Genomic DNA, 72,089 nt, shown 5'->3' on the forward strand with positions numbered 1-72,089 from the left:
GTGCGACACATGGTACAAAAGCCCAAAAGAAAATTCGATCTCATCGCATGGGTAAACATAATGAAAAATTAACAATCCAAAGAAAGTTAGGAAAAACTGAAACAAGTTCTAGTACGTCACCAAGTGAGGATGAAACAAGTTCGGACTCTCCACTCAATGCACCACATAGACCAATCAAGAAACTAGAACCCACCCAACCACTCTAAATTGATAATAATGATCACATGACATATGCGGAACATAAAAAGCAAGCTCAGGAGAGCATGCTTAGCTTGGTTGAGTGTCTTACAGGGTCACCGATTGTGATTGAGCCTCATAATGCCAATCCTAAAAAAGCAACCAAAATACAAAGTCTAGAGGAGTACCGCTTCCCCTTTCAAGTTCCCCTTTCAAGAGGAAGACATACTCTCTACAGAAGAGTCATTTGAGATAGATTGCACGAACTATACGCTTGAGAAAGCACATGAGGAATTCGATAATTCCCTTACAAGATTAAAGCAGTCTCTCAAAACCTCATTTGGAGAAATGCTCTTCTCTCATGGGTAGTGAAGCCAGCATAACATCAGCACTTGCACCTTTAAGGGCTCAACATGAGTTATACCAAGACATAAAGAACTCCATAGAACAGGATTATGAGGATTCGCAAGCTTCAAAATAGACCTCATTTAAAATTGTCAAAATTGTCAAAGGGCCAAGTGTGCCAGTGTACACATTCGGTACTCTTGAAAAAGCTGAGAGCCAAAATGAGGATGAGAGTGAATGGGAATATGAAACAGAAACGGGATCTAAAGCCGAAACAAAAACTGAAACATCCATGGTTCCTTTGGAAGATTTTATCATGGTATGATTGGATTTTCCACAGGCAATGATGTTAAGTGTAAACGTGCATTAATTATCCCTTGAGCTAGTCAAAACATCATGACAATAGACACTTGGGTGTCATTAGGACAACCTAAACTCATCCCTATAGACAATAGTCTTGCAAGAGGAGCCAATGGACAAAACATTGAAGTTCTAGGTTACTTTAGCTACACTACTCAAACAATCGGTGGCGATATGGAATTTACATTCCATGTTGCCCTAGATTCGCTTGAGTATGATGTCGACCTTGGTGGAACTTGGATAGGTGAATTGTTGTATTCAATAGATGAATCATGCAAACAATCACCTTGAACACTCCTGCAGACATTATACAATTGCTTTTACAGGAGGAGAACAAGACATAGAGGAGCTGGAACTTCCAACATATTTTACTGAAAGGATCCCTAGGATTATGGTTGGATTGGAAATTTCGAATAAATCACCACAACTCAAGCACAAATTTATCCAACATGAGAACACAATCTCATGACACTCGAGCTATGGGATTTGTTAGGTCAACCAACACTCACGGCATATCCTCAAATAATTCCCTTTACACAAAACTTAAACATGCCAAGTTTGGGGTACTCTGACCATACAATGTTTATGAAAACTAACCCGCTTACTTGCAAGTTTTTTGTGGTTGAGTATGTGTTAGAAAAAGATTTGATCTTGGGGCATAAATGGACTATTGCTGCCCAAGCACCACTATGCTTTGCTAGCGATAGAGTCATTATGATGGTCAACGACAAAGACCACTTCTGGAGGTACACATTTCATGTCCGTGTACTTCCAAGTGAAGCAATCCCAGAATTATGTCAGTAGAGCGATAAGCTTGGTCTCTTCCTCTGTAGATAGGTCTTCCCCAATATACACTAGCCTCGGGTCTTCACCCGGGCCTATCGAATTTATCTCCTTGACCTTAGATGGACCATCATAAGAGGTCCCTCGTTGCCCACTGTTAGACCTTTAAGCCAAATCATATTGGACAAATTGGTCGGCCATCTGGAGAATCTTGAAATGGTTAGGCACTTATCTGATCTCTTCAGCTTTAGCACTTTCTTAAGTGGAGATGATAATTGTTGAAACTCAACATGGCTCCATGGTAGAGATCATTGGTATAACCTGTACATCATGCTTACACCACACATAACAACATGCCTACCCTATGCACAAATTCAAGACTATTATCTTATCATTTCTCATTATCCCACATCAATTTTCATCCAATCACATCACTCCCAGATCAACTCACATCCATTCACATCATTTCACGTCCATTCACATCATTTCATGTCCATTCACATCATTTCACATCCATTCACATCCGTTCACATCATTTCATATCCATTCACATCCATTCACATCATTTCACATCCATTCACATCATTTTTATCTAAATGAATCATTTCCATAATTCATCTAGAATTTTGTGCATAACCTTTTTTATTTTTCAAGCAAATGAATAATGCTCAAAACTCCACTTTTAGCATAAAATTTATTTTGCATAAATTCATTCTCTAATGATATAAATTTTTCCATAGCTTCCCACATTTTCTAAGAAATGATAATACTCAAAATTCCACTTTTGATATAAAAGTTATCTATGCATAAATTCCATTTTCCAATGATAAAGATTTTACCATAACTTTCCCATATTTTCTATGAAATGAGAATGCTTAAAATTCCACTTTTAGCATAAAAATTAATTATGCATAAAATACATCACTCTCATCCTTTTAACTCTTTTTTCTTCTCATGGATGTACAACATCAACGGCTAATGTTAATGAACCTCTTGTTATGTATATTCCTCTCATATCATTGGGATATCTTCCCAACTCAAGGCGGAAAACACCACCAGGACAACATAACAACTCCAAATACCTTGCAATGAAAGTAACATTGCACTCCAAAAAACCATGGATCTCCACACCCCCGAGATCCCTAGCACGAGATACATCTGGCAAATGATGGTATGCCACGAAATCTAGAGGATGCATATGAAGTGCCTCGAAAAGAGGTGCCCTCTCCAAGCAATAAATCACAAGAATCATACCTCGTCTGCGAATTGCAAAGAGCATATAAGACGTATGCTACAACACGATGACAACAATCTAATGAGGTAAAAAAATCATATATACGAAACAAAATTCCTTGGAACCACCACTAAACACACTACCTTTGTCCGAAAGCTAGTAGTCTCATAGTATCCATAGGGTGAGTGATGCATAACAATAACACGGCACCAAATCTCCAAATCTGATACACGGCAATAGAAGTCAACCCAACCCACTGTCTCTCCTATAAAACATAACATAACTTTTATTAAATAAATTTCAAGACAAAAGGAAAGGCTTGCGAGCTTCCAACACATGTTATATTACCTCCCATCGATGCCATAATCAACAACCAACCAGAATCACCAAGAGCCGATGCAGCCAAAAAACCAACTCCATACCGCACATGGTCCTCAGATACTGTATCCCACAAGGGCCTAGAGTCAGCGGCACCATGTACTAATCCACCAAAAGGGAGGTCCAAAAATATCAAATCAGTCGCCCAAGAAACTGATCTCCCTTTCCTTGCATATTGTCTACCCTTGGGTGAGAATTTTTGCATGTGCTCATGAACTATGGTGTAAGATGCATTCTTTGTGCTAATCATAAAATCCTTGCCAATAGCAATATAATCTCCAACAACAACCAAACACTTTGGACCATCCCGACATGACACATCCAAAACTAGCAAATGTGGCTAGTAGACATATGTTGTCATTCTTTTAGAAATGATCCCTGTTGTTTTTCCATTAAGGCCCTCATCTTGAAAACAACCCAAAGAAATATTTATAGTAAAAAAACTTTCCTTATTCATGTAATTATCAATAGGATAGTCAAAAAGTCAAAAACCATAACTTGACATAATGTTCTATCAACAACAAATATATATATATATATATATATATATATATATATATATATTCCAAGCTCAATTCTAGAGAGGTTGAAAATGACTTACCATCATCATGAGCATCCTCAACATTCATGTCTATCTCATCATCCAATAAGTCCACCCTTGACTACTCTTCCATAACTTTTTCTTTGTCTTACACATGTAAAATAAAGCAATGAGTAACTCAAGACAATGACCAATAGTTAGTAGATGCTCACATTGATAAAGAACCCGACTAACCTCTCCTTTGTGTAGGTCTCTTTTTCTCCACCTCCTTATCAATCACCTTCTCCACCTCGACAAGTTGCCCAAGCTTAAAATGCTGATGGAGATCCTTCTCTTGCTCCAAAACATGACCCTTCTCAAGGTCAATCCACCAAGGACACATCTCCAGCTCCCACTTGGACAACTTATGCATACTTTGAGGGTACATACACAAAGCCTCATTATCCAGGGCCAACCATTTCTTTGCTCTTACAGGCATGATAGCCAAATGACCCCTTTCTTTTAAAGACACAAAATATTGAAAAGAAACATATGATTGAGAATGGATTTTTGAGTTAAAAAGAATGTAGCATTTTCTTATGAACATTTCCAACACTACTCGCAAAAAAAATAAACTTGTAAATCAACCTCTGGGCAGCCATCTGGACCATGTCTGACTTCTTTGTCTCCTTTTCATCACTCTTTTTTTCCCTTGTTGTGTCTTGGCCTGCCTCAAGAGGGAACAAGTACTTCCCTTCTCAATCTTTATCTCCTCTCATAATAATCATAGATCAAGCAATCATTGGGCACCACCATGCCATTAGGTTCATCCATAAAATCTTTAAGGACAGCATTTTCCCCTTGCAAAATCTTTTCAAGAGTGACCTCTTTTCGAAGCCAGCTTCAAAGCAAAAAGAAATCACATCACAAAGGAAAGTATGCATATGACATATTTACAAAAATTTCAAAAAACTAAACACATAAGTATAGAAAACCATGACTTGCTGTCTATAGATATGATCTCCGCACACAAGGCCAAACATATTTTTAGTTGTCTTGTTTGCCTCCAATAAACCCAACCAAAAGATTTTGGACTCTATTCGTACATCACACAATGCTAATAAATTCAGCTTCTCCAGTGTTGCGAATATATGTGCATCCCACTTTAAGGACCACACTTTAGCCCACCATGAATCACCATGCTTTTGATCAATAATGTTAAGGATCTACACAAATGGAAATCATTCTCAATACACTATGTCCAAAATTAATATTGTCTTGAAACGCAATTAGAATCACACTATATTAATCTCAATAGACATGCGATTCACCATTGCAAAACACAATACAAAATACCTTCCCTATACGGTCACCATATCTCGTGGCCAATTCCTCCATCTCCTTAGCTTCAATTTTTTTCACCTTATCTTCTCCCATGGTCAAGCGCACTTTCTCAAGCTTTTCATTCAAGGTTTGAGAAATTTGAACCTTCACATAACATCGAATCTCATCACATAACGATTTAAAGCAAAGCATGAGTATTAAACAAAGCTTAAGCTATCAAATACACATTATAAACAAGCTTGCCCAAGTATCTACGAGTAAGAGGGTACCAAGGCTTTGGTTCCCTTTTTATTCTTCTTTCTAATAAAAGTAATTAACTTTCTATCTCTCTCTGGCAAATCTTTCATGTAATCATCATGATTGGCAGCACTAATGTTGGCATAATTTACTATCTCACCCCGCAAAGTTGTGGTTACCAAAGCATGAGTATTCAAGCTTTTAAAAACGAAGACAAAAAGTTACAATTTTCTCAAGAGAAACACCACATGATCAAGATCTCAAACATAAATTTATAAGCAACTTACTAATTCATCCTTTGCAAGCTTGCCAAGAGAGCGATCTCGCTTGGACCAATGACCGTACACAATACATGATGGTGCTTTACTCTTGTTTGAGAAAATCTTTCTTTGATAGCTTGTGTCCAAGCCACCGTACAATGGTTGCCCTCCCACACATAAAACATCCTACCCACAAGGATTTGCAACTCTAGTCTAGTTCTAACCTCCTTCTCAAACTCCCTATTAATGTCATGCCAAATAGCATCCCATCCACTAGTAATCTCATCATTCACATAGGTAGTCTCTTTTTCAAATGTCCAAAGAGAAAATATAAATGCTCCCTTTTCTGGCACATATCCCTCTTTTCCAAATGCAATCTTTAGACCAAAAACATCTTCCCTTAAACCCCTAACACGGACATAAGCAATAAGTCTACACAAAGGGATCATAAGACATTGAAAACAACTAAACAATCTAATTTTTTGCATGATATCCTCACCTTTGTCAATGTAAATATTATTCTCATCTTCGTTGTCCTCCAATGGAGGCACCTCCATTCTCATAACATAAGGCACAATCTGTAAGAAAGCTTCTTTGCCATTCCACTCATCCATTGTATTAAGAGAGGTACCTGGTAAAGTGCTACTACCCTTTTCTTCAGTGCTGCCTACGATTGTATCATCAACAGCCACATGCTAGCTACCCAACAAAGAGTCAATCACTTTTTTACTGTCAACCTCCTCCCAGCATCCTGAACACCCTCAAAATTAGTCTCCACCACTCGACTAATTTGATCCAAGCTAATTGTTACCTGAGACTCCCCTTCCTTTTCAATTGCTTGCGCCCTTTCTCTTAGTACGCTTTCCCCCGCCACCAGTGGTGTATTGCCCTGCACATCAAAAAAATACAGACAAAACCATTAATCCTTCCAAACACAACCATTAATCCTTCAGAACATAACCATTCAACTATGCATCACCAAAAAAACTTCGCCATTCATTTCACCAAAACACATGACCCCCAAGAATATATATAAAAATGTCCAGGTATAGAGACACTTTGAACAGAGACAACATCACTCATTGAACCTCCATATCCCTTCAATGCCCTAATCATGCCCTCAACAAACATAGAAAACATATGCCACACATGTGCCCCAATCATGCTTTTTTAAATCATTTTGAACAGCCTAACATAAATTTAAAAAAGCCTTGATGCATCTCGACCTCGGCCACAGCTCTAAGAGACCCAAACACCCTCAACATATGCCCAATCATGCCCATCCATATCCCTAATCCAAAGAGGGTTCCATGTCTCCTTTAATAGAGAGCTTTCATTGAAGAGAAAGATCCTACTACAATGAGCACTTGATTGTAACCTAGATTATGACCACTTAATCATGACATAACCACAACCACAAATAGAAGTATGCCCAGTACACCACACTAGGTGCCAAAGATACCCCACCTCCTGGCTACCTTAGCTCAGATTACCAAATGGAGTCTGCTTCCAAATACAAGATCATGTGTGCCGCCGGGAATTCACCACCGGCCTACACCTAACTTCTCCAAGCACATACAAAAAAAAATGCCTTTGAAGACACAACCACTTGAGAGCGGGAACATCTATGGCTCATATTTGTATATGAAGGACCAACACATTAAAAAAATACCAAGAAACAGGCCGCGTCGCAGTCTATTTCTGGGCTTTTTTTTAATCTCTAGTGCCTATTTTTGGGCATTTTTATATATATGTGTTTGTACTTCATATACAAAGATGAGCCTTGTGAGTTGAAAGAGTCAAGTCCTCTTGTGTAAGAGCCAAGTGCTCTTGTGTCATTAAATAGATTTTTAAAAAGCCCAAAAATAGGCCGCATTTTTTTTCTCTCTTTGAACACAAGAGAACTTGGCTCTTCACCATGAAATTGCACCATGGACCAACACTTGGCTCTTTCAACACATATTTTAAAAAAAAGCCCAGAAACAAGCTGCACCAACGCGACCTATTTTTGGGCTTTTTTTTATATGTGTTTAAACACAAGAGCACTTGGCTCTTTACCATGAGATTGCACCATGGACCAACACTTGGCTCTTTTCAACACATATATATAAAAATATGCCCAGAAATAGGCCGCACCAGCGCAGCCTATTTCGAGGATTTTTTAAAAATATTTGAACATCAAGATCAATTGGCTCTTCACCAAGAGATTGCACCATGGACCAACACTTGGCTTCCTCAACACATATAAAAAATATATGCCCAAAAACACGATAAATCGATGCGGCCTATTTGTGGGCTTTTTTTAATCCTTGAACATCAAGAGAACTTGGATCTTCACCATGAGATTGCACCATGGACCACACTTGGCTTCCTCATGGTGAAGAGCCAAAGCTCTTGATGTTCAAAGATTAAAAAATATGCCCAGAAACAGGCCACATCGACGCAGCCTATTTTTGGGCCTTTTTTTTTCTCTCTAAACATCAAGAGCTTTGGCTCTTCACCATGAAATTGCACCATGGACCACACTTGCCTCTTTCAATACATTTAAAAAAAATATGCCTGGAAATAGGCCACGTTGGCGGCCTATTTCTGGGCTTTTTTTAATCTCTTTGAAGATGCAGAAGCAGACTAGGGTAAAGAAAAGAAACCAACAAATGAGCAAAGTCGACCTACCTTGGCGTTGGAGGCCTTGTGAGGAGGCGCATACCGACGTTGCTATCCATGTATCTTCTCTCCCTCCCACGACTTCCTCAAACAGCCTCAAACTTGCTTCCACAAACCCTAGTCAAGAAAACTAATATGTTTAAATTAAAAATGTCATTTTTAAGTTCTAAATGTTTTTAACTTCCTCAAACAGCCTCAAACTTGCTTCCACAAACCCTAGTCAAGAAAAATAATATGTTTAAATTAAAAATGTCATTTTTAAGTTCTAAACGTTTTTAACTTCTCGTCCAATGAACACGTGTGATGCCTAAATATTGCTAGGTGATCGCCCTTGTGCATGTTCACATGGACGAGCGCACACACACACACACACACACACACACACACACATGTAAATAAAAGAGGCTAGACTAATTTGAGAACATGTGAATATGTTTGACCTTTACAGAAAATTATATACATGGCATTATTTATAAGTGTGAAAATCAAGGTACCTTTTGTAGAAAAGTGTAAGAGAAAATGTTCCTTATTAATTTATCATTTGTAATGTTTATGATTTAATGTACTTTTAAAGAATTGGTCTTTCTACTCATAAAATATTTACCTTGTTTCACATCCCAAAAAAGAACACTATAAAAGGATTTTTTAAACATTAGTGCTCAAGTCAAAGTTCAACACCATATTTAAAGAGCTAGGTGAGCTACATGGTTGTTACTGGATTAAAATCTATGTACCTTGAAATGATATTGTCATGCTATGTGTTAAAATTGTTTATTATTTGGGGAACTAAAACTTTGATTAAAATACAAGCCTATGCATACATAAATATATGCAAGTGTGTTGTTTAGGAGAGAACAAAACAAAAGCAAGGAGGTTATGATTCCTAATATGTTAGGATCATCCCATTGATTGCTTATTGGGCACATATCATGTTTATGGCAAAACATTACCCTTATAGTTCTCCTTTTTTTCTCATGGGGTTTACCTTGATGAGACCATTAGAATGGATTGATTGGCATTTCAATTTGTATTCCCATGAGAAAGAAGTTGGACACAACAATGAAAGAAGATATTTATAACCTGCACTTTTGGACAAATTCAAATACATTTTTAACGTTATAAGTTTTAAAAATTTATAAGGTTAAAAATTCAATTCAAGGGGAGAAGGGGGATCTTTGATATGCTTGGATACATTATGATATAAGTCATGTCTCCCAAGACATGATCCATGCAAATACCGGGGCCATGAAGAGCAAGACAATGTACTAGCTAGCCAACTAGTAGCTACTGACTCTACTCCCTTCAGTGTTAAATGAGAAATAAACGGTCACAGTAAGCAAATATAAAGTGTCTTCAAAGCCATCATAATTATTAACGGTGACTACTTTGAAGGCACCACTAGGTGTTCATAAATTAAAGAATATTTAGAGATTTTCTGGAATCAATTGTTTGGAAAAAGAATGGATATTTTATTAAAAACCGTTATTTGCTATTAGTGATAATGCAAGGAGAGACTTAGCCTAGTTCAAAAATCTAGGAACCGGAAGGTTGAAACTGCATAGAGTTGAGCTTCTCCTTGGTCTTCTGTGTTTGGTGGAACCGTGAAGGATACAATAAGCAAGAATATTACTGTGTATGGCTCTAGTCCAGGACCAAAACTATGCCTGGTATCTAATGAGAGATTTTTTGAGCTAACAATCTATGATTATTTTGATCTGTCCAAACTTCCAATTGCATTGAAGCCCCTTTCTCTAAGCTTTAAGCATTTAAAACTGGACCCCACTCAGATGAATACAGGTGAAATGGGTTTTGAGCTTGATGCAGATATCTATCAATTTTGTAAGCTTTTTGTTGACATGGATAAAAATAATGCTCCAAAAGAAAATGTTTTGAGTGTGTTAGATGCTATTAGGGCACTTCCTATCAATAGCAGTTTGCATGTTGCATTACATAGTGCCATCAATATACATAGAGCGAATAAGTTGCCCCCATCATATGATGGATATGTTGCTAATGAGCTACCGCCATGTGGGACTGCTTTTGCAATGTATGGTATAGAACTAAGGTAGGATGGTCACTCATGGGTTGACCAACAGTTCTAGTTGTTTTAACGGTGTTGTTCGATTTAGTGGGATGCTCAGGCCATTTACGGTGTGTGAATGTAGATTGTACTTATTACGCCAGGATGCACTTGCATAATGAGACATAATGGAAAGGCCGATTGAAAAGAAGTTGTCCAAAGGGAATGGTTGGTTCAAAGTTTAGTAATATTTCCTGTAAACAATGTGATCAAATACCTGAATGTGTGAAAACATGCCTAGCTTTATCTATTAATGTTTGCCAAGAGATCATCAGAATACAAGTAGATGTGCTATACATATGGGTATTGCATTGAGAAAATTTTGGAAGAGAAGGTGAACAGAAGGGTCGCCCTTAATCCTTTCACTACAGCAAAGTAGTTGCAAACAACAGTGGCCCAAGATGTTATATTTGACATGCTAATGAAGGATGATGCACATGGTTACTCAGATATTGGGGATGGTGAGTTTGCACAAATGTTGGAGTATGTTACTCCTTTGTCCAATAAGAAACGAATTGAGAGGTGTTTGGAATATGCCAAGCGGGATAAAAGATATTTTAGCTACTGGTCTTGAGGCAGTACTTGAACTTAAGAACAAGTGTCGATACCCTTTTCTTTAAAGGGTGCTCTTTCTGGGCCAGTTAGGGGATAAACATCAACCCCATGTTTTTAAGATGTCTACGAAGGGTCCTGGTAATGGATTAGATTTGGACAACAAGATGAGACCAGGTGGTAGTTTGCAACAATTGTAGGTCCATTTCGACCATGTTCACAGGGTCTCTGGATGAGGGTGTCTAGATGGCCCACAATGCCTGCCCATGTATACGATCCATTCATCCATGAATTGGTCACCATAGCTACGTGTGAATTTAGAGTTGTGTTGAATATAGTGGCTCAGCAAAACGGTTTTGATAAACCTGAGTTCCGTGGATTCATGGGCAGATGAAGCAAATGCTAATTAGATTGCTATTCACACCATTTATTTTGGAGAGGCAAAGAAAATATTGCCTGAGAAAGAGAGAAGTTGTGTTTTCCATTAGGAAAAAAGTATGGTGAGGCACTCGCATAAGTGTATTCGACCATCTTTCATTGAGGAACACGTCTCTGTGTAGAAAATGGAGAAATGGTTCTTTAGAGACAGCCGCAGAGCCTTGTAAAAATGAGATTCGAAAGTTTTGGTTTTCTGGCCATGTTGTGCAGGGAGAGATTCCTACATTCGAGACATGGCTAGCTTGGTGGGATATTATGGCTTTTCATCACTCACTGGGGCTCTTGGTTTGTTACTCGGGAGATGACTCGGGAGTTTTTGTTCCAAGGACAAACCTTGCTAAGGCAAAGCATGCAAATATGAGAGCATCAGTAGGTTATAAAATTTAGATTAGTTTAATCGAGGTCACACATGCAGACATAGCATTGGTTGTTTTGCAAAGTGTGAAGTATAATGCTTACTTGAAAGGTGTGCACTCTGGCACACGTGCCCAAAAATGCAAGACATGGTCGACAGATTTATGAGTACGGGTGTGACAAAACATCTTCTGGTGGCGAAAGACTCATTGATTTGGCTCACACAACTATGCAGGAGATGGGTATTGACTCTCCTCAGATGCAGTGTGGCAAGAGAGGTCAGTAAAGTGTGTACCAAAAGCATCCACTATGTGCGAATCCAAGTGAGATCTTGGATAAAGACAGTCATGAGCCAGAGTATGTGACTGTGACAATAAACCGTCCACAAGGTAGCACACGGAATGAAGAGAGTGTGGAGACAAGTACATGTGTGGAGACTAAAATGCCCAAAATAATGTGGTGAACTACTCCTGGTAGCAAAGTAACTTGTTTTGGGCGATTGCCAGCATAGAATGGCAGATGTAGCTCTCAAATTATTGATGTGGGGTTGGACAGAAATAGTGGAGCTCCAGCTCCATGTTTTTGGGGTCGTAGAAAGTATCCCGATAGAGTTGTTGGAGGGTATGTGTGGTTCTGTAATTCATCTCCAACACACTCTTGGGATGTTGATGACGACCATGTGATAGGCGCACCAGGACCGACGCATGGGATCTAACCTATGGAAGAAGATACCAATTTAGATTGTGATGAGGTGCAAATGCTTGAAAGAAATGGATTCGTTTTGCAAAAAAGGATTGTTGTTCCGCAAAGCACACGGAATAATACGATTGCAAATGCTTGAAAGAAATGGATTCGTTTTGCAAAAAAGGATTGTTGTTCTGCAAAGCACACGGAATAATACGATTGCAAATGGTACGGTGGCTAGTGCTTTTCGTCCACAATTTCGTGACGGGAAAATTCTGGGATGGAGGACAAGGTTAACAAAAGAATTTAATGAGAACATTGATAAGGGTTGAAACTTGGACAGACAGGTAACCTATGAGGCCATTATTATATGCAATGAGTCTCATATCTTCTACATAGGCTTCTACATAGGCACTGATGGATCTAGAGCGTTGGGAGTGAACTACTTCGTTATGATCAACAACTTTCCAAGATGCACATGTGAAGATTTTTAGAAAAGAGAGAGTAAGCACTCTGTTTACTTGCAGGTCCTTGGTTTGGATGCGACTGCTCATGAGTTTATTCACCAAGCAGCTCTAACAAAAATTAAGTTGTTTAAAGCACTTAGAGGCAGGCGATCAAATGTCACACCTTAAAAGAGCGTGGCCGAATGTGGTTTTTTTCCATTGGATGTCTATGCCTTTTTGGGGTCTGCAACAAGCAGGACATGGGATTGTTAGAATGTTTTGTGGTTATGTAAGAATGGTCATTTATATATGCACTCTAATATAGACTGGTTTTGTGTATTGGTGGTTTATGCAATTTTGGTATCTTTCAACTGGTTTATGGTGAAGTGTGAATGGAAAGTAATGTAAGTGCGTATGTCTTATGCTCATTGAATTGGCGAAAAATGATGCACTATTTTCTAATTACATTTGTGTTTTAAAATTTTATCTAGAACATTTTACTTTTTTAGGGGTTTATTGCCAAGTTTGGCTCTAATTTTTACCTTGCTCGAAGAAGGTTGCTCGGAGAATGGGATTGCCCAAGGTTGAGGAGGATCATTCTCCTTGAGGTCCCAATTGTTGAGGCCATAACTCATTCTCAATTTGCATAGGTTCAGGGTTGAAGAGGATCGTTCTCCTTGAGGTCCCAACAATTGGTTGTAAAAATCCAGCTTCAAGGTTGAAGAAGCATCCTCCCTCGACTCAAAAGTCCTCATTATGTACTTATTTCTAAGGTGGGTTTTCTATGTGATAGGGGCATCCTAAGTAAATTTAAAACTATCAGTGCTTTCATCTCTTTTATCCAATAATCTAAGTAATGTGATCATAAGCTCGATTGATAGGAGGATCTTGGATCGTTTGATGCACTATTGTTCAGAGATGGATGTTGTTTTTTAAGAATTCATCCTGATCGTAAGGGAACTAATTAGATTGGTTCAAGGTTGATGAACCAATCTTGCACTATTGTCCAGAGATGGAGGTCTTTTTTAAGAATTTGTCTTGATCTTAAGTGCATAATTGGATTGGTTCAAGTTTTTTAAGAATTTGTCATGATTTTAAGTGCATTAATTGGATTGGTTCAAGGTTTAATCGGTCTTGCTCCAAAATTTCAAAATTTTTTAGGCTCTTAGGAATATATCCAATTCTCCAAAAAAAATCACAAAAATATAAATTTTAGTTTTTATCAATATTTATTTTTTGCAATTGTATGCATACAAGTTATAGTGTCCAACGTACCATTGCTACATACATGTCTAATGGTATGCATACAAATGAATCTTTCCATGATAACATTGCAGTCATTTAACATACACTTCTAATGGCATGCATATAGATGAATGTGTCCATCATATCAAATGTTGTGTATGTGGTAATTTTGGCCCTTTTTAATTTATGCAAAACAATTTATATGAATGTATAAAATGAATCATTCAACAAACTAAATGATATGTACGAATGATTTGTTTTGTTTGATTTATATAATGTATGATTGATATTGTCTGACGTACAAGATGGAGAAATATGCGATAAAATAAATTGGAGAAATACGCATATAAAATAAATTGCGTGACTAAAATTGTCTAATGTATTAATCAAAGTATCCGACATTTACAATTGTATCGAGGCACAAAGTGATTTGCACGGATAAGATGCCATGTGTCACCGCGAGTGATGAACTTAGTCGATGCTAATCGCTGGTTGTTATTGAGTTGTTCGGTTGGTTTGTTGAGTTATTATCTTTGTTTGGTTATTGGTTGTTGAGTTGTTGTCTTTGTTTGGTTAGTTGGTTAATTGGTTAGTTGGTTGTTGGTTAGTTGGTTAGTTGGTTTTCGGTTTTCGGTTTTCGGTTTTTCGGTTTTCGGTATTCGGTTTTTGGTTTTTGGTTTTCGAGATAGTTGATCATCAAGTTGTTGAGTTATTGTCTTTTTTTTTTTGGTTAGCTGGTTGTTGAGTTGTTGTCTTTGTTTGGTTGATTGCCTGATTGTGGTTGTCGAGATGCTTGATTGTCAAGTTGTTGGTTGTTGGTTGTAATGTTGTCATCAAATATGATTTATCCCCATTTTGATTTTGGGGTAAAGTGTCAACTTTTTGTACCTCACTTGTCATTATTGATGGGGTTGTAGAAAACATTTAATGTCAATGGATATAGAAAGTGTATAGCTCAAGGCTAGGATCAACATAAAACTTCCCAAGTATCAAGCCAATTTTTGGCTTAGCTATATATATATATATATATATATATATATATATATATATATATATATACATACATACATACATAATCATCTCCATGCAATGAAACAAATGAGTCATGCATTCTCATAATCTTGCTATTCACATTTTCGCTTCCTTTGTCTAATGAGAGCTGATTCATTCCCTTGTTACTCTAACATGGAATATGAGATGAAAGACCTTGGAGACCTTTATCATTGTGTTGGCATTGAAGTGATTCGAGATATAGATAAGATTGCTTTTTCACAACAAAGTTATGCTCATGATATGTTGAAGAGGTTCAATATGTATTCATGTAAACCTGCTACTAATACTTCCATGGAAGCTAACTTGAAGCTTGTTAAAGATGATGGTTCAAAGTTGGTTGATGCAAACATATCCACGTAATTGGTTTGGTGTTTGATCTAACGCACAATCATAAAACCAAATTTATCATTCTATGTGAGTGTTGTGAGTCAATTTATGGATGCACCAAGAAATCTAATTGGTGAAAATCCAAATAAATTCTTAGGTATCTCAAAAGAATAATTGTTAATCATGGCTTAGTTTGTGCATCTAGCACTTCTATGCAGTTGTTTACATACATGAATGTTGATTGTGGGGGTAATATTGAAGATAGAAGGTCTACCTTAGGCTAATTTTACTCACTTAGAAGTGGCATGATCAGTTGGTCAAGCAAGAAGTAACCCACAGTTTCTGTCTTATCTACTGAAGCTTAATATATAGAGAAGCAGCAAATGTAACTTATGAAATCGCATGGTCAAGAAGGATGCTTACAAATATTGGTATACCATATGAAGGGGTTAATGAAATGTTTTGTGATAATATTTCCAGCATATATCTTGCAAGTACTCGATTTTGCATGGAAATACAAAGCACACGCAAATATACTCTCACTTTACCATTCTCACTTTATCATAGAGAAAGTTATGGATGAAGAGGTAGACTTAGTTCATTGTTTCTTCTCATCAACAACTTGTAGATATTTTCACAAAATTTCTTAGCCATGATAAGTTCATCATGATCAAGAAGGATCTTGGTGTTGATTAAGTACATTTCTATACTTGAGAAGGGGTGTTAAAGTTTGGATGAAATTTGGACCAACTAGCTTAGTGAAACAAGTGCGGCGGCGATCAGGTCAAACTAACCCAGTGGTCATGATGAGGACCAACTAGTTGGTTGGGAAAAACATCACGATGGTGAGGACTAGCATGTTGGTTAGAGAAAAAGGAGTTAATACACTTCTAAACATTTGGGTAACACTCGCACAAAGTTTCATGGATTAATTCCATGTGCATCTACTTTTTTGCTAGTTTTTCCCCAAACTTGTTCTCTCAAAACCCTATTAGTGAGATATCAACTCTATAATTAATCCTATTCATGTAAAAATTCCATGTAGAATCAACTCTATTTACTTGTATGGAGATCTATATAACTCCAATGTATTTTTCAGAGGAGTCAAGGGGGCTATAAGAGAATTCAAGAGTGTTCTATCATAACTATGTGAGATCAGTACGTTGATGCAAACCCTTATACATGTGTTCTTATGGTAAAATAAGCATTGTGGAGCCTTCCTTGACATTTTCAATCACGAATATAATTTGTGCAATTGGTCATTGGTTATGTTAATTAAGCTAGGTCACCTCCATAAATGGTTAAAGGAAATAGAGAAATGCTTTATAGCATTAGTCATCACAATGCTATATAGAGGTCATATTATGCTAGTCACAATGCTATATAGAGGTCATATTATGCTAGTCACAATGCTATAAGCCACTTTGCTCCATAGCAATCATCCATGCTGTACTTATTAAGAGTTTTAATTTTATTCATATCATCCAAATTTTAACAAAAAAAATCCATGACACCAACATAAATATAATCACTATAATGTCCTTTATATGAGAAATTATAACAAAGATTATCTTGTTCAAGCTTAATTTTTTCCAAAAAGTTATTGTTAATTCAAACAAAACCCATCTTTAAAATGAACATTATAAATCAAATTAGTGGTTTTTTTAATAAAGATTGCTTTTTTAGGGAAAAAGCAAGTTAATTAATTTTAAAAATCTAGGTTATCAAGATCTTTACTACTTACTTGAAAAGGAATACATAGTGGAAAATTCTAATCAAGTTTATGTACTTGTCTTTCCAACAAGAAATCGTGAGATGATCACTTTGACAAAAACCAACACACACACATACACTTTCTCTCAAACATTTTTTGCCTTGAACAAACTATAACGATTGGTTTTTGAGAGAAAAAGCAAGTTAATAAAAAAGTGAGGGTATCATGATCTTTATTACTTACCCCAAAAGGAATACATTGTTGGAAATATCTAAATCAAGTTTACGTACTTGTCTTTCCAACAAGAGATCATGGGATACTCACTTCGACAAGAACAAACACCCCCCCAATAGCACACACACTTTCTCTTGAACATTTTTTGTTTAAACAAATCATAAAAGCATAAATCTTCTTAATCATCCCACTTCCATGGGTCATTCTTAATGTGTTCAAATTTTCATTACACAACACTTCTTAATGTTTTCATTACACAATAGCAATATCATCTTTGTGAATTTTCCTTCAAAGTAAATCAACATAATTCTAAGAATCGATTGTTAGCATGTAGAATCAACTATTGGCATAATTCTAAGAATTGACTGTTGATCTTGCTAGAGTTTGATTTCATTGTGTGCATGCCGACCACTTGTCACGCATCCTTAATGGAGAACCTCCAAGTCGAAGAAGAGGATAAACTACCTGATGTCCCACTATTCAAACTCTGCAGTGTTCTAGAATGGGCTGAAGAGGTCTTCCCCAAGAGACACCCCTTAACCTAGACATAGCACAATGAAACTATGCCTTGATTTTTTTTACACTTACTTGATTTCAACTATACTTTTATGCATTGGCAACTAAATAATCAAACGTTCTTTGTATAGCGATCTAGGTAAATATCCTTAATAAGATTTTGGGTGTGGTCTAAGTCATGAATTTACTTAGACTTCAATCAATAGGAAGTCCAATTGCCTTACATAAAATCAAGTGTGCAGCTAAAAAGACCACCGCTCCCAAATACATGTAGATTTCACCAGTCCTACTTGTCCTCTTTCACTAAGTGAAAATATATAATCTTAATTATTATGTTGGTTTTGCTAGTACTTTCTTTATCTTTCAAGTGCATTGATCTCCTTTTGCAACCCTCATGAAACAAAAGCATTAGTACAATATATGAATGTAGTTTGCATCACTTAGACCATTAAATGCTTCAAGAGATATCTTTAATTATTCAAAAAATGTATCTTCCATAATCTCCTCATCATCATTAGAATGATCACCCCCCTCATCATCATCATCATCCACAATGCTTCAAGAGATATCTTAAATGATTCAAATAATGTATTTTCCATCATCTCCTCATCATCATTAGCATGATCACCCCGTAAGGTTCACAACAATCAAGATTCCTCCAAAATATAAAAGCCATATTTACTTGCTATTGTGGAAGGATTTCTTGCAAGCAATGATGAGGACAAAGGTAGTAAATCCCATAACCTTGAGCCATTCATGGCTCTCAATTTAGAATAATTTGAACTACTAGGATTGAATGCAAATTACTCAATCGAATCATCTATTTGTAGATCATGGGGACACTCATGAAATTCTTGTGAAGTATCGATTGAAGACAATTCTCTATCTAAATTTATAATGACTTGAACCATTAGGATTAAACATAGATTTCTCCTCATCTATTTGCATATCATTGGGACACTATCAATTAAAGATGATTCTCTATATAAATCTAAAATCTCCACAATCATACTCACCAAATGGCTTGCTCTTGCAAACTTTCTAGTGGCCCATAATCCATCTGTATCTTCCTCCTTTCATCCATGAATGATTGAGAGAGTGCATTTTTCGTATCCTTGTTTTTTTTACAATACTTTGAATAATTATCCTTTAAATATTTGGAGTTGACTGTCGGAATCTTGAACAAAATGTAAAGATGGTGCTCCACAATGGACCTTTTCAAAGTAAGTTCACTAGATTTTTACTTTTCTTAGTAACCATGCCAAGAGACTTCTCCATTGAGTTATACTTGGGACTCGTACGTTGAATATTTGGAGTTGATTGTAGGAATCTTGAAGAAATGTAAAGATTTTGCTCCACAAGACTTCTTCAAAGTGGGGTCAAGAGATTTTTACTTTTTTTAGTAACCAATGCCAAGAGACCTCCATTGAGTTATACATGGGACTCGTACATTTCATAACTTCAACTTCATTGAGAGATTGGAGGTCTATATGCCAACACATTAGAGTTATTTCTTGATGCAATCCATGAATGCACTTTACCATCCTACTCTTGTCATCAATACCTTTGATGAACAGAGAGCCACTCTAAATATGTTTGATGTAACTTTTGATTGGTCCACACTCGACTAGATCGTACTATTGACATATGCATTGATCAAGCATTAAGGGTGAAATAAAATTTGAGAACATCTATCTAGAACATATCCCCCATGGTGGCAACTCAGCCTTCCCAAATCTCTCTCATGATACATCTGCATGTACTATGAGCATAGTCCTTGACACACAAGATTTTTGGCTCATCCCTTGGGCTCAATTTTAAGTACTCTTCTAACTTGCTCATCCACTCCAACTCATTAGGAGTGTTTATTTCCCTTTGAATTTTGTAAGGTGACCTTATCTTGAAAGTACTTTCTTAGCTTCTCATCTTTGCCCGTCAATGTTTGCACTTTTTAAGAAGAAAATTGTATGAATGCATCACCATATTTACCTTAGGATTCAATAGATTGTAGGCCTTAAGTTGTTGAAACACTTTTTGGTTAGATGCGCACTCTCTATAAGTGAGACAATGAATCACCTCCATCACTCCAAGGGTTTAGGCAAACTGTAAGTGGGAAACTTAGAGCCTAGAACTACCCGACTTTGGAAACTTATGGCAAGTGTATATATGACCTTGCCTTAGCCATAAAACCATGGGTTGGTGGCATCAATCCTCTTGATCTATCCCCTTATCTTTGTAATCTGGCTGGTTTTGTAGGTTATTTTGACACTATTGAGTAAAAACATTATTCAATCTACATTCCTACTACTTTTCTAGATTGTCCATCCTCTATTACAACAAATCTAAGCCTTTTGACAGTTGGATTACCTACTATAAGATGACAGTCATATGGAGAAGAATATACTTTTGTCCTTGGAAGAGGGATTGTCTTCTAGCATGTTGACTCTATTATTTTGGCATCCACTAGATCGATCTAATGAGAGTTAGATCCACAAGATCTTCTCTTACACTTCTTGATGGTTGCCATGATTATACCAATGATATATCTAGAGAGCTTCACAAAAATGAATCAACGTTGCTTTGTTGGCCAATGAAGTAAGGATGAAAGATCTATTTTTCATGATATAGGAAAAGAAAATGCTTTGATATGAATTGTAACATGATTGTTTCAACTAGAAGTTGTAGCTACTGCTAAAAAGAGTAAAAACAACCAAATACAAGGAAACAATGTGGGCACATTTAAAATAACAAAACAATAGAGAGAGAAAAGAGAAGGTAAGAGATCTAATGAAACTGATTGACACCAATCATTGAATGTCCATATATATAACTAAGAACATGTTTACATACATACATTACCCTCCTATTTTCTATGGGATAAATGAGAAAAGGTATCAATATAGCTATTTTGTCATGGTTTTTTAAATAGGATTCCTCATTTGCAAATGGAATTAACAAAGAGGAGAAAACACAATGCAGTAGAAATGTGTACTAATGCAATTTGCCACCTATCATAAACAGTCATGAAAGGTGATTAAGCCATAAAAAAACTCACGTAAGTATGAACATAAAGTAGGCAGAGGTGGTAATCGTTTCCTATGCATGTAGTTGTTTGTAATCCTCTAAGAAAGCAAAGCAAATGCACGTCATGTCCAATTAGAAAAGCTCCTTTGAGAGATAATGCATGATAAGTAGTGGTTTTCTGACATTAGACCATGTGTCTCTCTCTTTTGAGAGAGAATACATGATAAGTACTTGTTTTGTGACATTAGACCATGTGTCCATAGCTCTCCTCTCTCAACACACCCTACAAATGGAAAGTCCTCTATATATTTATCATGGAATTGTTTTATGGGATTATGTCTCTACAACAGTGGTAGCAACACGAGAGAGAGAGAGAGAGAGAGAGAGAGAAAGAGGTGCCAAAATTCAATAGAATGGCTCAACTGGGACTAGTGAGAATTCTGGATGCTTTATTGCCACACGTAGAGACCGCTTATTATCTTTTCAAAAAATCCGTCAAAATTTTGGAGTTTCACGTGGATATGTACAGTTATGAGAGAAGGTGAGGACAACACTTACATCGTTTGGTGATATTCCTCAGTTGGAGGATCAAAAATCGTGGTAACACTGGGCATTTAAAAAGCCTTAAGACATTATCCAACGTACAACAAATCAAGTGCACCATATGATCGTAGAAGATAAGTGTTGGATCATTGAGAAGACTAATAGGGTATGGAACATCAAGAAAAGTAGGACCTAGTGGAAGAAAGTAACCTAACAGGACTAGTGGTATAAGATTTCATATCAAGGGAAGGTGTTCCTATGGCGCATGCTAGTTGGAGACCTACCATTGGGAGACCAGTATTGCGAAAGCCGTGGATTGCTTCTGATAATTGTCTTGTACTACATGCTTGGAAACATGCCCGCATCTTTTAATTTCATGTTCGGTGGTAAAAAAGGTGTGAGATTTCCTTTCTCACATACAAACTCCGTTGACAAATAGGCCCGATAACCCAAAAAATTCAATTTTCTTTCATTTTCTCAAGTGGACATGTTTGTGGCATATCTGGTTAATTAGGAACGCCTTCATATTTGATGCAATAGTTGGTATTACAACTCACATAGGTCATATATATATATATATATATATATATATATATATATATATATATATATATATATATATATATATATTGGAGTAGTTAGTAAAGAAAAGCTAGCACATCACATGGCTACCATGTGGCCATTTGTAAAGTAATTTTGGTAATATATTTTCTCTCATAACATTTACGAAAGACCCCACGACGATGAGTGATACATGGATAGGCTTAGCCATGGAAGAAGTAACTGAAAGAAAATGAAATACTATCACTAGTACATATACATGTGCCATCGACATATAACCTTGTGTATGAGGTAAACTAGCCATGATCAACTAATGGTAATGCCCGTCTAAGCAAATATCGATCTGATGGTCAAGAAAGGCCTCTGTGATGGAAGCATGTAATGGCATCGAATAGCCTCCTGGATCTGTATCTTTCAGGTGAAGAATCTTGATGCTTTGGGTCAGGGCGTTTGGCCCACAGAATAGATCACGCTCTGACTAAGGACTAACCACTATTGCAAGTGGTGGGCTCTGAGAGAGAGAGAGAGAGAGAGAGAGAGACAGAGAGAGAGAGAGAGAGAGAGAGAGATCAAAATACTAATCATTCCCTGTGTGCTGCAATTTTACAGGAAAACTCGACAGAACACATTGCACTTAAACAATAAGCTTTCCAGTGAAAACTAGAAAATAATAGTGATTCAAACTTTTCAGTAAGAGAAAAGAAAGGTAGTAATATTAACATCTACAATAGACCCCATGGGTCTGTGAGACACAGTGATACAATGATACCATGGGTATACTAAGCCATGGAAAAAGTAACTAAAAGAAAATGAATATTAAGTACATGTACATGTGATATCAGCATATGACATTGTGTATGAGATAAACTAGCCATGCTAATGGCAATGCCCGCCTAAGCCAAAGCCGATCACATGGCCAAGAAAGGCTTCTGTGATGGAAGCATGTAATGCATCGAATAGCCTCCTGGATCTGTATCTTCTGGGTGGAGGACCATGGTGCTTTGGGCCAGGGCATCTAGCCCACAGAACAGATCGAGCTTTAATCACTGAGGACTTCTCTAAGGTGCAGGGCCAGACCAGTGGTGGGCAGAGAGAGAGAGAGAGAGAGAGAGAGAGAGAGAGATAAGGTACTTATCATACCTTGTGTGCTGCAGTCTTAAAAGAAAACTGGACAGAACACATTGGACTAACATAATAAGCTTTTTCAAAAATAGCCACCACTAATCCTGCTAAATTCTTCTCCAAAATGAATGTCTGTAAAGCACGATCCCAACTATAACCACGGCTACACAGTTATATGTAGCCTGCACCCTTCCAAGTCCTTGAACACTATCAGCACATAGTCATCTCTTGTTTGGCGCTAAATGAGAACCATTTTGTCCCATTGCTTGCAAGATTCTTCAAACCCAAATTGAAAGCATGCACTCAACATTGCAATCAGTGAACGGACCATTTTTAGCAGTGGATTGAGTAGAAGAAATGGACTTCCACCTCTTGCACCTTTAAAAGATTCCTAGAACATTCTAGATTACTTAAATCTTAGAAATGGCGATCGTGCTTTCATCAAATATTAAATAAAAAACTAATTAAAACAACGTATGAAACACCTGTTCCACATGCTTATCAATGAATCCAGTATACAGCCCCGTTTGATGGCAGACCATTGAATAATAGAACTAGATAGCCTCCACCTCCTCTTGCATTCTTTAAGAACAACCTGCCCTCTAAATTAATATTTACAACAGTAATCAGACCAATAGCCTTGACTCCCCCTCCTCCATCACCTTTCTACATGACTTCTTTAGAAAACCACCTAGTCCCCTAATCTGAACCAATAGATATCTTACATAGCGTGATATTTACAATGTTGGATCCCCCCCCTCTCTCAAAGGAAACACTGATGCAGATGAAAAGTGAAGCTGTTTGCTTCCAGCCACTACCACAGTCAAGCTGTGATTGGCTCCATTTAACCGACTGCAGCCAATCAAAGCAAGTAGTCCCCATTATAGTGTACACCTGAGATTGAAGAGGTGTGAGCCTGAAATGAGAGCTCAGTGCATCACTTCCTTCCAGCATAGAGTAAGGCTTCTTCAGCCATACTGGATTTGCGTGGCATCTCACAAAACACAACAGCCATATCATTCGATCTCGACGTATCTCCTATCAGCCTTGCTTCAAGTTCAACCCATGGATCATATCTGAGATTAACAAAGTCAGCGAATTCATCACGTGATTCCGCCTTTGACATGATTCAACCTTTGACAAACTTTAGCCAGCACCAAACACATGGTCAAATGTCCTCGAAGATCCAGAAACCGTATCAGATCGTTCATGTTTGAAAATCCGCAGCCTGCCTTCCTGCAAAAGTTCAAAACAACATCAAAATTTGACGAAGTTAGATGTCATATGCATGCACCTCCTCCATTGCATGTACTGAGTACATAGGAAAGGAAGAAGTGATGGATCAGCTCTTGCTACAAGAGGACAGGATGGGGGCAGTGAGACAACCAAGAGCTCATAAATGCACTCTTTTATGAACATACCTTTGTACCATAAGCAAGTCCACCCCCAACTATTGGGTGAAAACAAGCAACATTCACTTCATCTTCTGCACTCGGGAGCACTTTCACCAGCTCCATATCAGAAACCCTGTAAATCTGCAGTCACATAAACATAGTGAAGTCATGTACACAGTAGTCTGAGATCTCATGCAATGAGTTTTGAGAAGTCTCTGCAAAGCATTGTGTCTAAGTTGATTTTACAAAACCCTAACGGGGAGACTGGCCCATCTTCGGACCCTAGAGCAGAGTGCTCATGCACAGCATGAACGTGTAAAACAAAGCCACACCTCCAAGATGGTAAAGATGGGAATAGTTGTCGTCCCATTGACAACAACACTTCGCAAAAGAGAGCTATGCCGTCGACCATATGCCAATAGGATATGGTCAGAAGCAGGTGAAAACTGCACAACCAAACACGAGATAAATATCAGCTCATAATCCTAGAAACTCCATTAAAACACCACTCTAGATAACATAGGATTCTGTCAGCAAACCTGTATAGAAGTGAGACAGTGAGCAGCCCTGATTGCTCTTGATGCAAGTACCTGCCCAAACCTACATAAATGCAGATAACCACAGTAATGAATACAGTAAAACTGCACGTTTTAAAACAAGACTGTTTCTGCCATTAAAATCAAAGGTATACTGGTAAGGCCTGAGGAAAGACAGGCTGCTAAAACAATCAACGAGGAAGTGAAACCAGCTTACGTTGCCTCTTCCAGTGAATATATTCGAAGCTCATAAATAACCTGCTGAGCAGAAATAGGATGCCGGGTCGGAGAGGTGGCTGCTGAGGCTGTCTCATTTACAGGCGGTCTCAAGTACACCAATGGATCAGAATCAACAGGAGGTAGCACACATGCCACACAAGCAGCTAAAAAACGCCCACATGGTGAAAAGTGAGCTCCCATTTCACTGCCATAAAATAAATATTGTCAGTGCCAAATAAAGGTTGGCTCACGACTCTTTTGACTGACTTCATAGTCAATAACAACTACCTGCAGAGCACTGCATGCGGGATAGTCAGACGGCACGTCTCTGGATTGAGCATTGCACTTGGGTGCTTCATATCATGTGGCCAAACTCTAAGTTTTACTGTACATGGCAACTCTGCAGCAGCTGCAGCTGCTGCCATCGTAACTTGAGGAGACGTCTCTGCGGCAATCATGCCCAGATTAGGATCCCTACTTGCAAAACCATGGAGAATTCCCACATGTACAGAACTAGCTCCTTCCGGACCTGATGTTGCTGGTCCTCTATGACCAGCTCCTCGGGCACGACTTCCTCTAGAGTTTCCTGACCTGGCGATGTTTCTGGCAGTAGCAGTGCTGACAGTTGAAGCAAGCACGGCACCATTAGTCCCATGCTGCTGCTGCTGCTGCTGGGGAGGCTGAAACCCTCTTGCCTCAAAAGGAATGCTGGGGACCACTAGGATGCCGTGCTGAGGACCATGTAAGGTGGGCTGAACAAGTCCTGCATGAGTTTGACCCATGACCCAGCCCTGCAAAAATGGCAACTCCCAACCTGGTGATTCACCGACTTGGAATGGTGGCTGCAAAACAGGGGGCACACTATCTCCAACCAGCACCTGAACATTGAAGTTGCTCCAGACTCCAGAGTTGGGCCATGTATTTGTTGCATCAACCTGCCCTTCAGGCACATTTGATGGCAGGTTTACTCCCAGCAATGAGTCCCTAGTTTCGCTTCTTGGCAACACCCTGGGCATTCTGGGATAGTTATTTTCAGCTAAAGCAATAGAATTTCTGGTATCAGGTCTGTCGACCAATGCCTGCCCTTCTGCAGCCCTAAGCAGCATATCTACACCAGATTCAATATTGCTACTACCCTCTAGCATGTAAGGAATGTGATTTTTAGCTTCAATTGGTGATGTTTCACCTAGAAGAGATGGTAAATCATTTTGAGCTGGTCTAGGAGAAACATCCATCGGTACAGCTTCAGAATTGATGCCAGCAAGCTCCAAAGTCTCTCCATCAGCTAAAAAGGTATCTGCATCTGATACAGGTGCATGCTGCACACCATTAAATTCCATCATCATGTTTTCTACCTGCACAGCTCCAATATCATTATCACTAACCCAAGCTGCAGGCCAAATCCATGTGGGAGCAGGTACAGATGATTCTGGATTTGAAACAGGTGCATTCCCAGACTGCCTCAAATCAGCAAAAGGCTGCTGGAGTGGAGTAAAAATAATGGCAGGTCGAGGATATTGAAGATAACCAGGTGAAGTGGCTAGAGTCATGGGGCAATCAGGTGCATCCAAGCCATTTACCTGCCAGCAGGTTCAATAATTGTAAACAAGAGCCACAGATAACCCCAATATAGAACAACATGAAAGTATAGCACCTACCTCAGCAGTAAGCAACAGAGGAGCTGCATGAGGGTGGAAATGTACAGCACGAAGAGAACGTCGTGTTCTCAGTACAATGGCTGGAGAAGCTGCATCTTCCTCCTGCCTGCTGTATTGCCATATATAAAGCTGCAGCAACCAAACCCATGAAGTACTATGAAGTAGAAACCCGTCAGAAAGGAGATAAGAACACACAAGGTTAGATGTTATGTACCATTAGTTCCTTATAGTATAGTTTGAGTACCTTATGACCTGAAGCAACAGCTAATAGCTCCCCTTGAGCATGAAATGCAATTGAAGCAATGGGCCTATCTGCAGGGAAATAGAAAAACATCCGCCTTAAAACCTTAAAAAATATTAAACTGCACTTGACGATGATTGATACTAATCAAGTAAGAACACAACCAATACCACAAACATTTTTAAGAACTTATAATTCTGCAAGTGAGACTTTAGAACACATTCTTCTATAAAGATATTTATGGATTGACGATTACAAAAATCATGTGATGCAATGCATTCTGCCGTGTTTGCATCCCAGATCTTCACTTCATTATCAAGGCTCCCACTTGCCAGTATGTCTGATCGGCTTGGATGAAAACGTACCTATGCCATTAACACATCCCATGAACTTTAAGTTATAAAATAAAGGAACGATTTTGATGAAACCTGCTTCATAAAAAGGACCCCTTCAATAAAAAGCACAAGTAGTCCTCGCGATGTAAAACACATGCCATGATCTGGTTTGCACAAGGAGACGATGATCTAAAAACACACGTGATTTTGTTCTAGGTCTTAACATGAGATTCCTAGACGGTCCAAAGAAGGTCACCCCACCCATACATGTATGCACAAAATACAAAGCAGAACTTGTAAGGCAACAAAAATAGCTCGGAATGTATCAAACAAGCTTATCATTACCACCCAAGGAGTACGTCGATGACCACACAAAGTCTTCAGACATGATCCAGTTTTGCAGCATATGATTTTGACAGTATGATCACCACTGTAAGGTCAATTTATTTCAACAAAATCATGTCATTACTCTCTAAAAAAAGATGACTACACAAAAAGCAAAAGCCTTATAAGTTATCCCAGTCAAAATGCATACTGAGTTGATGCAAGTATGGTTCCATCGGGGCTGAATGCAGCGGCTATTGTAGAACGAGGAGCCGGCTGCAGAGGACAGTACTTCGCTGTACAATGTCTCAATGACTCTGCCTCCAACCTGACAGTTATAGCTTCTATTAAAAGAAAGCTCAAGCAGTGCTATATAGACTAGGCAGTCTACTCAAAAACCAGAAAAGTACTACTGAGTCTCAAAAGGAGCAGCACCCAAAAGCTACACCATAGGAACCGAAGTCAAGCTAGAAGCTGCTTTCGTAAGGATATTAGCTCTTGCCAAGAATAGATTGATTACCATGCTATGAGTGCATGTTTTGCACTGGTTGCCTCATGCCTCAGCCCAGATGTGTTAATACTGCATCTGACTGATCCTCCCCACAACTTTCTGAAGGGCCGCCTCACAGCAGGAGACACTTCTCTCCATAACAACAGCCTTGTCACATTTCCCCCACTGCAAAAAGAAAATACAAGTTTAAGAATGTTAGCAGAAAAAAACTTTTGTACCCTTACGATACACAATGAGACCAGATGATTCAAAGAAGGAAAGGCTTGAACTTCAGTAGGTATAGCATAATACAAAGCAACAATAGAACCTTCCTCAAAATTTTGTTCCTTGCATTATGTAGCTGCATAAGGGAACATGCATGATTATGGGTAGAAGACAACACCACCTTCCTGAAATAGACACGGTATTGATAACTACAAAGCCTACTTTGTACAATCATACATCTCTTCAATTTCCAAGCGTCCAAACCATAAGCTTTGCATGATGAGACTGGTTATATAAGATGAGTAAGAGCTGCGTCCTGCGTAGTCTATGTTAGTATGGAAAGTAAAGGAGGTGAATTAAATGCTCTTCTCCAATTGGTTAAACCCCCATGAGCACCACGTTCCTTACTGAGTGTATGGACACCATCGCCCATGAAGACTACGCTAAGGAGATGGGCTTGAAGGCCATGACTCATGAGCTAGGCTCATATGCACCTACCTGATGGAGCCCGCCAGACGTGAAATAAAGCCCAAGAATAGCTAGCAGCTCCAACAGCAGCTTGAGGGAAAATGTGCAAAGGCACAGACCTAAGCACATGGGGGGAGAGCCTCAAAGGCTAGCAAAGGCCTTTATCCTGGCTGTGTTTTCCACTAACAAATGCCAGCTACACATGGCTGTCAGCAAAGGCTTGCTGGAGACAGTGAGCTACCATACAATTGGGTGGAGCTGGGCGCTAGCACCCATGATGTCCAGCTGGTGTTCGTGTCACCCTTTGAGGCCATTGGTATGCATATACAAGGAATTATTACATGAGGAATCAATACAAATAAACGTGTATGTAGCCTTCTAACTCCCTATGCTGAAGCAATGGTGATAGCCATGTAAAGGGACCTTTCGTATAACAAAGCTGTGAACCTCTCTTTTTGGTCTCGCCCAATCTCAGTCGCTCGGTGTTTTGACTGCCTCAAGGCCCTCTAAACTTTTCTCTTTAGTGTTCTCTCTCTTTTTGGAAGAAGCCGGGTGTGTAGTCTTTATCACTCATAGACCAAGCAATGTGGGCCACATAAGCCACATCATAGGTATGGCTTAAAGCTATAGGGCTAAACTAAGAACCACTGCACTATCACTCTTCGTGAAATATCTTGTCAACTTCTCCATTCCCTTATGATTTCATGTCTCAAGAGGAAGAACCTCCAGCATATCACCTGATTTAGAGAATAGTTGAAGGCAGCAAGTGGTAGCAGAGGAGAGACTTGGAGCAGCCAACAATGATCCAACACTTGAGCAAAAAATGATGAATGAATTATATGGCACAAAACCTATTCTTATATACATCATGAAGGAGCTGGTCGGCCAACATAAAAACCCACGATTGAACTGATAGAATGTGCAGCGGAAGAAGGGAAAGTGGAAACACAGGAGAGAGAGTAAGAGAGAGAGATGGAGAGGAAACACAAGTGAGAACCTGCTCTCAATATCATCATCCAAAGGAATACATGTCCCGAGCAAGAGGGGAGAAAACCTCGTATGTGAGGGACTGCAGCAAACAATGCTAAGCAAGTAGTGAGAAATGAGGGAGGCAAGCCAGCTATATATATGCCCATGAGTAGGTAGCCGACTGGTGATAAAAACCCTCCACAACTGGGAAAATACCCAAGACTCCATAATATGGGGAATAATGTGGGAAAATATATGTGAGGGGTGACCAGTCCCTCTGACTAACATGGTCAGCCCTAGAGGCTAAAATAGGACACCAAATAGGAAGCCAGCAAGAAGGGGATGATGTCTAACACCCCCTCTCAGCACCGGATGTTGAGTGAACTCCAAGGACCCAGAGACACCGTCCTCGATCAAAGATGAAAAACTGCAGAAATACGTACCAAGAAAGCTCCACGAGCAATCTCCTCAACAACTCAGCTACAAAAGCAACAGAACAAGCTACTAGGTACACCGCGCCTCTGGAAGAAAACAACCATGTAGGTTGCGACGTGCTGCTCCAAATAATGGAGCCAAACCCAAGTGTAAGAACACTCCCCGAAGTCAAATGTCGTGTATCCAACCTGGAGAAGGTATGAAAAACCTCATAACCAACCAAGATCAGATCCTGTATATAATCAATCCTAGGAGAAACAAACTGCTCCTCACTGGAAACCTCAAAAGAAATAGAGTCAATCTGCTCCAACTCTGTACCAAGAGTAGCCAAATGCTGCACAAAAGCATCCTCTGAAAAGGTCGGCATCGCAAGATGTAAAGACTCGGTAGAAAAGATGGGGTCCATTTGCTCAAACTCAGTACCATGAGTTGCCCAATGCTGTACATAAGTACACACCACTGAGGTGGGCATCGCAAGATGAAAGGACTCCACACTCCCCTCTGAAAACTAATGTCGTTGGACTGGCACAAGCCCAACCTGATTCTGATCCAAATCCAAAAAAACTCTGGAAGTTCCACTCTGCCCCAGGCATGGTTAGCAACCGTAGATCCAAAGCACCCACTGGGTCCAAAAAACAATCCTCCAAAACAACAAACCTGTAGAACTGGCAGGGGGAGAGGCATCCTTAGAAGCATCACAAAGAGAGGAAGAGGTAGACTTCTCACAATGAGGAAGGGAAGCAGGAATATAAACAACAGTGGTAACAAAGTCCTCAAAAACATCACAGATAGCAGAAGATTGTTCAAGAAGTAGAATCTGATCCCAAGAATCAACAACAAATAAATGATCCATATGAAAGGATCACACCTCAAAGGACAAAACACCCTCCTTGTTCTGCAAACACTGCAAAGAACACAGGCTCGGACAAAATAAACTCTGCTCAGGATCTCTGAAAAGATCACTGCTCTCCTCCAAAATCTATAAACTCATGTCACAAAAGAAAGTCTCCACATATACAAAACAGCTCCCGAAACTGATCCTCAAGTGAAGTAGCTGGAGAAAGGCCCCCTCTGAGTGTAGAAAACTCCTGTGGGAAGCAAAACGCAGCCAAAACACTGCTATCCAGCAAAAAAATATCACTCCACCACCAACAAAAGGCAAGGAACATGAAGAAACCGGGAAACCGTGTAGGCCAGAAACAAAACACAAGTATAGATGCTCCAAAATCAGCAAAACGCTGACTGAAATCAAAAATTCAGAATCCTCCTAAAGTACCAAACTGCCTCCAAAGCCACAATCCAAACAAAACACCCCCTCTGCAAGTGATCTGTGTCCACTGGAGAAGAAAACGCAGCCAAACAAGGGCTACAAACCTGAAAATTCAGGTCAACCAGTGTCCACACCTCCTACGAGGAAAAACGCTGAAGAGAAAGTACCTTCGGATCCAACAGATGAAGCCTAGAAGAAGGTAGAGCTACCAACAAGATCAGTTCAGAAAAAACGCAGCAACTATGGCTACAAATCTGAAAACGCAGAGGTATTCGGGGCAGTAGATAGGGCTGAATCTGGAAACACATAAGATATATGGTACCATCAAGTCCTCATATCAGCAAATAGCATCAGAAACTTGTAGAGGAAAAAACACAGCAAATATGCTGCTGCTAGCCTGTACAAAACAGGCGACCAGCACTAAGGGGGGGTATGAATGCTGAGAACTGCTGCAAACTGCTGTAGACAGCCACCTGTAGAAAAATGCAGCAACCTATGTGCTGCTGCCCTGAAAAACAGTGCAAAAAACAAGTGTTCTCAGAGGTCAAAGTGATGAAGGAAGACCACGGGCCACTGAGAAGAAACGCCTGGAAGAGGCAGGCGCCCAGCAGCACTTTTGAGAGAAAACGCAGATCTGTTCACCTTGCTGAAAACACAAAAACACAGGAGGGAGAGGAGGGAGCATCCAACACAGAAGATCACCGGCGCTCTAATACCATGATAGAATGTGCAACGGAAGAAGGGAAAGTGGAACAGGAGAGAGAGTGAGAGAGAGAGAGAGATGGAGAGGAAACACAGGTGAGAACCTGCTCTCAATATCATCATCCAAAGGAATACATGTCTCGAGCAAAAGGGGAGAAAACCTCGTGTGTGAGGGATTGCAGCAAACAATGCTAAGCAAGCAGTGAGAAATGAGGGAGGCAAGCCAGCTATATATATGCCCATGAGTCGGCAGCCGACTGGTGATAAAAAACCTCCATGACTGGGAAAATACCCAAAACTCCATAATATGGAAAATAATGTAGGAAAATATATGTGAGGAGTGACCAGCCCCTCTAACCAACATGGTAAGTCCTAGAGGCTAAAATAGGACACCAAATAGGAAGCCAGCAAGAAGGGGATGATGTCTAACATGAACGACTAAGAAAAACGCCTAATAAAAGGTGGGAAAAATACCCAAAAAATATCAGATAAATATGATGAATAAAAGGGGACATAAAAGGGTCAAACGAGGCTGGAGATGATCATTCCAACACCTCCTCTCAGCTCCAACACCATGATCCAACTCCCATTCGGGTAAGGAACTATCAATAGTGTCTCGAGGAAGAGGTTTGGTGAAGAGATCAACTAGGTTGTCCTGAGAGGGACAAATCTGTAGAGAAATGATGCTATCAGCAACCATGTCACCATTTGGCCACCCAATTGGTCCACCCGTGCTTTCTTATCATGTATGTACATTGGACTGGTGTCCATGGCAATTGTTTATGCCAGGGATTGATGCCACTCATGTGATACTGTAGACTTGGCTTTCCGTTGGGACTTGTGCCTCCGTATATATGCCCAGAAATGCTTGGTGGATTGGTGTTCCATTGGGTCTGGTACCTCGTGTACTTGCCTGGAGCACATCTATTTTGGTATAGTCTCATGAACGGGGATTGTCCATACCAATGCTGCATTGCATAGCATCTTTATGTGCTTGCTTGCAATTGAAATTGCATGCTATTTTCATGCTTGCTTGACCAATGTGTAGTTTTGAATAAGGGGACGCCCGCCCGTGAACCGTGCGTGTGAAACTGTCTGCTGACATGGTTGTGTGGCATGTGAACAGGTAGTAAGTATTACCCAATCTAAGCTCAAATAGCCCTTAGGACTTGGCCAATATTTATAAGTGAGTGCGTTCCCACTTCATTAAATTTTGGGCGCCCAAAAGTCACTTATAAATTATGACCGCTTCCAAGTTCACACTCACTGAAGTCCCGAGGCGGACAATACTCAATGTCCAAGACCTGATCCTCCCCTTTTACTCATAAATGGGCATCTCCCCATGCCCCTTCACCTGATTGGACCCCAATTCACTTACTAATTAAGAGAAAATTCGTGTTTTCTCTTCATGAAGATTTTTGGAGGCTGAAAACTCTATTTTTCCACCATTTCTCTCCATTTCCAAGCTCTCCATAGCCATACCCAACTTGCTAGGGTGTTTTCCAAGCTTCCAAGAGTGTTTCCAAGTGCTAATCACTCTCCTACTCACTCCCAATGACTGAAATTCAGCAAAACAGCTCTCATTTTTGCTGTAATTTCTGGTCTTTTTACTGAAAACCCTAATTTCAGCCTTCCTTTCTCAAGTTGAACCATAGGGGAAGCTTTCCCAAGGTTCCCTTCATCCTCTTGAAGACTTTTGTCGCGAAGAAAGGCGACAAATCAAAGATCTCAACACTCCAAGGACTTCCATCGCGAAGACTTCCGCTGTCATCTACTCTACTTGCTATTGGTAAGCTTTTATGCTTAAATATGGGAGAAAAAGCAGGATGGAGGAACCGGATTACAAGATCACATACCCTGTGTAGTGTTCTCTTGTCCTACGTGCTCTCTTGCAGATTGTTACTACCATGTGTTGGTGGAACAATAGAGAGCAGATGGTAAGGAACATGGGCACTTGAGAGGGTAGTGTGGGTTGCAAGTATACATCGACAACCACTTGTTTGCAATACTGTATTCATATGCATTGGTATGGAAATCTAGTCAGAAATGCCCATGACACTATATACTTGATTCTCCCAAGATCAATATACTTTATTTGAGGGAGGGGTCGGCCGTTCCGGCTCATTGTGTGTCTCTTGTCAATTCAGCAATTTACTTCTTATATTTGAACAAGTGTAGATTAGCATTGTGTTCAACCAAGTTACAAACCAGCTCATGAACAAAGTGAAAATGAACCTCAATGTGCTTGGTACTACCATGGAAAGATGAAGTGCGTGCCAATGCCAAGACACTCAGGCTATCTATAAGAATGTGAATGGGAGAGTCCAAAAGAACATCAAGATTACTCAGCATCTGCATCAACCATCATAGCTTGTAGAAAGTATCCAAATAAGCACAGTACTCAGCCTCAATGGAAGAAAGAGAAACTGTAGTCTGCTTCTTGAATCTCCACGAAATGAGGTCGAAACCTAAAGTGAAGCAATAACCAGAAGTGGAACGCCTGGTATCTTGATCACCTGCCCAATCGACGTTAAGTATCAAACAAGCTCAGTGCCTCCTCTGAAAGAAAGACCATAGTCCAAGGTACCAGATAAGTATTGAAGAACCTTAAGAACGGCCTACCAATGAGAATGTCGAGTGGAACAGAACTGACTAAGAATACTGACACTGTAAGAAATGTTGGGCTTGTAAGGATTAGCAAAGAGATCAAGAACTGTCAGGATAGTGGTGTATCAAGCTGTAGGGACAAAAGTTTTCTCGTAGTCAATACCCTCAATCTAAGAATACCCCTTTGCAACCAATCTGGCTTTGTGTTTGTCCAGAGAATCATCGGCCTGAAACTTGGTTTTAAGGACCCACTTGACCCCAATGACTTGCCTATGCAAAGGCCGGTCCACAAGCTCCCATGTACCATTCCTTTCGATGGAACCAATCTCGGCCTCCATAGCTGCCCGCCACTTGGGAAGAGCAAGGAATGGGCAGCAATGCGGGCAATGCAGTAAAGTAAGCGCAACAATATAAAAGGTATTATATGGATATTACTTGTCCAGAACAAGCCGACAACAACTGCAGCTGGCCGACTAGCACCTCTTGCAAATATATAAGCATAAGTCAGCATTTTGCATCACTCATTCAAGACATTCAACACATTCAACATTTTGAAGAAGTAGATTTTAGTAGAAGCATGTAGAAGGGGCCAGCGGTCACTCCTAGGGGTAGACTAAGAGCCTGGCATATGTACAGACTCTTAAATCACCTTTTTGCACCATCTAATAAAAGAAAACCCTGACACCAACTATCTCTCTCTTCTTCTCTCTCCTCTGTCTTAATTATGTTTAATCAACATCTTGTTCTTAAAAAGCCTTAGGGTTGTGCATCAATACAACAAGGCTTCCGCGAATGCAACATTGGTATCAGAGCATTCAAGTTCAACCACTAAGCAAAGTCCCAAGGAGGCGCACAGATCCATCAAAAGAATGCAACAGGGTAGCAGATGGAGTGGTCTACAACAGGCTAAGCTCGAGGAAAGCATTCCCTGGGGATATGTACTCAAAACTAGTACATCATTAAGCTCTCATATCAGTTCCAACGACCTAGCAACATGCATGATCAATTCCGACAAGTGATCCACCGCTATGTTAAGGGAAAGGGAAAGGGACAGCAGGCATGGAGACAGCAGTGGGGCAGATGCTCAGTTCCTCGGCAAGACTTGAAAGGGAGATTAGAAGTGGAAGGTGTTAAAACAAAGTGTCAAAATCGGAGTCAATGTAGAAGGTCAAAGTCAGAGTCAAAGTAAAAGGTCAAAGTCACTAGTCCAGGGAGGAAGGATGACAGTGTCCACCCCATCATCAAGTTTCACAGGAGGGGATGTCACGAGCACACCCATGCAATCAACATGAAGCAGTAACGTAAGCGCAACAATATGGTATTATATGGATATTACTTGTCCAAACAGGCCAATAGTTACTACAACTGGCCGACCAACACCTCTTGCAGATATATAAGCATAAGTCAGCGTTTTGCATCATTCATTCACAACATTCAACATTTTGAAGAAGTAGATATCAGTAGAAGCATGTAGAAGCATGTAGAAGGGACTAGAGGTCACCCCTGGGGGTAGACCAAGGACCTAGCATATGCGCAGACTCTTAAGTCACCTTTTTGTACCATATAATAAAAGAAAACCCTAACACCAAATATCTCTCTCTTCTACTCTCTCCTTTGTCTTAATCATGTTTAATCAGCATCTTGTTCTTAATCAAGCTTAGGACTGTGGATCAGTACAACAAGGCTTCCGCGCATGCTCTACAATCCGAAACACTGAGTGCAGATTGCTAGAGAGCTTGGAAACATAAAGCACATCTTGGATAGTCGAAGGCTAGCCCGAAGAAGAATTAAGTGGCACGTTACCCACACAAGAGGCCTCAAGGTTGGAAGCATCGCCAATGGACACCTTTGAAGAGCTAGGCCGAATATCATGCAAAATGGAGCTGTCATGAGTCATGTGAGTAGTGCGCCCACTATTAACCACCCAATCCGTAAGACGTGAGGTGGCAGAAACAGGTGAGTCCACAGGAAACTCCTCAATGCCGATGAAGACGATCTCCTTAGTGGAAGAGGAACTTTGGGATTGATTGGTAGACGGAGAGGTTTGATTGGTGGGCTTCTTTGCAAAACTACTTTCTCTCTTCTTCTTTGCGACAATCAGGCTGATTGTGACCTTTGTGACCACAATAATAGCAAGTAAGATCCTTATGAGTAAGATTGTTAGCAAATTTAGAGTCAACTTTGTTGCTGGTGAAACCCTTACTCTATTTGTCTTTTCCCTTGACTTGAAGAAGCGTCTCGGAAGCACCCTCGCTTGTTTTCTTCCTCGTAGCTCTATCCTGAGCATGCCAACAACAGTATGCAGATCGGGCTTCAGAAGTAGAGGAAAGAAGTAAAATAGTATCACTGAAAGATAAGAATGTTTCGGACAGTTTGGCGAGGAGCCGATGAACAGAATCTTTATCAATAGCCTTTCTCCCCAAAGAGACCAACCGCTTCTCGATGGTAACAAACTCTGTGATGGAATCCATGATGTTGGCAGTATCGGAGATCTTCAAGATGGCAAGCTGATTCTCCAAGGCAATCTTCTAAGTAGAGTTCTCTCTATGATACCTCCTTTGAACGACATCCCACAATTCTTCTACGGTCTTTTCATCATTGTCATCAAATTGACGAGCACCAAATGGTTTAATGTTGAAGATGATGAACGCATGTGCCCGAGCATCCTTATCAAGCCAAGCATCAATTTCATCCCGAGGAGAAGTTATTGTTGGTTGGGCATCGGCCCCAATAACAATACTCCATAGCCAATGATACCGAAGTAAAGTCTTGATATGCAAAGACCAATCAAGATAGTTGGTCCCATCTAGGATGGATTCCTTTGGAAGTTGGGGAATAGATGAAGACATGATAGTCGGTGTAGAAGCCATGGAATCCTCCTCTTGAATTGATAGTGGAAAGGCTGCAAGTAGGTACCCGGGGGCTGCCCACTCCTCCCTAGACGCTAGGTGAGGTGAAAGAAAGATGTAGAAGTGTAATCTTGCCGGAGATCAAGGCACACGGCTGAAGACAAGAGCCAACCCAATGCGCAATGAACCTCAACGCTCTGATACCATGAGAGAATTGAAGACAGCAAGCAGAAGCAGAGGAGAGACTTGGAGCAACCAGCAATGATCCAACACTTGAGCAAAAAATGATGAATGAATTATGTGGCACAAAGCCTATTCTTATATGCATCATGAAGGAACTGATTGGCCAGCATACAAACCCATGATTGAGGACACATTCAATGAGTAGGAAAAACGCCTAATAAAAGGTGGGAAAAATATCCAAAAATATCAGATAAATATGCTGAATAAAAGGAGGCATAAAAGGGATCAAATGAAGCTAGAGATGATCATTCCAACACTGATAGTTAAGCAGAGACTGATTCTCGGTCAATAAGAGCACCCACAAAACTTGCTCATGACAAAAATGTGATGAAAAACAGCCTCTTTAATATCGGAAGCTGCATTCTTGGCAGCAATAAGTTTAGAACCAATGTGTCAAATTCCCCTTTCCCCCATCTCTCTATAGAATGATGAACTGCATCTGGCATGTGTTAAGAACAAAAAAATGTCATGCATTTTTCTACCCCCATCCAGTGTTGGATGTTCTTCTCAGATTCCCTGGGCTGCACCTGACCTGATTGCTCAGGGAATGAGCTGTGTGGCTGTGTGGGCTGCAGGAAGGTCTAAGGTCCAAGCCTCCAATTTTTCTTCCCTAGTCAAAAGTGGGGATGTATAAGCTGTGGCTCTTTCTTACTAGATTGATATGCTTGCAACAACTGTACCCACTTGCTGACACAGTACCAGTTTCTGACCAAACCTTAGTATTAATCCAATGGAATACGTTTGATGGCATGAGCATAAATTGAAGCAATCAAATAAAAAAGACATTCCAAATGAAATAATATGGATGAGAAAACTTACAGGTGCCTTTTGCCAGCATAAGGATGGTAGCGTGAAGATGCTGAGGCCTGTGAAGCTGATGAACTTATCCCCAACAAATTGTCAGTTGAAAGTTTCCTAGTACCTGAACTTGTCATGCCGTCTAATATCCTCCTCCCACAACGTTAGATGTCACGAAAAACAACTGACATGTGACTTCTACTTCAACTCAAGGTGACCTTACAACGCTAAGCATTTGCAACACCAGCCAAGAGACTCTTCTGATGGTGCCTCACAAGCTTTTAAAACGGTCTCAACCATCAAGCAGAATAGCTGCTTTCTAGAGCTTCACAAAACCTTGTAGTATGACGCAATCAGTAGTTTGAGCCAAATCTTAAAACAGACTGTCAAGTCCTGTCAAAAACATAGAGCAAGCTGCAATGTTATAAACCAACTTTTTAACTACAACATTAGCAAAGAACAGATCACACAAGTTAAATCATAAGCTCTGGAATGAAGTGAGGACCAGAAGCCCATCCTACAAACAACAGATGCCAAATACCATTGATCACTCTCAATTTTGCAAGCATTAAGTCTCATAACAGGAACCAAAAAGAGTGTACAAGTATATTTTTCTGTCCTATCAAGCCAACAACCTGGATCATCTTGTTTACGCAGATCAGGTGGGGATTGTCTAGTCCCAACACCCACAAAAAAAGGTCCTTCTATTAGTCGGGAAAAAAAACGTCTGCATGAAGCAAACTACAACCCTCAAAGAGGTAAAACAGACAACCTTCCGAGTTGGTCAAGATACAAAGCAAAAAGAAGGGGAGGCTGCCTCCTTGGCTGGCCACTCTTGGCAGGAGCCTATATCAAGAAAAAGGTGAGGATGTGTCACGTGCATCCCGCACTTGGATGCCACGTAGACATTTCTGTGCAAAAGGTGCAGGACCTGGGATGGTAAACTGGTCCCATGTGAGCCCAGTCCGGGACGAGTCAGCCAGGGATCCATCTCAGTCGTCCGAGGTCAGGTGTGCATTGTCCTGCACATGAGTCTAAGGCCAGGTGTGCACTGTCCTGCACATGAAACAGTGCCAGTCCGCGCTGTGAGTCTCCCTCTAGAATGATGTCAGTGATTCTGTGTATCTGGTATGGTACCGGATGCCAGATCACTGAGTAGATAGTGGTTAGGACAAGGGGCCAGCCCATAGGGCTACCCAGGATCTTAGTGTGGGCATGGGAATGGTGTGGAACCACCCCCATGAGGGCCAAGCAGGCCCAGGCTGAACCCACCAGCCATGGAGGGGCTGTAGGACAGCCCTAGGGCAAGAATAAGGCAGATTCTAGGAGACTACAGCCTTTACATGGCTGTATGGCAAGTATGGGGCAGCCCATACAGGCTGCCCAGCCCTTGGATTGTGGGCAAAGGCTGTGCCTAGCACTCTGGAAGCAGGCGCATGATGCCCAGCCATCTAGGGAGTAATGCACAGTATTTTAGGTGATTTTTCCAGCATTTATTGCTGAATTTTCACAAGTCGTGCGACATTTGTGCTGGCCGCCTGTTTATCTACTGGCCGACTGCTGTTGGGAAGTCGTATAAATAGTGGAGGCCACAATCCCATTCATTTATCTCATTCTCCACCAAGAGCTCAAGCATAAGAGGCTAGACAAAGCCAAGAGGGTGCTAAGCAAAGGGATGAAGGATTCAGGTCAAGGGCAGGGTATTCCCAGCCAAGAAAAGGTCCAAGATTACTGTATTTTCTTTCAGATTTCTCATCATTCTAATAAAGCAAATACACCATCCGTGGTGGGGGCCCTACAGAGGGTAATTGGGACCCAATACTGTGTCCTCTCCACCTCTCCCTCTCTCTCTCTATTTTCTACACTTCTCCTTTCAGTTTGTGCGTTAATTTCCGTCACGAAAAGAGTGCTGAATTCTGAGTACTGAAGTTACCAATTCTTCTCCGAAGCTTCCACATATTACAGTGGTATCACAGCCTACTTCAAGTACAAAGATTCAGCAAAGAAACCAGAATTTTTTCTCGCTCGTGTGGTTGGTTTTTAGACGCCGGTGGACTACCCCTTTCGGAGTGACTCCTGTCCCTCGAAGGACGGTTTTCAACTTTGGATCGTCCGAAGCTAAAATCGATCATTTTGGCCTCTGACCGTAGCCTCAAAATTCGACCCACAAATCGAGGCAAAAAACAACCAAAGAACTGTTGAAATATGCAAGTGAATGGGTGTGTGCGGGAACAAGCCCTTAGCAAGAGACTGTAAAAGGGAATCTATAATTAAGTGGGTAGCAGTAGTGAAAAGGTGAGAGGAATCTACTCATGAGAGAATCAAGGGTAGCATGAGTGAATATAGGGGTGTGGAAAGATTCTAGGAAAAGGTACCCCCCAGATATAGGGGAGGTGGCACAAATCAAGGAGAAATCAGTGGGATTAGATGCTTAGCATCTTGTGGATGTAAAACCTATAAATTGAGGTATTGGCCTAATGAGAAATTGTTGGTTTTTGAGTATCCATGCCTACATTAAGCCATTACATTAATTGTGCACTAATCTCGTATTAATCATCTTTTAATCACCTTCTAATCATGTTGATCTTTGTATTTGATCCACCATAGCTCATCACATTGCTGCAAAATTTAACTTGGTATCAGAGCCAAGCTTAGGATTCATCTAATTTTCAGCCTAATCACCTAACTAATCACCCTATTAATCATGATTAAGAACTAATCCCCTTTTAAACCTCTTTTTAACTAAACTTTTGCACCCCCAACTAGTGGAGGGGCTTGATCTCCCTCCAGCCTCAACATTAGCTAAAGATCTCTTAGCCATAGCTAGCCACAACCCCCACACATCAGCTCGTCGAATCAATTCGTCAAATCACCGCAAGAAGCTGGTGGATTTTGCCGATTTGCAAGCGCCTTTTTTTGGAAGAAAATCCTAGATCTACACTCACACAAGGTGAATCAAGCTAATTCCTCTTAGCCCCAAGAGTTTTCAAGGGTGCTCTACAAGCCTATGATCTCATATTTCAAAAATTCTTCAAGGAGAAATGGAATCAAGCTTTGCATCAAATCTGCATGACTTTGGTAAAACAGAGATTAAGCATTCAATGTTTGGTCAAATCTTTTGTTTCTTGGCTTGTTCCTCTACTAGACTAACTGCTATTAATGCCCTTGAAAGGATCTGAGCTCATTTGAACTCTAAGGCACTAGATCTGGCCTCCTCGTACACTCTATTTTTTGCACACAAAACAGAGGATTATTTCACTAATCAGTGATTAATTAGCACTAATCACTATATTTTGGTACATTTGATGGTTCAAACTTACCATTGGGTATCTAATATAGATCTCTATCACTTTAGATTGCAATTTGAAGTTGGTTTGATATCCCAACCATCTAGTACAAATCAATTACCCTTGGCTTTATGCAATTTTTTGGTGTATTCATGCTTGAGTTGTAAAAGGGTAGACACTACCCTTGAATCTTGAATTGGATCAAGAGGTAAGACCCCCTTCACATCATCATGAGCAATGCACAAGAAATAGCTAAATTTAATTGGGATCAGTTCCATACATGGCAAACAAAGACCATGTATTTGCTCATGAGGAAAAATCTGTGGGAGCTAGTTGAGGGAAGAGGTGAATGTCCAAAGGAGAATTGGGAGAATGAGTGGAAGATTAGGAATGAGAAAGCATTAGGGATCATTGCACTTAGCTTAAATGATGAAATCATCCACTACATTGCAGGGATACAACACGCTAAAGATGCATGGGATGAACTTAACAAATTATTTGGCACTCAAGCAAAGAATTCAAAGATAAATCTGCTGATGCAATTCTACAAACTTGACATGAAGGAAAGTGAACCTCTAACCACACACTTGAACAAACACAAAAGCATTAAGAAACAACTAGTAGCCATTGAGAAGAAGGTAGAGGATGATGAGGCACTAGCAGTGCTTCTAAAGAGTGTGGACAAGGGAGAGTATGAGAACATTGTGGCAACCTTAAAGAATGTACCAGATTTGAAGCTGCATGAGATAGAAGGAGCTCTACTAGAGCAAGAGAACAAAGTCAAAGAGAAGAAAGAATTGGACCAAACAACTGGAGAGGAGAAAGCATTCTACACCCGAGGAGGCCTCGCACGAGGATGAGGAAGAGGCAGGGGAGGAGGAAGGACCTTCACTTGCCACAACTATGGGAAGCCAGGACACATGGCTAGAGACTCCTACAGCAAACCAAATGAAGAAGGATCGACATCGGCAAACTTCATGGAGACTCCTAATAAGGAAGAGGAGTCAAGACATCTTTTCTGAGAGTGAAAGAGAGAGAAACACCAAAACCCAATGTAACCTGCTCCAAAGGAGTAAAACCACCACTGAGCCACCGATGATGTAGGCCGTGTGGTAGATGTATGTGTGAGCACTTTAGTCAAGGTCACGGGCACTTGTAGTAGCCTTGGACACATAGAGAGAGAGAGTGTCAAGGACTATGAGTTAGGGACTTGAGGCACTGGTTGTCGGAGGCTACCAAGTAAGAGGGAAACTTGGTATAGGGTCCAGGTGTGCTAGAGTTATTCACTTGAGGGGAGGTGTTAAAATATGCAAGTGAATGGGTGTGTGCGGGAACAACTGATGAGAGAATTAAGGGTAGCATGAGTGAATATAGGGGTGTGGAAAGATTCTAGGAAAAGGTGCCCCAGATATAGGGGAGGTGGTACAAATCAAGGAGAAAACAGTGGGATTAGATGCTTGGCATCTTGTGGATGTAAAACCTATAAATTGAGGCATTGGCCTAATGAGAAATTGTTGGTTTTTTAGTATCCATGCCTACGTTAAGCCATTAGATTACTTGTGCACTAATCTCATATTAATCATCTTTTAATCACCTTCTAATCATGTTGATCTTTGTATTTGATCCACCATAGCTCCACATTGCTGCAAATTTAACTAAAACCATGAAAGATCGCAAAAAATAGTGCGAAAACGACGACGAGCCATATTCAGGCTAAATTTTTAGGGTCTAAACGACAAAATCACGGACGGCGCACGAAAACAAAGTTGTAGTACTCCAAAAATACTACAACTCTCTCATACAAAATTTTTCAAAATTCCTTTTGGAACACCCTCAAAAACATGCTACAAAATAGGGAGAAATTTCTTGGAAGTTTTTTTCGTCTTGAGATGGTGATGGAAAATAGGTTTTGAGGCTGTAACAGGCTATGAGAGAATATAAAAAGCAAAAAAAAAAACAGTGTTTGCTCATTAAGGAGCATTTAGGCACACCGACATGGCCACAATAGAGGGATTACCAAGGATCACACAAGGGATGAACCCAATGCTGACATCTTCGAGCCATTGAAATCTATGCCACAAATGCACCTCCCAATACCATTGGCCATGCCTATAACAAGCGTGTCATCGGGTTTTACGCCTCATGTCACTTCAATCCCACCAGGCTTTGGTCCCTTACCTAACATCTCCACGAATCCTATAGGTACCAACCCTTTCATGGAGATGCCCACACCTTGGACATACTGACTAAATTGGGAAGGGGTTAGCCCAAGGACTCAGTGAGTCTCTCCCAACAAGAGCACTCACATACAGCCTCAATGACTCATACAGAAATACAGTCGTACAAATTTCTAAAATTATGGCAAATACGACGGAACAACAGACCCTATAAAATTCATTCAAATGTTTGAACAGAGATGTGAAGCCTTTGGAAATCCCAACTGCCCCACTAAGGTATATGCATTGAACCTATGCTTAGAGAGAAAAGCTAGTCAATGGTTCATCACATTGATACTGTGACGATCAAGACCAACTTCAAAACCTTGTTATCAGCCTTTATACATGGCTTTTCCAAACAAGGTGATCGGTGGAGTGCAACAAAAGAACTCTATTCAATTGAGCGTCAACTAAATGAATCCATTAGAGATTTTATCCTTCGGATAAAACTCTTGGACTCACGATGTGAGTCATGGAAAAAATAAACGATATTCAATTGAAGAGATATTTCATGTTGGTCTTGAAGAATAATAGCTGACACAACTTAATCATTGTATCCAATCCGAAAACATTCGATCAATGTTGTAAAGAAGCAATACATTTAGATGACAACATGTTGGAGGATGATCATCCTACGAGGTGTTCCTCATCTAAGCCAAGTGAAGCAATGGCAAAAGAAAGATCGATCTCGAAATTGACATTCCCTGAATTGACATCTCTAAGAGAGGATGAACTCCTTCAAAACTAGACATCCTTAATGCCTCTACAAGTGAGGAACAAAATGCCTTGTGTTGAGTGCAATCACTACAACCATCCCAATCCCCATTGTGCATACAAGGCACCTGTTCCTCTATAGTGCATATATTGTAAAACCTTTGACCATGATACTCAAAAGTGTCCCACTTCATCCACAATTGACTCAAAACCTCCATCTCTCGTGCACCAAACAAAAAGAGTAAAAAGGGTAGAAATTGCTCAGAAAGCAATTAATCGATCACTTCAGTGTTTCTATTGTCGTGGACCTCACAAGGTGACAGACTGCACAAATTGGAATATTTCCATGCCCATAGCCACTGACACTTTGTTTTATGACCCATGCGTGAATGATGTGGCATTGATTACATGTTCCAAAATTGCCCAAGATGAGTCGCTTCAATGCAACGTGTCTCGCAAAATACAACTCTTAACATCTTAAGTGTACAAAACGGGTAATTTTTCACGGTACCCTTGAATGTGCTTACACGCTTACAAGCCAAGGCATGAGAAATAGTTAACAAGAATGCAAAAGACAATACCTCAACATGGGTAGAAGAACATACTTTAAAACAGAAAACAAAACCTTCTAAACCCAAGAAAGACAAGGGACTAAAAACTATCGAAACCAAGGTTGAATTAAAAGACAGGGAAAAGGAGCCTGTAGAGGACATAAACCCAAAAGAGCGAAAAGCTATACATGATGCAGAAGCATCCACCTTAAAGACCACCACACAAACCTCAAAACCCGTATGTGCGACACATGGTACAAAAGCCCAAATTTGATCTCATCACATGGGCAAACATAATGAAAAACTGACAGTCCAAAGAAAGCCAGAAAATGAAAAAAGTTCTAGTACGTCACTAAGTGAGGATGAAATAAGTTCTAACTCTTCACTCAATGCACTCCATAGACTATAGTGGATCGTCAGATTGCGTTCCGGAAAGGAATTGCATTTTCCTGCTATGGCGAGCTTCGACGACGAGAGAGACCAAGAACCATGGGACCAGAGTGCACCAGGCAGCCCAGCTAGGACACCAGGCTTGAGTGTCACAGACATGTTCCAGCAGATGATGCGAGCAATCGCAGAACAGACAGCCAAGTTGGATGAGCAGAAGGCGCAGATCTTGGCTCTAGAGGAGCGTACCCGCTCTCCAGCGTCACGTTTTCCATCTCCTCCTCCCTCTCCTTCTGTATCCCAGATACCAGATCCTCGACACAGGGACCCTCTCGCGGGGTCACAGCCGCAGCCAAGCTCTTTGCTTGAGTTGCAAATGCGTGCATTGGAGATCCGACAACGAGAAGACGAAGCCATGCGACACGTGGAACACGAGCGTTACCTCAGAGCCTTGGACGCCAGATTGACACCACCGACGCCCTCCAATCATTTTCTCGAGAAAATGAACTTTAGTAAGTATAATGGTAAACTCGATCCCACAACTCTTTATTCATGGTTACATCAATTTGAAGCTTACTTTGCCGCAATTAGGAAAACAGATACTGACAAAGTGATCTTAGCCAGTTGGTACTTGGAAGGTAAGGCCATTCCTTGGTGGACTCAGTGGGCTCATGCCCACACCAGAGCAGGTATGGCAGCTTATGTGTGGGACGAGTTTGTCCGCGACCTTAAGCAGTGGATTCTACCGCCCCACTACCTTGAGCGACTCGAAGACGAGTTCAGGGGAGCGCATCAGAACGCGCAACCAGTCCTTCAGTTTGCCAATAGAATTTCGACCTTATGTCTGCAATTAGGCTTATCTGATACAGACAAGAAAGGGCAGCTTTTGTATGGCCTGGACACGCAAATCCAATGGGAGGTGCGTATGTTTAGGCCAGCCACCTTTGAGGACGCACTCTCGCTTGCGCAGAGTGCAGAAATGAAACATAATGGTGGCAAGCCCAAGACTTCCGAGCCGGCTTCTCCCAGGGCTATCGCCTCGGGGGACAAAAGCCAGAACCAAACGGGGTCTTCCCCAGGACAGAGCCCGGGAGCCTCTGGCTCCAAGAACTCGAACAATGAGTCTAAGCTTACTCCTGACCAGAAAGCAGAGGCAGGTAAGACAGGTGGCAAGTTGAGTGCTGAGGAGCTTTCTCAGTACAAGAAGGAGGGTAGATGTTTCTTTTGTCATACAAAAGGACATACTTCTCGGGATTGTCCGAAGAAGCCTCCAAGGCCCGCCGCCGCCTCCACAGCTTCCGTGGTGAGCTCCGCTCCCACACAGACCCCAGCGGCTACCCCTAGTTCTTCAAATCTCGGTGCTTCAGTTGGAGCAATTATTAGCCGGGAGCTCGAAGATAAGCAGAAGGGCGCCCATGACCAAGAGTATGAGCGCAACGAATTGCTCAAGTCCTTTGGCTACATAGGTGGCCAGAGAGTCATTGTCTTGTTTGACAGCGACAGCATGGAGAATGTAGTCACGGAACAAGCCACTAGGTGTGCCCGTTTCGATCTGACTTCGGTGGACAAACAGGTTGAGGGTTTTAGCACAGGCATGACAACGAGCATCAAGTATGAAGCTCTAGGTGCTAAGTTAGTGATTCAGGGCAAGAGTTTGTGCGGGTTGCCCCTCTTGTAGGAGGGGCAGACATAATTTTGGGTATTCAGTGGTTTCACAAGTTTCTTCCTGATGTCAAGTGGGACAAGCACACGTTCCACATCAATCGGAATGTGTCAAACGCCCCAGCGACCATTAAGTGTGAGCCAGGAATTCCGAACTTTCCGCTCATAAGCCACTTACAGGCTAAGCGAGCAGTCAGGAACGGCGCACAGTGTGCGATGATTTACATCCAGACAGCCCAGGTGAAAGAAGACATGGGGACAAGGTCCATAAGGTTTTCCATAAGGTTTGATTAAGAAAAAGCACCATTCTTGGTCAAAAAGCAAGAAAAAGCACAAAGTCAAGCAAGGTTGACCGCGAGATTTGGTACTAGCCCGGTGAGAGATACTTGTGGGTCATCCCCATGGTGTGCTCGGCATCAGAGATCTTGTGCCTCGACATCGACATCGACATCGACTTGGATATTCTACATCGGCATATCTGTTTGTTTTGTATTCATTGATTGTATTGATCCTAGCCAACGTACCCGTGGATTGTTCCTGAATAAATTCCTGAAAGGAGGCGGGGCCTGTTCCCCGCTCAATGTGGTGTACTGTGCAAGATCCCCATTCCCTTTTCTCTCCCTCTCTCTTTATATTTTTCTCTCTTGGACACGTGGTTGAATCTGTCACTGCACGCTCCGCTGGGCTTACACTTGCAGGGCCTCTGTGGGTATGCCCGCCCATTAGGTGTTTCTCCATTTTCCCCTTGTTTTTTCCATGTATTTTTCCCCTGTTTTCTGTGGTCGTGGGACTGAAAGAAAGTGAAGCAAATAGAAAACACAGATGCAGGCCCACGTACTAGACCTGTAAATGCTGGAAACTAATGTTTATTGCTGAAAACTGAGCACGAGGGAGGCCCGTAGGTGCTGTACAATGGTAAGAAGGAGAAGCAGCTGCTAATGACCTCAACTGAATGCTGAAAAATGAGATAAACTGGAGAAAAGGGGGTCAACCCTAATATATTCCCCCAGAGTGCTAGTCAACAGCAAGACAGTAGCATAAAATGCTACAAAAATGCCTAAAAATACCCCCAAAAAAATGGTAGAAAAATGCTAAATAATCTCTGCTAAGATATGCCAATGCTGGGCCTCATAAGTGGCCAATACAAGCATGAAAAAAGGTGATGTAGACCCTCTGGAGATGATATCATCCAACAGGGACAGGAGTTTGCTGGCTGCCTATTTTCTGGTTTGGCCGACGGTGATGACCTGGCCGTCTGGTCGTGAGAGGAGTTGGGACTAATGCCGGCCTATTTTGGGTTGGCCGACCAGCAGCCTTGGACCATATATATAGTGGGCCTAGCCCCCACACCTCATGTATTGGGTATTTTACCGGATCTTGTATATAGAGCAGAGTTCATACAGCTTCTCTCTCTCTCTTCCGCGTTTGCTCTTCTCCACACAGTTCAGCGTTTTCTAGGGGGGTGGTTCTCTCTAGCGTTTGCTCATCTTCATTGTTGGTGTCTTGCTACGTTGAGCTCTCAGCAGTTTGTCTCATATCCACTGCGTATTCCGACAACAGTGGGGTAGATGCCACCAAAGAAAAAGAGCTGTAGGTGCAGATTGAGCAACTAAAAACAGAGGTAGAGGCTTGGAAAAAGCGTTTCACGCTTTTAAAGGGTGATGGCAGGACACCTCGTGAGCCGTTAAAGGGGAAGGGGAAGGGGAAGGAGTTGGTAATTTACAAAGGGTCGTCAATGGACATAATCCCTGATGATGAGCTGCGAGAGCATGCTTGGGCAACAACTAAGAAGCTAGAGGAAAGGGCCAACAATGAAACTACCCTGAGGGCTCAGATTAAAGAATATAAAGGATTAGTGGAAGAATACAAGATGCAGCAAAGGCAAGACGGAGAGACAATCAAAGCCCTAAAGACGGAAGCAAGAACAGCAGCAACCACGATGACAAGAGCAAAAGGGGACAGAATGATGGTCAATGAGCTGAATGTCGCTTTGACACCAACTCATGCCGATCTAAAGAAGAGACAGGAACACATGGATGATTTGAGAAAGATACATGCAGAAGAGTTAAAATCATCCAAGGCTGAGCTCAGGAAAAGGCAAGAGCAGGTGGAAGCCATAAGGAAAGCTCATACTGCGGAAATGCGAAACAAAGATAGAATGATCGAAGACTTCCAGGGATGGGCGAGGAGGGAGAAGGCAGAAAAAGAGGAGATGCAGCAAAAGCTCCAGGAAGAGAATGGGCAAAGCAGCACAAGCTTGTGCAAAGAGACAGTCCTTAGACATATGAGAAGTTTAATCCAAGCGGCTCAACAAGCAGGAGCAGTAAGACAGTCCAACTGGAATGATATTGCAAATTTTATGAACCAATTGGACAAGACTATAACGGAGCAGCAAGGGCAAAGCAGCTCGCAGGCAGGAGAATCAGCATTCAGAGTAAGTCCCTTATCCGGGTCCCGAGCTGTACGAGGAAGCGGTGGGATCTCATGACTCATGGACCCGGGTGAGGAGGCAACAGCTCACGCACAAAGCAAGACTGCCAGTGCCCCTTGCCAACGGAGTCTCCTAGCAAAAAAGGAAAGGACAAGACCCATTTCAGAACCAACATGCACACCACCTTATGGGTAGAAATAGAGTCAAGGGGGAAGGAGAAGATCAAGAGAGCCGAAGCAAACTGTTGAGGATGCGGCCATTGCACCAGAGCAGACTGAGCCGCATACTTTTGCAGTAGGAATGGCTATTAATGCAATGGAGAGGGCGAGAAAGAAGTTCCCAGATGCTAAGCCCATCAAGGGAGTTTCGTTGGGCAGACGAGAAGACTGGGCTCGGACATGCAAGGGTGAGTACCAAGAATAGGGCTTATGAGCCCAGATACGCTCAAGACAAGCCAATAAGGTTTGTCTCTGGGGGCCTCGCCACAGAGGAAGGACCAATGAAGGTGGCTGGAACACGCCATAGGTTCAAGCCCCGATTCCAGAGATGATTTTTTTCTAAACTAAAGCACTCCGGATGGCAACAAGAAGAATCATGTGGGCTTCGCTGCTAGCGCAACGCCCACCGTGATCGCCAAGTGTTGGGGGTCATCCAACCGTCGCCCAGCGCACAGCCTTGCCGCTAGTTTCGCCGCCTAGTATACCGTTGGCAACAACTTTCTTGTAACAACCTTGTGACTAAATCTTGCCGATGGATAGTACCCGAGCAGATGTAAAAGAAAAAAGAGAAACTGTCCAAGGGACGGGAGAGAGAAGAGAGTAGAGTGTGACCTGTGCATGCTATTGAGTGTACTTGGTGCTAAGCTTTCACTTGGATAAAATAGTGATTGTGGTTGTAACTTTCCATTCTCTGTACTGTGCAAGTCTATTTGATTACTAGATTGTGTTAATACTTTTTGTCTAGATGTCTTCTAAATGGAATCAGGGTCCAATGTCATTCATGTCCGGACGTGACTCCTATCTGGAAACAGAATCCGGAGCCACGTCAGGAATCTCATCAAATGCAAGAGCTAACCTCTGCACTATCGTGACTAACTCCCTTAGCTTAGGCAAAACGGTGGCGCAATGCGCTAGCTTCGGCTTACCATGTTGGGCACAGTTGCATTAGCGTGTCGCCTCCAGAGCTGACTAGGTGGTTTGGAACCACTCAAGTGTCGGTCTCGACCGGACACCGACAACTGTTGTGCCATGTCATCACATGTCCGTACGACTGTATGGATCCGTACAGTTGTACGAAGCTGCGCACACATGTACGGACATGTGCGGAGCTGTACGGATTGAAAATTTCAAACAAAGCGCCTAGCTCCAGCTTGGGGAGCAATTTTGGGAAAAAAGCTTAACAGTAGTTATTTTGGCAGCTAAGGCCACTTTTGGCAAAAGGGCGAAAAGCAAGGGCTAAAAAGAGCTGGTCGACTCCAACAAAAGGGAGGATGGGCTGAATTCGTAGAAGAAAGAAGGGGCAGCAGTTGGGAACACTCTCGCTCTTGCGCTGACCATACAGCAGATTCGGGGCTGTTTCAGCTGGCCAACTTGCTCTATGCGTTCTACAGGGCTGGCCGATTTGCTCCATACCCTCTACTAGGCTGGTCGACTTCTTCCAAACCTCCCACATAGCTAGTCGACTTCCTCCAAGACAGCCACCTGGCTGGTCGCTTTCTCCCAGAACCTGACAAGGCTGATTGACTCCTTTCTGGGACTGTTTTTGGAGGAATCTGGGACAGTTTTGAGAGCTCTTCTGGGGATGGTTTATGGACTGTTTTTGGGGCTGATCTGAGAGCCCGCAAGCTCCTCTGGGTCTGATTTATGGCTCTGTTGTGGGGCTGATTTGGCACGGAATTCCGGGCTGTTTAGGGCTCAGTATCGGGCTGTTTTATGGACAGTTTATGGGCTGATTATGGGACTGTTTTGAAACAGTCTATCAGGTGGCTTTCTAGAGCTATGTTTGTATCTTGGCTCTAGACTAAGATCTGGGCAAGAGATGTGCTGATGCTTTGCGAAAAATCCAGTGTTGTATGCACCCGCACCTTGGTGTATTGTAAAAGATTCTATCTCAATAAAGAAGTTCCTATGGGGGGCCGGCAGTTCCAGCTCAGTGCGGTGTATTTATATTGTATTGTTTGTGATTCTTCCACTGTGTTTCAATGAGTGCGAACAACTGCTAGTGTGTATGTCTTTTGTGTGGAAACAGCCTTTTAGAAGGATGTTACATGAAGTAGTAATGTGTAGCAAAGTGACACCTATAAGTAACACTTGGCATAATATTTGGCATATGTGGTAGCAACATATGCTTCATCTTTGTAAAGGGGGGGTCTCTCCTATAAAAAGGACCTATCTCTATAATGAATTGATGCTTTCCACTACTCTTTAATCCTTTTGCCTTGTGCTGATAATCTTGCTACTCGTCATCTCTCTCTCTCTCCTCCCCACTAGCTATGTGCTTGCTCTTACCCTAGGCATATCACCAACATAGCTCTATGCTAGCAGGGCACACTACAATCTACAGCAAAACCATGCAGAAAGCTAGAGTTCATCTTTCGATAGGAACTGATGACACAGCAAGCATCATTCAGACATATAAGAGATCAAGCTGATGTATGCATATCAGTAAGATTTGAGCAACAAAAACAGCAAAACAACTTTCGATAGGAACTGATGACACAGCAAGCATCATTCAGACATATAAGAGATCAAGCTGATGTATGCATATCAGTAAGATTTGAGCAACAAAAACAGCAAAACAACTTTAGGGTACGATACAGCATGAAATGGTGCAGGCATGGAAAGGCCTACTAGATCCCATACATAGGCAACAAACTTGTGGCAAGATCTCCTTCCTCGGATGAAAGCTGTTCTGGGAGGCGCCCTTCTCAGAGTTGCATTGCGGCAAAGTTCGTCAGATCAACCCGATCCTTCTGCTTGTGTATGTATTCTCTGCACAATAAGGCTATCTTCAGCGCTCTCTCTCTCTCTCTCTCTTCTCAATTGCTGTGCAGTTAGGGCTTCCTCGGCTCTCTATGGATTTCCTCGGCCCTCTTGGTAATTTCACTGCAGTAAGGGTTTCTTCGGCTCTCTCTCTCTCTCTCTCTCTCTCTCTCTCTCTCTCTCTCTCTCTCTGCGCAGATAGGATTCCTTCAACCCTTCTCCGTCGTTTCTGTGAAATTAGGGTTCCTTCGCCTCTCTCTCTCTCTCTCTCTCTCTCTCTCTCTCTCTCTAGTTTCTAAGCGATTAGGATTCTCTCTCGTAACAAACGGGCCTTCCTTCTGTTAGAGAGAGGAGATCGAGGTCAAAAGAATTCCACACGCACATCAAATATGCGCACACAGGAAATGAGATGGAAAGGGGCAGCCTTGATGGTAGACCTAGGGGCCTTTCTACTTCTCCCAACCTCCAAGGATTTTACTACCCTGCCCTTGTTGCTGAGTCAACCTAAAATTCTAAGGTTCCACGGAATTTTCTGCTTCTCACCTAAGGGCACGTTTACGTGCATCGAGTGGAGCGCCTACAACAGCCCCTCGAGGCCAAGAGGGTGGAGCGATCTCTTGCCTCTTGGAAAGCTCCGGAGCATGAACAAGCTTCGGCGCTTTCAAACCATTTTGAAAATGCAATGTTTTTCTCGAAATTTATAGTTTTCTTTCCACTAAACTTTCCAACATTTTCAAATCCCATGTGACTCGTTTGAGCTATCTCATAGCTCTCTGACTCTTTCTACGCACCTCCAACAATGAGCTCTTACACTGCACCTGGATGTTCCCTAACACGATAGCAATCCAAGGTGTTCGCCCAGACAAGAACAGTCATCTTTCTAAAAAGCTTTAGGGTGGGACTACATTGTTAGTCATTGAATTCTTCTAGCCTCCCTCCCTCTCCATGACCCATCGCGCACACGCGAGAGAGAGAGAGAGAGAGAGAGAGAGAGAGAGAGAGAGAAGGCCTCTGAGCAAATACGGGCCTCTGAGAAAGCCAGCCTTAGATGATGAGTGTTGGGCCTTCCAAGCGTAATGCAAAAAGCAACGTATAGACATTTATCAGAGAGAGAGAGAGAGAGAGAGAGAGAGAGAGAGAGAGAGAGAGAGAGTGGCAAACCTGAGGAAATAAAAAGAAGTTCAAGACGATGCAAAGAGAGAGAGAGAGAGAGAGAGAGGTGGTGAAGCCAAAAACATCTATAAAAATCCCACCGCCTTCATTCTTTCGAGCCCCTCTCAGAAATTACTCAAAACTTCCACCTCAAAGGTTCCAGCCCCTCTCACTAACTAATTAATAGCGAAAAGAATTTGGCACCCATATTCATGAGACCCACCATGAGAACTTGTCCTCTCAATATGCACCATTTGCTTCTCCCAAGTTCATGAGAGAGAGAGAGAGAGAGAGAGAGAGAGCCTGGCAAACCCAAGGAAATAAAAAGAAGTTCGAGACGATGCAAAGAGAGAGAGAGAGAGAGGCGGTGAAGCTAGAAACGTCTAGAAAAATCCCACCGCCTTCATTCTTTCGAGCCCCTCTCAAACTTCCACCTCAAAGGTTCAAGCCCCTCTCACTAACTAATTAATAGCGAAAAGAATTTGGCACCCATATTCATGAAACCCACCATAAGAACTTGTCCTCTCAATATGCACCATTTGCTTCTCCCGTTAAAGAGCAAACTTCAAGCATAAGCCCCTCAGCATTCGTGTGTGCCATGCTACATGACTCCTAAAGCTTCTTCCCCCCATGAAGCTTATCTCCATCTCTTCGATTGTTAAGTTTTCAGGGCCACACAAATACCTCCACCTAGTCCAACAAAGACAATAGCTCTTATCAAACCATAGAAGACACTCCAAGGGTAATGGTGAAGAATAGCATTTCGATTGGATGCATGTTGTGTAGCAATGCTCTCGCTCATATTCATCCCCAACACCTATCCATGATAAGGCTAGCACCAAGGCTTCGGATTACTCTTATATGGGGTAACATGCATGCGTACAATATATGGTCTTACTTCACCTAATCTCGCATCATTTGGAGGTCCCTCTTAATCTAAAAAGGTTGCCTAGTAATAAGGATAAGGCTTCTTAAGCCATAAAACTAAGATTGACAACATGCCAAGAGGATATATTATCCCTCCATGTAGGGAACATTTTACTTGAGAAATTCAGACATCTTAACATTGGTGGAAGCCAAGCATAAGTAACACTAAAAGGCCACCCTAAGTAGCACTAAAGGCCACCCTGAGTGAAAAGATGAAGATTAAATGTTTATAGATGGATGGAAATGTCAAATGTTATTTACCACTTTGTTGATCAACATTGTTTCACCAGTTATCGTGTCAAGAATTGAGCATGGTACCTCAAGCTTAGCTATGGAAGCTTGACAAAAACCCTAATCCTACACTAATGGTGATTAAGACTAAGCTAAGGTGGGTGATACCTAATTACATACATGGGGATGTGAATGTGCAATAGACTCAAATCAATTAGGTTCCGAGATAGATTAGCTTGGACTCATAGAGAGACTTGAGATGTGTGCAAGTGCTTGTACTTCCATTGCTTTAGAATGAGCCCCTTTTATAAGAGTTGGGTACAATCTTTGAGCTCGTGTGGGATAAACCACTTTGCCATATATGGCTTCATGCTCACCTACTTAGTCCCTACCTCTACATGTGCACTATGGCACCACACTTCTCAACACCCCTCCTTGGTGCCATATCTCTGGGCTATAAGGTGGTCAGATGTGAGCTACACAACAATCATTACCCCCCCTGAGTGCTCAACTGACTACTCTCAGGTGGTCGGGTAGATACACACAACAAATAAAAGATGATAAGATGGGTGTCTACTCATATGGTGACCCCTCTTTTACAACAGATGGCTAGGGTAGCAGTGGTTGTCGCCTCCTTGCTCTTTAGAGGAGCTAATCACTAGGGAACTCTTTGTACTTGGTGGTCGAAGTAGTCCCCATAAAGTTGCCTTCGCTTTTCTTCAATCTGCAATCTTCTTCTTTGTGCCCGAACTTGTTGCAGTAGTTACACTTTGGCTTATCTTTGAGCCTACATTCGTTTTGAAAGTGCCATTTCTTGCCACAATTGTGACACTTCAAATTGCTTTTGGTGAACAATGCCTGCTTACTAGTGCTGAAATTGCTACTGGGATTATTGCTGGAATTGCTTCCTTTTAACTCTCTCTCCTTCTCCAAAGGGAGGAGACACATCCATCAAATGTTGGCTCTTGTAGATTCTTCAAGGTTGTGACAAGTGCATTGTATTCCTTCGGTAGATTTTTAAGATTATTGTAACTGCATCTTTATCTCTAATCCTAGCATCTATGCCATCTAACTAGGTCATAATGCTTTTCATTTTACTGACAAACTGAGCCAAAGATTCATTATAGTTCATTTCTAGACCATAGAACTTAATCTTTAAGTGACATGGTTCTTTGCCTTAGCTCCAAACATGAGATTTAATGTATCCCGTCTCTCTCTCTCTCTCTCTCTCTCTCTCTCTCTCTCTCTCTCTCTCTCTCTCTCTCTCTCTCTCTCTCTCTCAAGTTTCTATGCAATTAGGATTCTCTCTCGTAACAAATGGGCCTTCCTTCTGCTAGAGAGAGGAGATCGGAGTCAATAGGCGGCATTCCACGCGCACATCAAATATGTGAACACAAGAAATGAGATGGAAAGGAGCAGCCTTGATGGTAGACCTAGGGGCCTTTCTACTTCTCCCACCCTCCAAGGATTTTACTACTAGCCCCGCTACCCTACCCTTGGACCTTTGTTCCTGAGTCAACCTAGAATTCTAAGGTTCCACAAAATTTTCTGCTTCTCACTTAAGGGCACGTTCATGTGCATCAAGTGGAGCACCTACAACAGCCCCAACATGTTGGAGGCCAAGAGCCTAGAGCAATCTCTCACCTCTTGGAAAGCTCCGGAGCATGAACATGCTTTGGCGCTTTCAAACATTCTTGAAAATGCAATGTTTTTTTTTCTTCAAAATTTGTAGTTTTTTTCCACAAAACTTTCCAACATTTTCAAATCCCATGTGACTCGTTTGAGCTATCTTAGAGCTCTCTGACTCTTTCTATGTATCTCCAACAATGAGCTCTAACTTTGCACCTGGATGTGCCCTAACACGACAGCAATCCAAGGTGTCCGCCCAGACAGGAACACTTGTCTTTCTAAAAAGCTTTAGGGTGGGACTACATTGTTAGTCATTGAGTTCTTCTAGCTTGACACCCACTACTCAGTCTATAGACATATTCATTAATTAGTGCCCACTTGAATATGCTAAGGTTCAAACCCAAGGTTTGACCCATCGCCTCCCTCCATTTCCATGACCCCGCGCGCGCACGAGAGAGAGAGAGAGAGAGAGAGAGAGAGAGAGAGAGAGAGAGAGAGAGAGAGAGAGAGAGAGAGAGAGAGAGAGAGAGAGAGAGAGAGAGAGAGAGAGAGAGAGAGAGAGAGAGAGAGAGAGAGAGAGAGATGGCATGAGAAGGCCTCTTAGCGAATACGGGCCTTTGAGAAAGCCAGCCTTAGATGATGAGCATTGGGCCTTCCAAGCGCAATGTGAAAAGCAGCATATGGACATTTATTAGAGAGAGAGAGAGAGAGAGAGAGAGAGAGAGAGAGAGAGAGAGAGAGAGAGAGAGAGAGAGAGAGAGAGAGAGACTGGCAAACCTAAGGAAATTAAAAGGAGTTCGAGATGATGAAAAGAGATAGAGGCGATGAAGCGAGAAACGTCTATAAAAATCCCACCACCTTCATTCTTTCGAGCCCCTCTCAGAAATTAATCAAAACTTCCACCTCAAAGGTTCGAGCCCCTCTCACTAACTAATTAATAGCGAAAAGAATTTGGCACCCATATTCATGAGACCCACCATAAGAACTTGTCCTCTCAGTATGCACCATTTGCTTCTCCCATGTTCATGAGAGAGAGAGAGAGAGAGAGAGAGAGAGAGAGAGAGAGAGAGAGAGAGAGAGAGAGAGAGATTGGCAAACCCGAGGAAATAAAAAGAAGTTCAAGACAATGCAAAGAGAGAGAGAGAGAGAGAGAGGCGGTGAAGCCAGAAACGTCTAGGAAAATCCTACCGCCTTCATTCTTTCTACCCCCTCTCAAAACTTTCACCTCAAAGGTTCGAGCCCCTCTCACTAACTAATTAATAGCGAAAAGAATTTGGTACCCATATTAATGAGACCCATCATAAGAACTTGTCCTCTCAATATGCACCACTTGATTCTCCCAAGTTCTTAAAGAGCAAACTTCAAGCATGAGCCCCTCAGCATTCATGTCCCATGCTACATGACTCCTAAAGCTTCTTCCCCATGAAGCCTATCTCCATCTCTTTGATTGTTAAGTTTTTCAGGGCCACACAAATATATCCACCCAGTTCAACAAAGACAATAGCTCTCATCAAACCATAGAAGACACTCCAAGGGTAAGGGTGAAGAATATCATTTCGATTGGATGTATGTTGTGCAGCAATGCTCTCGCTCATATTGATCTCCAACACCTATCCATGTTAAGGCTAGCATCGAGGCTTCGGATTACTCTTATATGGGGTAACATGCATGCGTACAATATATGGTCTTACTTCACCTAATCTTGCATCATTTGGAGGTCCCTCTTAGTCCAAAAAGGTTACCTAGTAACAAGGATAAGGCTTCTTAAAAGCCACATAAAAACTAAGATTAGCAACATGCCAAGACGATAAATTATCCCTCCATGTAGGGAACATTTTACTTGAGAAATTTGGACATCTTAACATTGATGGAAGCCAAGCATAAGTAACACTAAAAGGCCACCCTGAGTGAAAAGATGAAGATTAAACATTTATAGATGGATGGAAATGTGAAATGCTATTAACCACTTTGCTAATTAACATGGTTTTATCGGTCTACCGTGAGGCTCTTTGCATACGTAATAGTAAAGGCCACCATTAGTAACAATAAAGGCCACCCTTGAGTGAAAAATTAAAGATAAACATTTATAGGTGGATGGAAATGTCAAATGGTACTAACCACCGTCGTTGGTTAACATGGTTCTTGTTGGTCCTACTGTAAGGCACTTTACCATCTTACCCGCTCAACGGGCACCTATCTATGGTGCTAGAACATATAAAGTGGAATTACCCTGAGCTTAATATGAAATAGGGAAAGTTAAGAACTTCGTGTACATACTTGCATAAGAGTAGTAATAGTGGTTGTTCCATTTTTATGTTTTAGTTGGTCTAGTATGAACACTAGTCATTTATATATAAGTCAATTTTGACAATAAGCAATGCACATTCATTTCCTTGCCATAGAATACTTGTGGCTCTTCTCTTCACTACTCTCGCTTACATGCATGCTATTGAATCTTACTTGCTAGATAGGTTTGATAGTAGGTCTCTCTCTTCCATTAGCTTCTTTCCCATTCCCCCTTTTGTGAGAGAGTACCACTGCGAAGGACATTCTATTCTTACCTACATCCAGGCATAGAGAGCTCTACCTTCACCCCCATAGCCATGGATCATTCCAATGTAACAAACATAATGAGGATGTAACATACATGACCTAGCACACCACATCAGGGAGTTGCATTGCGACTCAAATGAAGGAAGGACTCAATGACACATGATTTAGCAAGGCTAAGGTAAGCTCTTGACATGAACATATTTGGCACCATGCAGACATGGACTAGCCTAGGGCTTAGCTCCGTTCTTCTATCCATTCATAGCTAATGAGATCTCCCCATATTTCTCGCTATCAATTAGGTCACACTCCACATATTTGGCAAAATTTAAGAAATGCCATGTCATCTTTTTCTTTAAAGAATGGGCTAATGGTTAAATTTTTGCAAATCAAACCAAAATTTGTCGTCGTCTTGCTGATTTGTAGATTGAGAATCTACTCTTCGAGATCTTTCCAATGATATATAGCATGATGGGAAATTTTGCATATTCAAGAAGTTCCCAAATTGTTAATCCAATTCTAGGATTAACAAGAGCTACCGCCATTATCTTACATCAAGGAGTCATGGTAGATACACCAAAGGGTCATACATTCAAGATATGAAGCAATAGTGTCCAAAGCTACAACTTGGACGGGTGCCCGTAATGGTGTGACGGAGTATTTATGGCGATTCCCGCTTCAAGAGCATGTGGTAGCAAGTTAGGATGAAGTCCTAAGTGATGTACTTCATGGATATATTATGAGAGTAGTCATTGTAATAGCATTAGGCCTCTTATGAGCCTAAAGTGCCCGGTCGGCCATAGTTTAAGTGAGTGTGAACACTTATGACCATGTATGTAAGTGAATTTCTCTCATAATACAACATACTCTCCCATTGTGCAATTGAGTCTTTCTCTTGCTAATCTCTTTCCCTAATGCATGCTAGTGAGTGTGTGTGAGTGAAGTGAGGTGAGAGGACTGACGATGACCCGTAGTGCAACGCGGTGGTGTGACAACGCTTTTACGGGAAACGCGGTGGAATTGCTTCTCAAGGAGTTGTAGAGCTTGGAGACCTCAAAGGGTTACGAGCTTAGCCATTGGAAAGATTCTCACGACAGTTGCGGTTCACCAGTAATCTCTTTTTGGATATGTTTCAAGGAGGGTTAGGGTGAGCCATAACATTTTTTATGTCGTTGCCGGGGAACCATCCCTTGGCTTTTTTCATCGTTTTGTCTCTAATCTATGCATAACCCATTGCCCATTATCTTGATTAGTGGTTTTCCATGAAAAAGATGTGGATTTGATGGTGATTTGGTGTAGAATAGCTCTCTTTTTTGTTTTTGAAAAGAATGCTTTTTGCTTAATTTTTAGATTAATTTGTTGATTTTGTTGTTTTTTAATGGTTTTTCATGATCTTAGGGCTTGCACATAGTTTGTATTAGGATTAGTTTGCATCCACTGCATCAAACAATGGAATAGAATGCAATTTTTAGTGAATGTTAGCTCTCTTTAGTTTAAACATAGATCTAAGATCATTAATTCTAGTTTAACTGTGTATTTTTTGTTGAAATTGTTTGGATTAGAGTGTTAGCAAGTATTAGGAGTAGCTTAATCTTTCATAAAAATTCTTAAACTATCAAAAAATCCTTGAATTTGACTAATTTCTCTTAATGGACAAGTTTTTATCATTAAGGGTGATTAATCTTGTTCAAGAGGCTAAAAATTTAGAAAATATATTAATTGGGGTCTAAATTGATCATATGAGTAGTCGAAATTGGAGTTTTTGAGTGTTTTGAGAGCATCTAGATGCATCAAATACCTAATCACATCAAATTTTTGATCAATTGGAGAAATTTGACTCTCTGCTTAATTTTGCCTTAAAGAGGAGACTATAATTAAGAGTCTAATTAATCTCTTAATTTAGATTAATTTATACAATGGTTGATGCACAAAGATTGGTTTTTCCTTGCTCTATCCAATGGTGTGCTTAATTGTGTGAATTAATTAGGGATTAGTGATTAATTAGAGTCCTTGATTAGTGTAAAAGAGGTGAAGATTAGTGAAAAGATTAATCTCAAGTTAATCTTTAATCACTTTTTACATAACTCATTAAGGCTAACGAGCATTCAATGAGAAGATGCTCATGAGTTGTCAATTTGTCCATTTTGGAGGTCATTTATGAAGGGTGTAAAGGGTGTCATTAAAAGATTGACTTTTTTGATTCCACTTACCTTTTTTTTGGGAAAATGCCCATATCCCTTTTATTTTCAATCCAAAAAAATCCCCCCCCCAAAAAGAAAAATTCATAATTTCCGTTGTGAAGTCTGGTTCAAGCGTGAAAACCGTTTCACGGTGTGAAACACCAGTTCACGTGGCAAAAAAAAAACGACGTGAACGAAAAAATGACGTGAATGGAAATCCGACGCGAACGAAAATCTGATGCGAACGGAAATCCGATGTGAACGGAAATCCGATTCGCGCGTGAAAACCGTTTCACGACGTGAAACACCAGTTCACGCCGCCAAAAAAATAAATATCGAAATTCAATTTTCGCGTGAAGTCCGGTTCACGCGTGAAAATCTTTTCACCGCGTGAAACACCAGTTCACGTGAAAAAAAAAACCCAAATTTAAATTTTTATGAAGTTCGGCGTGAAACACCAGAGTTTCATGGGGGGGGGAAGAGACTCTGGAAAACACCCCTGTTTGGAGGCCTGTATCTCTTAAACCGTATATCCGATGAAGGTGCTCTAGGGCTCATCGGAAAGCTGACATCGAGCTTTTCAACTTTGGACTCGGTCGTCTGAAGTCAAAATCAATAATTTTGGCCTCCGATCAGTAGCCTCAAAATTCAACCCAAAAATCGAGGCAAAAAATAGCCCAAAAACCACAAAAAATCGCCAAAAACATCGCGAAAACGACGACGAGATATATTCGGGCTACTTTTGAGGGTCTAGACGACAAAATCACGGACGACTCAAGGAAACAAAGTTGTAGTACTCTAAAAATACTACAGCTCTCTCATATATAGTATTTCAAAATTCCTTTTGGAATACCTTCAAAAACGTGCTGCGAAACATGGAAAAAAATTCTCTGAAATTTTTCTTCTTCTTGAAACAGTGATGGAAAATAGGTTTTAGGATCTCCTCTTCCATTTGGGAAGTTCCTAGCATACGCTTTTTCTGAAAAAATATCTCAAGAGGTCGTTCACGTGCGTATAGCACCTAAGCTAATTAGGGCAAACGGACACCCGTTTGATCCAACGAAGAGTACGCCAAGCCTCTTAAGGCTGTAACGCGTGGTGGGAAAGTATAAAAAGCAAAAAAAAAACTGTGATTGCTCATTAAGGAGCATTTAGGCACTCTGACATGGCCACGATAGAGAGATTGCCATGGATTACACAAGGACTCAACCCAATGGCTAATATCTTCAAGCCATTGCGATCTATGTCCCTTGCCTAACATTCCCGCAAATCCTATAAGTACCAACCCTTTCCTAGATGCCCACACCTTGGACATACTGACTAGTCTAGGAAGGGGGGTGGCCCAAGGACTCAGTAAGTCTCTTCCAACAAGAGCACTCACATACGACCTCAATGATTCATACAGAAATACGGCCGTACAAATTTCTAAAATTATGGGCAAATATAACGGAACAATAGACCCTGTTCAATTCATTCAACTGTTTGAACAGAGATGTGAAGCCTTTGGAAATCCCAACTGCCGCACTAAGGTGCATGCGGAATATAACAGAACAACAGACCCTGTTCAATTCATTCAAATGTTTAAACAGAGATGTGAAGCCTTTGGAAATCCCAACTGCCCCACTAAGGTGCATGCGTTGAACTTATGCTTAGAGGGAAAAGCTAGTCGATGGTTCATCGCATTGATGCCGCGCGATTAAGACCAACTTCAAAACCTTGAAATCAGCCTTTATACATGGCTTTTTTAGACAAGGTGATCAGTAGAGTGCAGTAACATAACTCTATTCAATTGAGCGTCAACCTAATGAATCCATTAGAGATTTTATCCTTTAAATAAAACTCTTGGACTCATGTTGCGAGTCATGGTGTTCAATTGAGGAGATGTTTCATGATGGACTTGAAGAATAACAGCTTACACAACTTGATCATTGTATCCAATCCGGAAACATTCGATCAATGTTGTAAAGAAGCAATACGTTTAGATGACAACATGCTAGAAGATGATCATGCTACAAGATGTTCCTCATCTAAACCAAGTGTGAAGCAATGGCAAAAGAAAGATTGATCTCGGAATTGACATTCCTAGAATTTCATGGAGCCTTGTTTAAAACCTTACAGCAGCCAACATCTGTAAGAGAGGATGTAAACCTTCAAAACCAAACATCCTTAATGCCTGTAAAAGTGACGAGCGAAATGCCTTGTGTTGAATACAGTCACTATGACCATCCCAATGCTCATTGTGCATACAAGGCACCTGTCCTTCTATATTGCGTATATTGTAAAACCTTTGACCATGATACTAAAAAGTGTCCCGCTTCATACACAATGGACTCAAAACCTCCATCTCCCATGCACCAAACAGAAACAGTCCAAAGGGTAGAAACTGCTCTCAAGAAGCAGTTAATCGGACACTTCAATGTTATCCATTGGGATTGCTTCGATGGAAATCTATTAGCGCATGACGCATGGCGCGTGGCCACTCTCATGGTGGGGGAGATTTAACCCATTCTTGTGTTGCATGCATAGCTTTCTTCTATTTTGAGCTTGAGTATTTCTTTCAAGTTGATTTTTAATAGAGGGCCAACCATGAGCTTCCAATATTGGTATCAGAGCCAAGGAACACAGAGAATTGTGCAATGTACTTTTCTTGTCATAAATACAAAAAAAGGTCGTGTATTGGGCACTCAGACGGCCCCATGATTGTTGTCCTTTGCTGCGTGAAAGTGAGATCCGGCAGCACGAAACCGGAGAGTGACACCAATTGTCAGAGCACCGCCTGTCTACTATCTACAGTGCACACTACTACAGTGGATAGTGCATTAGCACCGACAACAATCCCCCAAGCATAAGGTACACCCAATACAGTCAGCACCGCCAACAAGCACCGGCAAACAACAACCCCGACAATAGGCGACGGACGGCAAACCAGCGTGAACCCAACTCAGGCGGATGGATGAGCAACGTGCGCACCAGGACCTGCAACTCCTCACCTCCCCACCACTCAAGCGTGGATGTCTCATAAGAGACATAGTTAAAGCCCATCCTTTTCTCCCCTTTTCCCCAACACCATGTGGGATTATCCACTGCTTGCGTGGCAGCCCGTGGTGAATCTGTGAGGAGAAGAAGAAGGAGAGAGAGAGAGAGAGGTAGAAGAAGAAGAAGAAGTATTATATATATATATATATATATATATATATTCAGCATCGAATCAACAGATTTATTTTTCTTAACTAGCCTTATTAAAGGCTACTACTAAGCCTTTTTAAGACCTTGCAAAAGTGTTGTTAAAGGCTTCTTTTAAGCCTCCTTCACATAGTTCTGGCTGGGTTTTTCATCAGCAAAATTCAAATCAACTTCTGGCCTTATTGTTGCAAGGGTTTCTTGTGATTTTTTTTCCACGCCCTTTTTGAATGAGGAAATTTTTCTCGGCTTCAACAAATACCACAATTAATATGTATTTACTAATCACTTTCTCTGTCCAAGATTGAGGTTTTTACAAATGTGATCATAATTCATCTCAAAAAGACAACAAGCCAACATTATCGAACAAATAAACGCTTCCACATTCTACTTGCTTCAACATTCAAAGGTATTTTGCGTACAGATTTTTCAATTATAAAGAAAATTTGTGCTCACATTATAATTGACATACGGGTAATTCCAAATTCAACTACTAATCCATGTATTCTTCTTGTGACATATTTTTCGGCTTGCCATTAATTGATATAATATTCAGTACATATTATTTTATACATGTATATACATTCAAATATTTATTGTATATATAAAAATATATGATATCTAGTATTATTATTAAATTTGATTATTTTCACTATCCATATACATACATACATACATACATATATATATATATATATATGTTTAGTCTAAATATTTTTAATACGTACATAAGTATTTCACACACACACACATGATTTCTTTATATAAGTATTTCACACACACACATGATTTCTTTATATAAAGGGTAACTATTTTTTAGATGGAATGCATTCATCTTATTTTTACTTTATTTTGTTGTAAGTCGTAAGACCTTAGGTGCTAGGGATAACAAATTAAAGGTTGGAGGTTAGAGCATCCAGCCATTAAATTATCTCCACGATTTTATGGGCCTTTTAGAATAACTGCTAAGATCAATGACAATGCTTATCTTTTGTCCCTTCCTGACCATGGCAATATTCATAATTCCTTTCACATTAGTCTACTTGGACCCTTTAAAGGTACACCACCTTCTACCCTCCTGCTGCTATACTCTGACCACAGCAATCACCAGGTGATTCATGTGTGCTCATGAAGAGAGTTGTTTGGTGATATCCTATACATTATCTGATTGCATATGTCAGCATATAGAATTCATGTTATATAAATTTTGGTTCAGGCAAAAGCAAGAGACTAGAGTAGAAAGGTGAGTCTTCCCTTTCAAAACAAAGGGAACCAGAAGAGGACAAATCTCCAGATTTGCTCCTATTTGACTTTCTTCACAAGTGCAAGGCTCAGAGGAACTTCCACATATACCACAGTATTTTCAACAGGGAGTTCACTATGAGCTCTCTTTTGGACCATCACAGAGATTTCCTTTCAGACCATTGGGATACCTTCAAACAACTGACAGAGGCAGGAAGGATTGTGGAAGGGGAAAAGGTTTTTGTGCATTTAAATCATATTGTCTCCATTGACAGGCTGAGGTACCATGTGAATAGAAGGTTTGACAGCCTGCCTGAGGAATATAAATTCAGCTGTAACTTGCACACCAGAAAGTGTAGAGTGCTTGAGGAAAACATGGCATTCCTTATGTATATTGTCTTTCAACAGCAATCTCTAGAAGAGCAAGGGCAGGAGACTGAAGAAGAAGATATATCTGTAGCGGAGGTAAAAGAGGATATTCCTATGGCAATAGATATGGCAGAGCAGGAAGAAGATATCAACCTCGAGGATGAGGGGCTGCAAGTGGCTGCTCTTGACCTTGTTCAACTGAGGACTGAAACTCTTAGGGCAGCACAGCCAGTTGAAGATTTTGATGTTCAGAGCAGCAACTATGCAGTGCCCATGCTTCCAGGTGTCTTGATTGGTGGTAAAGATTATGTTTTCCTCCATGATATAGAGTGTATGTTCAATTTGAGGGAGGACTATGCCATTTCCCTTATTGCCCAGGCTTCAAGGCTTGACAAGGAGGTTGGCATAGAGGATGACCATTCACTGCTAGCTTTGGAAACAACTTTTGATCCTGCAGAGGCCCTTACTATTTGTTTCAAAGAGGCTGAAAATTTCCAAGAGCCAGATAAAGCTGCCTTCCCCAGCTCACCCAGGAAGCTATGAATCTCTCAGCACTTCATAAGGAAAAACTTAAAGAAGAGGCTGGACTGGAGGGGAGAGGAATAAATCTTTGGAAAGATGAACTTCTTGTTGCTGATGAAAATGAGAAGGTATGATATTATTACTTCAAATCAAATACTTTATCTTGTGTTTAAATGTTTTGTAGTTATGTATCATTGTCTCACTATAATCTTTTGATACATGGCAGCTACAAATTGAGGATGACACATTCCTCCAGAGAACAAGTGGAAGCAGGCCGGCTGGGTTTGGCAAAATGTCAAGCCTAGCTCATTATATTCATGATCTAGGCAGTGCTAAGATCTTGATTTACCATAGGCAGTTGAGCAACAATGGAGAAGCCATTGTTTACTTCTTTAAATGTTTGTCTAGGGTTTTAGGTGGACATGATCTTCCATGGCAAAAGAAAAATATCATTTTAATAGAGAGGTTGTCCGCCATAGATATATTTGGGGATTATGTGAATAAGCAGGCCTCTAGGGCCTCTTACTTTTTGTCTTACACTTCTTATGCATTAGCATGTGGTGTTAAGGAGCCCAAATGTCTAGAGGGCTATGGAAAACACAAGCTCATAAGGTTTCGAGAGCCACCCATGATTGCATCGGGCCACACAATCCGAGAAGAAGAACACGTGGAGATAGCTGAAGACAAGGATACCCCTCTCAGACAAGCAACAGAGGCAAGCATTGATAAACAGAAAGTTGACATCAAGCCAATAAGGAAGAAAAAGAGTCCAATCAAGTTCAAAAAGAGAGTTCCGACTCGCAAGCCTTGGGAGTAATAGGATTTAGTCATCAAATATAGCACAAACATTATGTTGAAGTTGAACTGATTTGTACAAAGTCTTTGATCCTCATCAGTTCCTTGTCCGTACGGACGATCAGTACCCTTTTGCATTTGTCCCATCACCGTACAACACTTCAGTACTCTTCCCACACTCAAAAGCTTCTAAAAGCGTTTGACACTCAGTACTTTATTGGTAAGGATCAACAGTATGTCTAGCATAATTAAGTAGTATTGATTGAATTTTTTGTGTGTTAATATATGGATGTATTGATGCTTGTTAATATAGATCACATGTTTCACAAAAGAAATACTTTTGATGGAGTCTCAAAACATATAGGCATAACACCAAGAGTCACTTGTTCCACAGAATAAAAATCTATTGATTGAGTTTGAAAACATGTGGACATAACACCAATAAGTTACAAACTGCTATTCATGTTTACTTGTCCATTTATGGTTTCTAAATATCTTCGAATCCCTCCACTGTCTATGTCTCTCTGCTGCCATTGAATTGTCCAAAGTTTGTCTTCGTCGTTGCTTTTGGGCTAGAATAAAAGCAAGCTTGACTTTGGAACTAGCAACTTTTCTTTTAGCATGCATCCTTTGTAGAATGCCTCGGTAAAACCATTGGAAGACTTCCTTCATACTATTTGCCTTTTGACTCCCTCCATAATGTTGTGTGTGTCTGAAAAATGCATTACGTGCCATGTAGTGAGACTTCTCCATGCCTTGGGTAGACCAAATTGCTGGGCATCCATACTTTTTGACAAAATAGGGAAGGTGGTTGTAGATGATATGCTGTTTTCACAAAGACATAAGAATGCATAGTAAGTTATAAAAGAAAAGAGGATCACACTTAAGTAAAAGAAGAAGACATCACTTTACCATGTAGTGAGTTATATTGCAGGCTGTCCATGCGTCTTTCATTGACTTCCCAAAATGTTTAATTGCCTCTTCAAAGTTCTTGTAATCACTCTTTGTCCATGTTACATTGTCACAGAACATGAAGAGTTGATCAAGAGACCTCCACACCTCTGCCTTCACATTTCGTGCTTCCCCATCTGCCTCATGATCTTTCACGACATTATGGACTTGCTTCCACAATCCATAACTAATCCTTGAAACTGTTCTACCTTGCCTTACTTGCTTACTATTGTGTTTGGGTCGAGACAAGAATCTTCTTGCCTTAACACCACCAATAGAGGGCTTGATTGGTACCTCCTTGCCATTGGTAGACTTTTTAAAATCCTTTGTGATATGAACATCACCTCCATGCAGACCTATATTGGATAACACTTTTTCCAATGCATGAAGAGCATTCTTTCGGGACGGAGTTTCCAAGCAAATCCAATATACAAAAATACCAATTTCTCAATAATTCGACATAGAGCATGCAATGTGCATATGTGAACATTACATAGTGGAATGTCAAGAATGGCCTTGAAGTCAGGGTCAACTTTATCTCTATTAGGTGCTCTCTTCCACCATTTGGAATCCATTACTTGAGCTGATTCTTTGCAGTAAAGACAAGGAGACTTTGAGTTACCTCCTTTACTAACGTTATACATGCACTTAAGTGTTTTAAGATCCCCCGCCATATGCCACTCTACTTGAAAATCACCTTTTCCTGCAACATGGAGATTCTCTCCTTGCACTTGTCTTTTAATTATTCTTGGTATTTCCGTGTGGTGAAACACCCAATCTAGTGTTTCATGGTCTTCTGTCTTTACCTGTGATTATACAAAACAAAAGTCTTACTATAAAAGATTTGAAAACATTGACTAAAATCAAGTACGAAATAAAAAATGATCATACCTGGAATGAGCCCAACCACCATATGTGTTTCTCCGACTGCACACTAAAATACTTCGAACTCGCTTCATTCAATGATGTATCAAGTGCTCCATTCATCAATGTGATAGTAATCCTTTCCATTTTCTTTTCCTTTACAACCTCACACTCATCCATTTGATAACAAATTTCAAAATGCCTTTGCACTCTTCAAATGTTATTCCATAAAACTCGACCATTCTTCTTTGAAGTTGTTGTAGATCTACAAATATATTGTTCCAAGGGTCATACACAGTGGTTCCTTTAGCACCATGAAATATTTCTTCAATATGGATATATGGTCCAATAAACTCATCTATACTTTCATTCAAATGACCTCTTATCTTCCACATTGTTGCTGGATTTGGCAGTAAAACTCGTTTAATCCTTTGATCTCTCAAAGTTGAGGATATCGCATGGAAAATCGAACTATATCCCTTCCTGCTAACTCCACTAACATCAAGAGCCTCTTGGATTATTGTAGTACCATCAACTTGATTATTGGATATAAAGTCCTCTACAACATTGCGTTTGATTGTTTTGTATTTTTTTTCTTCAATCAAACCTTTTGCTACACCACAAGAAAGCAATCCTTTCATTTGTTTAACTGGAAGAAGGTTGCCAGGATCCATATTTTCTTTTGCAGGCTCCAATAGTTTCCTATAGTAACAATATAGTAACAACACAATATGCCTATATTATTCAACACTTCCAATCCTGTTTTGCATTAATGGACAAAATAGATATAGTCATTTGAGAGCATTTTTGAGTATAAAAAATAAAAAATTACAAACTAACCTTGCTTCTTGAATTCTTCGCTTGCATCCACCAGTCCCAGCCTTCAAATTTGTAATGTTTTTAATCTTCCTGCTTTGTTGTCTGTCTCCAAGCATGGTTCTCTTCCTTCTTGATCTTGTTAACTCTTTTTTACTCTTTGAATGCTCCTCAATTTCATTCTGCAACTGCTGCTCCAATTTTGCACAAATAGCTATCTCTTGAATCCTGGCTCCCTTTTCTTGTAGGTACATTGTTTTATATGTTTCTGCAAATGCAGACTGTGCTGAAATATAACCAAGAAGTCCATTTTGTCCATCGCCCGTAAACCTCAGTAGTGTGGTTGGATTGACAAATGGAGGTGTAGAGTTTTTTACTAGACATTTTGGATATATACTTCCATCACACCATAAGTCAATATGTTGGAGCCCTTCTCTTCTCATATTTTCCCGTTGTTGAGCATTTAGCACCGTATCCTTTCGTCTTTTTTGTGCTAGAGCATATTGTTCTTCTAAGTCGATGTGAAGATGGTATAATCGCTTCTTCTGAGATTGTAACTCACTAGTATCGGCCATTTTTTGTGCTTCTGAGGTTGCAAAGTTGGCTTGTCAATCTCGTAGTCTTTTTGTAACATGAATTGTGGAAGTGTGGCGGTATCCATACAATCATTAAGTTCAGTGATGGATTCTTTATGAGAGGCCTGCACACGTCGTCAAAAGAGATGCGAAATCTTCGAGAAACAAAAAAAATTAAGGAGATATTTAATGCAAAATCGTGTTAGTTAGACAAAAGATTATCTTATTCTTTTCTGAACTGACAGTTCAGTGGTCCTTACTGGCAGTTCTGAGCCACGTTTCTATATTTTATTATTTTTGAGATCTTTTAGGAGAGAAATAAATCGAAAAATAGTGAATTTCTTACAGGGCCCCAAAATGAGCTCCCTTTTTCCCTAATGACATACTCATAACGTTGCCATGGCACTATCTCTTGGTCACTTTCATCAAGATCTACCATCTGTAGATGTGCAAGTGAACCACATGATGTGCAATTGCTCTCCACACAAGGCATCCTATGGAACTGGGCATCCTCCGTGCGTGCACACAAAAGAGAGTGGATGAAATCACGAGGACTACGAGAGGCAACTCTCTATGCCCACCACTAAGAGAACGGAACACATCATAAAAAAGTTTGAACTCAACATGGTAGCGACAACAACATGTGTCACGCTGACGTGAGTACCTCACAAACCAAGGCTTACACCCCTCAAACGACCTTTGCCCAATTTTAAGCTCTGGATATGAAGCCACAAACTGAGAATACAACTCAGTTTGGGTCATTTCAAGAAAGCAAGCACCGTGCTCAATGAACACTCCTCTTGTCACTCTCTTACGCAAAGCTTTCTTGAAAACTAGCAAGGCACGACAATTCTCCTCCCAAAAACTTTCTATCAAGGTTCTAGTGGTTTCATCTAGTAGGCGATCATGCCTAGCTACT

At 40.9% G+C, this 72,089-nt stretch overlaps 1 protein-coding gene across 2 annotated transcripts; it reads right to left on the reverse strand.

Annotated features, from left to right (window-relative positions):
• Nucleotides 1-23,631: 23,631 nt before the first annotated feature.
• On the reverse strand, nt 23,632-53,693 carry LOC147635657 (uncharacterized). Of its 2 annotated transcripts, none has more exons than XM_086803042.1 (14): nt 53,068-53,693; nt 38,980-39,351; nt 28,423-28,578; nt 28,114-28,230; nt 27,924-28,008; nt 27,500-27,608; nt 27,247-27,314; nt 27,003-27,131; nt 25,633-26,924; nt 25,343-25,549; nt 25,129-25,189; nt 24,922-25,035; nt 24,617-24,730; nt 23,632-24,431 (listed from the first exon to the last, which is right to left on the reverse strand). In XM_086803042.1, exons 2-14 carry the CDS (start codon nt 39,093-39,095, stop codon nt 24,342-24,344), a joined length of 2,658 nt encoding a protein of 885 aa, XP_086659168.1. In that variant the 5' UTR covers nt 39,096-39,351; nt 53,068-53,693; the 3' UTR covers nt 23,632-24,341. The 2 variants fall into 2 exon arrangements, with proteins under 2 accessions (XP_086659168.1, XP_086659169.1); XM_086803043.1 differs by having other exon boundaries at nt 53,056-53,668.
• Between the last annotated feature and the right edge of the window lie 18,396 nt (nt 53,694-72,089).

This window comes from Cibotium barometz, chromosome 9 (genome assembly GCF_041138505.1).
Source record: "Cibotium barometz isolate CiBa-2024 chromosome 9, ASM4113850v1, whole genome shotgun sequence".
Taxonomy (NCBI): domain Eukaryota; kingdom Viridiplantae; phylum Streptophyta; class Polypodiopsida; order Cyatheales; family Cibotiaceae; genus Cibotium; species Cibotium barometz.

Coding starts and splice junctions, on each gene's coding strand:
- LOC147635657 (XM_086803042.1), bottom strand. CDS start 39,095: ATGACAAGTTCAGGTACTAGGAAACTTTCAACTGACAATTTGTTGGGG. Junction 27,315..27,499: donor CATTGCATCACATGATTTTT/GTAATCGTCAAT, acceptor ATTTCCCTGCAG/ATAGGCCCATTGCTTCAATT. Junction 25,190..25,342: donor TATTCACTGGAAGAGGCAAC/GTAAGCTGGTTT, acceptor GCATTTATGTAG/GTTTGGGCAGGTACTTGCAT.